The sequence below is a fragment of the Bombina bombina genome, chromosome 6, assembly GCF_027579735.1.
Source record: "Bombina bombina isolate aBomBom1 chromosome 6, aBomBom1.pri, whole genome shotgun sequence".
In the NCBI taxonomy this organism is placed as follows: domain Eukaryota; kingdom Metazoa; phylum Chordata; class Amphibia; order Anura; family Bombinatoridae; genus Bombina; species Bombina bombina.
This window is the reverse complement of record NC_069504.1, coordinates 1036234474-1036306562: the sequence shown is the minus strand read 5'-3', so window position 1 is coordinate 1036306562 and position 72089 is coordinate 1036234474.

Sequence of the window (72089 nt, the reverse complement as noted above, 5' to 3'; positions counted from 1 at the left end):
ACTTATTGTGACAACGAGCCTCACTTGTCACTTGGGACCTCCACACCCTAGACTCAGAAGCTATCAACAGACGGCATTATACAAAGACACTAGACATATTGTTTGGCTAAAGCTATATGTATATATTCAAATCCTGACTAAAAGGAAAACAATAAAGTATGGAAATGATCATTGTTCATTGTTTATTGTTATTAGATTGATTTGCTATAAAAGGAAAAAAAATCTGGACATTGATGGCCCACAACGTTGGGAACTTTATATGTTTATTTGAAAATGGAGCTCTAAAAACAGCATTCTTGTGATGCCTGATGAAACGGCCAGGAGGGCCGAGAAACGTGTAGCAATATTTAACCTGTATTAATTTGATTATGTGCTTGTCAACCCTGTGCAATAAAAGTTTTAAGTTTGTTTTAATATAACTTGAGCCTGGAGTTTGAATACGAGCATACCACTACCATACAGTCTATCATATTGGAGGGCCGTCATAACCAGGGAAAAGCCAGATAGAGCCAGCTGGTCAGCTCTGAGTGCCAGCCCGCTTCCACAAGCACACTGGTGTGCTGTGCCAAAGTGTGAGTACCCTGTGTACGAAATATTTGGAGTGTGTGCTGACTATATACCGATTGATACACACATTTGTGCGCCTCTCTTTTTTTCTCATCATCTTTTCAGCTCTAAAAACAGCATTCTTTTGAACTTTCATATGGACTCACCCTTGAATGCTGCAAATGGTTTTCATCTCCCTAATGAGAATAATAATTATGATCCCAATTCTGTTATTGTTTATTCCATTTTTGACTTATATATGTTATATGCAGAAATAAACAATTTTTTCTTTAAAAAAAAAAAAAGCAACTCACACACTGGTATGATAGCTTACATTTAGAGAGATATCAAAAGTATAAAATCACACTACAGGGTCTGAAATTGTAAAAAAAAAAACTCAATATTTGACCAAGAGGACGTGGAATATCAAACAGAGTGGGAGACAGCTTTGGAGGAGTGGTCACACACTCGGATGATAAAATAAGACATAATAATCAATATGAAAATATAAATAGAGTTTGGAAAACGTCTAATTATTATGGACAAGATACATGGAAAGAAAGTGGCCAAAGCAGAAGATATGGATCTCATTCAAATATTACAAATAGACACAAACAAAACTATCAACAAGGGGGGGGGGCAAATAGATGGGAAACTTATACCAACAATAATAAAAAAATACCCTCAGAATAGCTTTTACAATCAAAAGTACCCACGCCAAGATATAAACAATAAAAAGTATTCTTACAAACCGTACAAATCAGCTGAGAATATTTTTTTAGACAAAGGTTGGGTCAGAAATCACACTCCAAGGTATACACAAAATATTACAGAGACTATTCCAAACAGTCATCTAACAAAACCAGACTGGGAAATAGATCTCAGACCCCAATGGTCCAGGGGGACTCCTCGAAAAGAAAAGGACCAGAAGAGGAAGAAGAGATGGAAGAATGGTTAGAAATGGAAAGAAATGTGGATCTGAACATATTCCCAAAAAGAGAGAAACAGGGGAGCCCCTATTAAAGATCTTCAACCTTCCTTCCACCTTTTTCTCATAAAAAGAACTAGACGTTCTTTCAAAGGGCCTTAATACATTTATCAGAAAACTTACTTTACATAGACATTTTGAAAAAAATTATAAAAATCAAAGGCCAGAGTTTTTACGAAATCTTTCAGACGTTGATCTAGAAACAATAAATATTCTAGAAGAATTAAATATGGAAAGTGTAAATTACAGTAGGGAACAAACTCACTTTTTAAAAAATCATTCAGACCTCAAACCTTAATCAATTTTTTTGCAACCCAATCGAAAGGGAACTATATTTAGTTCAAACGAGTTTCAAAGTCTGTGTAATGAAAACAAAATTAAAAATGACAAACTAAGAAAATTAGAAAAAGAAGCTTTAGATTCAATTAAAATGAGAGGTGATATAGTTTTAAGAGAGGCCGATAAAGGAGGAGGCTTAATTGATCAGGACTAGTCTAGTTATCTGGAAGAGGCATATAATTTACTAAATGACACAAAGACATTAACGCCTAGATTTAGAGTTCTGCGTTAGCCATTAAAACCAGCGTTAGGGGCTCCTAACGCTGGTTTTGTGCAACCGCTGGTATTTAGAGTCAGTCAGGAAAGGGTCTAACGCTCACTTTCCAGCCGCAACTTTTCCATACCGCAGATCCCCCTATGCCATTTGCGTATCCTTTCTTTTCAATGGGATCTTACTAACGCCGGTATTTAGAGTCTTGGCTGAAGTGAGCGTTAGAAATCTAACGACAAGACTCCAGCCGCAGCAAAAACCCAGGAGTTAAGAGCTTTCTGGGCTAACGCAGGTTCATAAAGCTCTTAACTACTGTGCTCTAAAGTACACTAATACCCATAAATTACCTATGTACCCCTAAACTGAGGCCCCCCCACATCGCCGCCACTCTAATAAAAATTTTTAACCCCTAATCTGCCGACCGCACACCGCCGCAACCTACGTAATCCCTATGTACCCCTAATCTGCTGCCCCTAACACCGCCGACCCCTATATTATATTTATTAACCCCTAATCTGCCGCCCCCAATGTCGCCGCCACCTACCTACAATTATTAACCCCTAATCTGCCGACCGGACCTCACCGCTACTATAATAAAGTTATTAACCCCTAATCTGCCTCAATAACCCTATAATAAATAGTATTAACCCCTAATCTGCCCTCCCTAACATCACCGACACCTAACTTCAAGTATTAACCCATAATCTGCCGACCGGAGCTCACCGCTACTCTATTAAATTTATTAACCCCTAAAGCTAAGTCTAACCCTAACACTAACACCCCCCCTAAATTAAATATAATTTTTATCTAACGAAATAAATTAACTCTTATTAAATAAATTATTCCTATTTAAAGCTAAATACTTACCTGTAAAATAAACCCTAATATAGCTACAATATAAATTATAATTACATTGTAACTATTTTAGGATTAATATTTATTTTGCAGGCAACTTTTTATTTATTTTAACCAGGTACAATAGCTATTAAATAGTTAATAACTATTTAATAGCTAACTAGTTAAAATAATTACAAAATTACCTGTAAAATAAATCCTAACCTAAGTTACAATTAAACCTAACACTACACTATCAATAAATTAATTCAATAAAATACCTACAATTATCTACAATTAAACCTAACACTACACTATCAATAAATTAATTACATACAAATACCTATAATTAAATACAATTAAATAAACTAACTAAAGTACAAAAAAAAAAAGAACTAAGTTACAAAAAATAAAAAAATAATTTACAAACATTAGAAAAATATTACAACAATTTTAAGCTAATTACACCTACTCTAAGTCCCCTAATAAAATAGCAAAGCCCCCAACATAAAAAAATGCCCTACCCTATTCTAAAATAAAAATAGAAAAGCTCTTTTACCTTACCAGGCCTTAAAACGGCCTTTTGTGGGGCATGCCCCAAAGAATTCTGCTCTTTTGCCTGTAAAAAAAAAACATACAATACCCCCCCAACATTACAACCCACCACCCAAATACCCCTAATCTAACCCAAACCCCCCTTAAATAAACCTAACACTAAGCCCCTGAAGATCTCCCTACCTTATCTTCACCACGCCGGGTATCACCGATCCATCCAGAGGAGGCTCCGAAGTCTTCATCCAAGCCCAAGCGGGGGCTGAAGAGGTCCATCATCGGGCTGAAGAGGTCCATCATCGGGCTGAAGAGGTCCATCATCGGGCTGAAGAGGTCCATCATCCGGCTGAAGAGGTCCATCATCCGGCTGAAGAGGTCCATCATCCGGCTGAAGAGGTCCATCATCGGGCTGAAGTCTTCTATCAAGCGGCATCTTCAATCTTCTTTCTTCCGGATCCATCTTCATCCCGCCGACGCGGAACATCCATCCTGGCCGACGACTTCCCGACGAATGACGGTTCCTTTAAATGACGTCATCCAAGATGGCGTCCCTCGAATTCCGATTGGCTGATAGGATTCTATCAGCCAATCGGAATTAAGGTAGGAAAATTCTGATTGGCTGATGGAATCAGCCAATCAGATTGAGCTCGCATTCTATTGGCTGTTCCGATCAGCCAATAGAATGCAAGCTCAATCTGATTGGCTGATTGGATCAGCCAAGCGGATTGAAATTGAATCTGATTGGCTGATTCCATCAGCCAATCAGAATTTTCCTACATTAATTCCGATTGGCTGATAGAATCCTATCAGCCAATCGGAATTCGAGGGACGCCATCTTGGATGACGTCATTTAAAGGAACCGTCATTCGTCGGGAAGTTGTCGGCCAGGATGGATGTTCCACGTCGGCGGGATGAATATGGATCCGGAAGAAAGAAGATTGAAGATGCCGCTTGATAGAAGACTTCAGCCGGATGATGGACCTCTTCAGCCGGATGATGGACCTCTTCAGCCCGATGATGGACCTCTTCAGCCCGATGACGGACCACTTCAGCCCGATGATGGACCTCTTCAGCCTGATGATGGACCTCTTCAGCCCCCGCTTGGGCTTGGATGAAGACTTCAGAGCCTCCTCTGGATGGATCGGTGATACCTGGCGTGGTGAAGATAAGGTAAGGAGATCTTCATGGGCTTAGTGTTAGGTTTATTTAAGGGGGGTTTGGGTTAGATTAGGGGTATGTGGGTGGTGGGTTGTAATGTTGGGGGGGGTATTGTATGTTTTTTTTTACAGGCAAAAGAGCAGAATTCTTTGGGGCATGCCCCGCAAAAGGCCCTTTTAAGGGCTGGTAAGGTAAAAGAGCTTTTCTATTTTTATTTTAGAATATGGTAGGGCATTTTTTTTATTTTGGGGGGCTTTGTTATTTTATTAGGGGGCTTAGAGTAGGTGTAATTAGCTTAAAATTGTTGTAATATTTTTCTAATGTTTGTAAATTATTTTTTTATTTTTTGTAACTTAGTTCTTTTTTAATTTTTTGTACTTTAGTTAGTTTATTTAATTGTATTTAATTGTAGGTATTTGTATGTAATTAATTTATTGATAGTGTAGTGTTAGGTTTAATTGTAGATAATTGTAGGTATTTTATTTAATTAATTTATTGATAGTGTAGTGTTAGGTTTAATTGTAACTTAGGTTAGGATTTATTTTACAGGTAATTTTGTAATTATTTTAACTAGGTAGCTATTAAATAGTTATTAACTATTTAATAGCTATTGTACCTGGTTAAAATAAATAAAAAGTTGCCTGCAAAATAAATATTAATCCTAAAATAGCTAAAATGTAATTATAATTTATATTGTAGCTATATTAGGGTTTATTTTACAGGTAAGTATTTAGCTTTAAATAGGAATACTTTATTTAATAAGAGTTAATTTATTTTGTTAGATAAAAATTATATTTAATTTAGGGGGGTGTTAGTGTTAGGGTTAGACTTAGCTTTAGGGGTTAATAAATTTAATAGAGTAGCATTGAGGTCCGGTAGCAGATTAGGGGTTAATACTTGAAGTTAGGTGTCGGTGATGTTAGGGAGGGCAGATTAGAGGTTAATACTATTTATTATAGGGTTATTGAGGCGGGAGTGAGGCGGATTAGGGGTTAATAACTTTATTATAGTAGCGGTGAGGTCCGGTCGGCAGATTAGGGGTTAATAAGTGTAGGTAGGTGGTGGCGACGTTGGGGGGGCAGATTAGGGGTTAATAAATATAATATAGGGGTCGGCGGTGTTAGGGGAAGCAGATTAGGGGTACATAGGGATAACGTAGGTGGCGGTGGTGTACGGAGCGGCAGATTAGGGGTTAAAAAAAATATGCAGGGGTCAGCGATAGCGGGGGCGGCAGATTAGGGGTTTAATAAGTGTAAGGTTAGGGGTGTTTAGACTCGGGTTCATGTTAGGGTGTTAGGTGCAGACTTAGGAAGTGTTTCCCCATAGGAAACAATGGTGCTGCGTTAGGAGCTGAACGCTGCTTTTTTGCAGGTGTTAGGGTTTTTTTCAGCTCAAACTGCCACATTGTTTCCTATGGGTTAATCGTTCACAAGCATGTTTTTGAAGCTGGCCGCGTCCGTAAGCACCGCTGGTATTTAGAGTTGCAGTGGCGGAAATATGCCTGTACGATTCGTTTTTGGAGCCTAACGCAGCCCTTCTGTGAACTCTAAATACCAGCGGTATTTAAAAGGTGCGGGGAAAAAAGCATGCGTAGCTAACGCACCCCTTTGGCCGCAGAACTCTAAATCTAGTGGATAGAAAATTACATGGAAATCCCAGTAAGACATTCCAAAAGGAATATATATATCCCTTATAGATACAGCCAATTTCCAAAAGCTTTTGAACCAAAACGAATACAAATATCTTTTACATGAACATCTTAAACTAGCAATCTTTTACCATCTACCCAAGATCCACAAGGGTTTTAAAAAACCTCCCGGACGACCAATAGTATCAGATATAGACTCCCTCATGGCTAGAATCTCAGAGTATGTTGACTATTTTTTTAAACCCTTGGCTCCAACTCTGGACTCTTACCTGAGGGACTCTACTGATACTATTGCTAAGGTACAGAACATACATTGGAAGGAGACATACAGGTGGATAACCCTAGATGTCTCCTCCCTATATACCAGCATACCTCACGATCTGGGTATTGTAGACATGAAGTTATTTCTTAATAATACGGAACTCACACAATTACATCACAATGTTATTTTGGAATATGTGAGGTTCGTTCTTGAAAAAAAATTTGAATTTGAAGAACACTTTTACCTTTAAATAAGTGGAACGGCAATGGGGACCATTATGGCCCCGAGTTATGCCAACTTATATATGGGTCTATGGGAAAGAGAGTCTATATATAATAATAACCCCTTTAAAATGAACATCATGTGGTGGGGGAGAAAGAGGAACTGGAAAAAAATAATGTGCTTATACAAAAAATCATAACCACAAAAAATAGGGTGGGTCTCATGGACTCTTGCCACTATGAAAGAAATGAATTTATCAGGTAAGTTCTTACATAAATGATGTTTTCTTTCATGTAAGTGGCAAGAGCTAGTGACGTATGGGCTATAATACCCAAAATGGGGAAGTCCACGAGACACTAGAGAGGAAGGGATACAAATAAAAACAGCTATTTTCGCTGAAAAATTAAATCCAAAAAAGAATTAATTTTTCTTAAAAATTTCAAAAAAACTCAAATCAAAGGCATTAGAATCAAACTGAGACAACTGCCTGAAGAACCTTTCTACCAAAGGCTGCTTCCGAAGAAGCAAATACATCAAAATGGTACAATTTTGTAAAAGTATGCAAAGACCAAGTTGCTGCTTTGCAAATCTGATCAATTGAAGCTTCATTCTTAACAGCCCAAGAAGTGGCAACTGATCTAGTAGAATGAGCTGTAATTCCCTGAGGCAGAGACTGCCCGCCTCCAAACAAAACGATTTAGAGTTTTCAGATCTGAAACACACTTCAGAAAAGCCTGAGCCTTTACAGGGTTTGTTGGAACATGGGAAAGAAAAAATCTTCCCATGGGAGGTCTTATTCTGAGACCTATTCGATACCCTTGAGAAACAATATCCTGAATCCACTGATTTTTGACAGAATCTGCACAAATGTCTTGTAATAATTTCAATCTGCCCCCACGAGTTGAACTGGATTGAAGGCCATACCTTCATGCAGTCTTAGGGGCTGTATTTGGTTTCTTATAAGGCTTGGATTTATTCGTGGATGGTCTCCAATTGGAACCAGAGGCCTTAGGGGAAGGAGTGTTTTTTTTGTTCTTTATTTTGACAAAAGGAACGAAAACGATTGGGAGCTTTGAATTTACCCTTAGATTTCTTATCTTGGGGCAGAAAAACTTCCTTACCCCCAGTAATAGTGGAGATAATAGAATCCTATTGAGAACCAAATAAATTATTACATTGAAAAGATAGAGATAGTAATCTAGATATTAGACACCATATCAGCATTCCATGATTTAAGCCATAAAAGCTCTTCTAGATAGAATAGCTAACAACAAAGATTTGATATTAATCTTAATAATATCAAATATAGCATCACAAATTAAATGATTAGCATGTTGAAGTAAAAGAACAATGCTGGACAATTCAGGATCTAATAACTGCTATGCTAGACTGTCCAACCAAAAAGTTGAAGCAGCAGCAACATCAGCCATAGAAATAGCAGGTCTAAGAATATAGCCAGTATGTAAATATGCCTTCCTAAGATAAGATTCAATTTTCTATCTAAGGGATCCTTAAAAGAAGTACTATCTTCCATAGAAATAGTAGTACGTTTAGCAAGAGTAGAAATAATGCGATCAACCTTAGGGACTTTCTCCCGAAGTGCTAAATTGGACACAGGTAAAGGATACTATCTTTTAAACCTAGAAGAAGGATTAAAAGAAGTACCAGGCTTAGACCATTCTTTAGAAATCATATTAGAGATAGCATCTGGAATAGGAACAACTTCGGAAGTAACCCTATAAGTCTTAAAAACAGAATATAACATGTGCTGCTTGTTATCAAGAGGACTAGTTTCCTCAATACCTAAAGTAAACAAAACTTCCTTTAACAATGAACGAATATATTCAATCTTAAAAGGAAAGGTTGATCCATCAATTTCAGCATCTGAAGTAGGATCCTCTGAGCCAGAGAAATCCTCATCAGCAGAAAATACTTCAGTATGCTGTTGATCAATACAAAGTTCATCATATTTATGAGAAGTTAGAAGAGACCTTTACGTTTATTTGAAGGCGGAATAGCAGTCATAGCCTTCTCTATGGCTGCAACAATATAATATTTTATATCTACAGGAATATCATGTACATTAGACTGTGAAGGTTTAACAGTAGATGTATTTGTACTTATAGAAACATTATCATGTATATTGGCAGATAGAAGCTCTGGTTCTAAGGTATCAGCATGAAATAATTTCTCATAACAAGTGCCACAAATTTGAGCTGAAGAAGGAAGATCAGATAATATACAACATACACACTTAGCTTTGGTAGATCTGTTTTCAGGCAACTTGGTCCCTACAGTACCATCAGAGGCAGGATCAGTGTGAGACATCTTGCAAAATGTAACAAAAAATAAAAAATTCTATTTCCTCAAAATAGCAGTTTTAGGAATATGAAAAAATGTTTATGAAAAAATACTAATATGAAAAACAAAAGCAAACATCATAACTTTTGGCACCAAAGTTTAACAAGCAATGACATGACTCGCGTCATAAGAGGCACTACTTTGCGGCCAAACAATTTTCATCAAGAAAGACGCAGGAAATGACATGACTCGCGTCACAACAAACGCAACCTCTGTGTCAAAATTTATTTGCGCCAAAAATAATACAATAAATAGGAGTATTTTGCATCATCGCGAGCCTAATTTACCCACAAAATTTGAAAAAAACAAGTCCGAAGTTACAACTAGCTGAAACTCCAGGTAAGAAAAAAATTACCAAATTTCTCCCAAAAACATAATTTCCATATTGAAACTGTTAGACTGCAAAGGGAAATAAACATAGACCTGACTCATGGCAAATATATGCAATATATATTAAAACTTTAAAATATAAAGTGACAAACATAGCTGAGAGTGTCTTAAAAAAGATATATACTTACCTGAAGACACTCATCCACATATAGTAGACAGCCAAACCAGTACTAAAACATATCAGCAGAGGTAATGGTAGAGGAGTATAATGTTGATCTGTAAAGGGAGGTGGCAGATGAATCCCCACGACCAAATTTACAGAGAGGCTTAGAATAGATTTCCCATAGGTGAAAACATGGCATCAGGCAAATACTCCCTTCACATCCCTCAGACAAACACTGTACTTTGAGAGGAATTGGGCTTCAAAATGCTTAGAAGTGCCTTTCACAGAAGAAATCAAGCACAAATTGCCTCACCATCCTCCAACGAAGGCAACGTTTGAGAGGTATGAGTGTGGTGGGTGGTGTATTTATAGGCATTTTGAGGTTTGGGAAACTTTGCCCCCTTCTGGTAGGAATGTATATCCCATACGTCACTAGCTCATGGACTTTTGCCACTTACATGAAATAAATAACAAAAACTCTTTAGGTATGATTACGACGTACAACGAGGCGGCCCTTGAGAATAAAAAAATCTTGAGAAAATATTGGCCCATATTACAACACGACAAATATCTACGCAACAGTTTAGGACCTGCTCCAGTTGGTATTTTTAGAAGGAACAAAAACCTTAAACAAATTCTTGCTCCTAGCAAACTAAAACAAAAAACTGCAAAAAATAACTGGTTAGTTGAAAAAAAGCAAGTTTTTTTTTTTAAATGTAATAGGGCAAATTGCAAGGGAAGCGAACACGGCTATGATCCAAAAACCCCCACTAAAGTAGTACATTCCAATGCTCTCCCAAACAAAAACTGCATTATCAATAAACTTAAAAATTGTAAAACTACCTGCGTAGTATATTTATTGGAATGCAGATGCCATCTTGAATAATTAGGGCCCACGAAACGCCCCTATAAAAAGCATCTGTTAGAACACATTAAAAATATAGAAGGTGGCTTTGAGAGACACAGTTTATCTAAGCATTTCCAACTCAAACATAACCAGGATCCCCCCTCCAGCCTCAGAGGCACCATACTAGAACACGTTCAAATAGCAAGGAGAGGAGGAGATCGATTTCTAAGACTTACAGGCAGACCTATTGGATTCATTACATGAGAACAATGAATCCAATGGGTCTGAATGAGGATATAGATTTAGTAGCCTTTCTGTGATAGGCTAGTTAGGGATAAGAGACATTTTCTTCTAATCTTACAATAGTATTTTCAGGACATGTTTTATTTCCTACTGTTCGAATTCCAATATTTAAGCATATTGATCTCTTAGAATAATGCAAAAAGGGCATTTTTATAGATATAACTGTTTCTCTCCTTTGTTCTTATTTAACTGTTATTTCCAGTTTTTATTATTTTATTTTTTATTTTTATTTCCCTTAATGTTACTCATTTATGGTTTTTGAACATTCACAACCTTACCTAAAATAAGCTATGGGTTCATAATTTGTGGTGTAACTTTTGTGGACAGCCGTATGTTTTTATGTGTATATATATTTCTTTCTTTGTATACTCCCCATGTAAAATAGTTTTAAATTCACTTATACTAGCTACTGTGGGTGTTAGTATGACAACAGCTTGCATTTAATATACAGATTGTACCACAGATGTATTAAGATAAAATTATACTTAGTTTGAAAAACATTTTTTAGTAAACCTAGCAGTCGATCTGCAGTATTGTGTCTAAAAAGGCTGAAATATGCAGATCGCATACCTAAGGTATCTCTGTCGATTCTCCAGAGTTTAGGAAGTAAATATACGCTATGATCTGTTGCTTCCATGACAACAAGCACAAACATTAGTCCCCATTGTTTTTTTCGCGCATCACTTCGAAAAAATAACGCCCACTTAACTCTATTTTAAATTCACAAGCCGGAGTACATTAGAGCCTACTTACCTCTGACGAAGAAGTAATCTTTATACTTGGAAACACGTAAGGTGTATGTCAAGTGGGCTGCTATGCTAATAGGAACCAGTGTTTTTATTCTATATTCTTTTGGATTTTGTTATTAAATCGCTAATTTCGGGCAGAGGCTCTTTTCAGCTCTACATGTGCACCTGCGTATATTTTTAGTATACTGCTGTATTTTTTAAATACCACAGTCCTGTACCTCAAGGCCGGATTGGGATTTACTTTGCTTGCCACTTACCTCATTCAGATTGAGGTCCTAATGTGTGAGTGTATAACAGTTACGTTCTAATAAATTCTTCTTTGGTTATACAGTATCACACTATGTGATCTTGTTTTTTTTTTTTTTTTTCTAATTACATCTCTTTGAGATCATCCTCCTACATAGAGGAACTACATCCGGTCATTTAACATCGGGCTGACAAAGGGTAGTGCCATTTGCCTCTCCTGGAGCATTTATCTTACCTCATGTGATTGAGGTAAAATCTGGTAAGCCTACAGCCATCTTTTATGTTGGGATATATCTGCACTTGGAATAATAGTGAAGGTGGACCCTATCCTAATTACATCACTGGATTTACCATACTATTTCACTTTGAATAGAGACTAGGGGGCCTGTTTAACAAAGGTCTGTCGGACCTGATCCGACAGTGCTGATCAGGTCGACAGACCTCGCTGAATGTGCAGAGCAATACGCTCTCCATATTCAGCATTGCACCAGCAGCTCTTGTGAGCTGCTGGTGCAACGCCGCACCCTGCAGATTCACGGCCAATCGGCTGCCAGCAGGGGGGTGTCAATCAACCCGATCATACTCGATCGGGTTGAATTGCGGCGATGTCTAACCGCTGCTTCATAACTGCTGCTTCCTAACTGGTGTTTCTGGCGAGCCTGCAGGTTCGACACAGGCCCTCAAGCTCCATCCTGAGCTTAATAAATGGGCCCCTATAACCTCAGTGCGCTTTGTTTCTAGATTTTCTCTTTATTGTACTATATTTCACAGTGTAAGGGATACACTGCATCTTTGCAAAGCAGCACGAGTTTTAATTTCATTTTTATGAACATCTGTATGCTTTTACAAATATTTGTATGTATTTAACTTTGTACTAACTCTTTTTAAATTAAGTTTTGTACAAGCTTTATATACTTTGGATTAATATATCAATACCACATAGTAGTTCTCTTTGGGCTATACAGGCCTCAAATATCTAACTTGTGTTTTCCTCACAGTATATTTGTGCTGGTGGTTTCTTTCTCTTTGTTTTCAGATAGTGTAATTTGTCTATAACAAATTTAGTCTTACAGAGTAGAGTCTTTTGAAATATTACAAGGAAAACGCCTAAAGCACATTATGAGAGCTTTCCCTAAAATCCCAGCAATACAGGCACCACAAAGCTTGATCTTTCTATCTACAAAAAACTTCCAGTAGCCCAACAGACTATACAACATTTCACCCTAGCACAGGATCTTATGTTTTTACATTAACGTTTTCTAAAGGGGAAGCAGGGATAACAGGACTCTTGAGACAACTTCTTTATGTAAGAAGAGAAGGGAAAGAGGTAAATATAAGCTCTCAAGTATAAGCATAAGTAAGTTAAGGGGCTTAATAATGTTGAGGCTCTATGTATTTTTCACAGGGGCAGCAGATTAGGGGTACATAGGTATAATGTAGGTTGCGGCGGTGTACAGAGCGGAAGATTAGGGGTTAATAATAAAACGCAGGTGTCAGCGATAGCAGGGGCGGCAGATTAGGGGTTAATAAGTGTAAGGTTAGGGGTGTTTAGACTCTGGGTTCATGTTAGGGTGTTAGGTGCAGGCTTAGAAAGTGTTTCCCCATAGGAAACCATCGGGCTGCGTTGGGAGCTGAACGCTGCTTTTTTGCAGGTGTTAGGGTTTTTTTCAGCCCAAACTGCCCCATTGTTTCCTATGGGGATATCGTGCACGAGCACGTTTTAGCTGCTTACCGCTACCATAAGCAACGCTGGTATTGAGGGTTGAAGGTTCCTTTAAATGACGTCATCCAAGATGGCGTCCCTCGAATTCCGATTGTCTGATAGGATTCTATCAGCCAATCGGAATTAAGGTAGGAAAAATCTGATTGGCTGATTGAATCAGCCAATCAGATTCAAGTTCAATCGGATTGGCTGATCCAATCAGCCAATCAGATTGAGCTTGCATTCTATTGGCTGATCGGAACAGCCAATAGAATGCGAGCTCAATCTGATTGGCTGATTGGATCAGCCAATCCGATTGAACTTGAATCTGATTGGCTGATTCAATCAGCCAATCAGATGATTCCTACCTTAATTCAGATTGGCTGATAGAATCCTATCAGCCAATCGGAATTTGAGGGACGCCATCTTGGATGACGTCATTTAAAGGAACCTTCATTCGGCGAGTAGGCGTCGTGGAAGAAGTATGGATCCGCGTCGGCTGGAAGAAGATGGCTCCGCTCCGCTCAGGATGGACGAAGATAGAAGATGCTGCTTGGATGAAGATTTCTACCGGTCCGGATGTCCTCTTCTGCCCGGATCGGATGAAGACTTCTGCCGCTCCGGATGTCCTCTTTTGGTCCATCGGTGCCCGGCTGGGTGAACACGACTCAAGGTAGGGAGATCTTCAGGGGGGTAGTGTTATGTTTATTTAAGGGGGGTTTGGGTTAGAGTAGGGGTATGTGGGTGGTGGGTTGTAATGTTGGGGGGGTGGTATTGTGTTTTTTTTTTTACAGGCAAAAGAGCTGATTTCTTTGGGGCATGCCCCGCAAAAAGCCCTTTTAAGGGCTGGTAATAGAGCTGTTAACTTTTTTAATTTAGATTAGGGTAGGGACATTTTTTATTTTGGGGGGCTTTGTTATTTTATTAGGGGGCTTAGAGTAGGTGTAATTAGCTTAAAATTGTAAATTTTTTTTTGTAATTTAGTGTTTGTTTTTTTGTAATTTAGTTTAACTTATTTAATTGTAGGTAATTGTAGGTACTTGTAGTTAATTGATTTAATTTATTTATTGATAGTGTAGTGTTAGGTTTAATTGTAACTTAGGTTAGGATTTATTTTACAGGTTATTTTGTAATTATTTTAACTAGGTAGCTATTAAATAGTAAATAACTATTTAATAGCTATTGTACCTAGTTTAAATAAATTCAAAGTTGCCTGTAAAATAAATATAAATCCTAAAATAGCTAGAATATAACGAATAATTATATTGTAGCTATTTTAGGATTTATATTTATTTTACAGGCAACTTTGTATTTATTTAAACTAGGTAGGGTTTATTTTACAGGTAAGTATTTAGATTTAAATAGGAATACTTTAGTTAATAATATTTAATTTATTTCGTTAGATTAAAATTATATTTAATTTAGGGGGGTGTTAGAATTAGGGTTAGACTTAGCTTTAGGGGTTAATACATTTATTATAGTAGCGGCGAGGTCCGGTCGGCAGATTAGGGGTTAATACTTGAAGTTAGGTGGCGGCGATGTTAGGGAGGGCAGATTAGGGGTTAATACTATTTATTATAGGGTTTGCGAGGCGGGAGTGCGGCGGTTTAGGGGTTAATAACTTTATTAGAGTAGCGGCGAGGTCTGGTCAGCAGATTAGGGGTTAATAAGTGTAGGTAAGGTAGCGGAGATGTTAGGGGGGCAGATTAGGAGTTAATAAATATAATGTAGGTGTCGGCGATGTTAGGGGCAGCAGATTAGGGGTTCATAGGGATAATGTAGGTGGCGGCGGTGTGCGGTCAGCAGATTAGGGGTTAAAAAATGTTACTATAGTGGCGGCGATGTGGGGGGGCCTCGGTTTAGGGGTACATAGGTAGTTTATGGGTGTTAGTCTACTTTATAGCACAGTAGTTAAGAGCTTCATAAACCGGCGTTAGCCCAGAAAGCTCTTAACTACTGACTTTTTTTCTGCGGATGGAGTCTTGTCGGCAGAGGGTCTAATGCTCACTTCAGCCAAGACTCTAAATACCAGCGTTAGGCAGATCCCATTGAAAAGATAGGATACGCAATTGACATAAGGGGATCTGCGGTATGGAAAAGTCGCGGCTTGAAAGTGAGCGTTAGACCCTTTCCTGCCTGACTCTAAATACCAGCGGCCGGCCAAAATCAAGGTTAGGACCCCTTAACGCTGCTTTTGACGGCTAACGCAGAACTCTAAATCCAGCCATATGTTTCTCGACATAATGGCAAAACTCATTTAAGTTATGGTGGAGATAAAAGCATGGGATTAAAAGCCTCAATTTCATAAAAGTAAGAGCCATAGAATTATTGTATAGAAAATTAGCAAATCTAGTCAAGTATCCTGCTTGCTTATCCCCAGAAGGACTCTGTATACATTGTTACTAATGCTCCAGGGAACTCTGGGTAAGATATGCAAATTAAATATACAATATATCACACTAACATAATGGCAAACTAGTAATGACTAAATTGCACTTAACTTGAATCAGGAAGAAATTATAGTATGCCATAAGGAATGGGTGACTAAAGCTGCAAACACACTGCTTTGACTGGTATAAAGGCAACGAATTCTGAGAAACATAAAAAAATGGTACCAATATGAATTTGACAAAAGACACATTATAAACAATACAAGATACATAGACAACGTTCTGTGCACAAAATCTAAATTACAATTTTTTTCTTTCATGACTCGATAGAGAATACAATTTTAAACAACATTCCAATCCACTTCTATTATTTAATTTGCTTCATTCTTAAGATATCTTTTGCTGAAGAAATAGCAATGCACATGGGGAGCCAATGACACAAGGCATCTATGTGCAGCCACCAATCTGCAGCTTCTGAGCCTATTTATATATGCTTTTCAACAAAGGATATAAAGAGAATGAAGCAAATTAGAGAATATAAGTAAATTGGAAAGGTATTTAAAATTGTATGCTCTTTCTAAATCATGAAATAAAAAATGTGGGTTCATGTCCCTTTAAAGGAACTGTAACATATATTTGTTGAACCTACTAGCCAAAGGGTAGAAAAGGTACAGAAGGGAAAAATGGACACACGCATAAAGACCACATAATTGCCACAAATAAAAGCAACATACATCTGAATAACTGAAAGTATTTACTAGCTTTTTTCAAAAGATATTTATGCCGACAAATTTGTTTTGAAATTGGTCGTTTACGGTTTTAGGTTGTACTCCTAAGTCTAACAAAACATTTCTCACATTACCATAAAGAAAAACAATTGAATATTGATAAAAGTACAAATCATAATTTAGATTAAGCTGTAAATATCTCCTGCACCCCTTTCTATATCATGCAGCAGTAACAGTAAAAAAAGCTATTTTAAAATGACTATTGTTTCTGGTCACTTTGAAATTGCTGCCAAGCTCCACCCACTGATGACATCACAATCTGGCCTGCATTAAAGGCTTCACTAGTTACAAAAGACTCACTAATTGGATTAAACAGACTGTCAATGCTATTCAGCAAAGTGCCTAGATGCAGCCCTGATTGTGATGTCATCAGTGGGCGGAGCTTGGCAGCCATTTCAAAGTGACCAGAAACAATATTCATTTTAAAATTACTTTTTTACTGTTACTGCAGCATGATATAGAAAGTGGTGCAGGAGATATTTACAGCTTAATCTAAAGTACGACTTTAAGATGACTAAGGTGTAGACTATCCTGTCCCTTTAAGTTACATAATAAAACCTACTGTACCATTTTTCTTTACATTGTCAACGTTTGTATATATTGGTGAATTGAAGTAAGCTCAATTGCATATATTAATCAGGAAATCATGGAAAAACATGTAATGCTTCTCCTTTCCACTTAAATACAGTTTTAACTACTATACAGAATAAAATGTTATTATAGTTGCAAGGTAGTTTAGGTTTTAATGGAGCTTTCATTATAAGCCTGATATTTCAAAGGCATATTTCTCTAGATTACAATAATGACACTGGTTGATCATTTGCTATTTCAATAGTGATTGACAATCATTACAAAAGTTTCAAACTTTAAATACATTGATATTGTTTATAAAATACCAGTGTTTTATGCAATGCTATACGGGATTACATTACATATATAAACATACGGCAGTAATAAAAGAGACATTCTAAATGCTCTATTTCTTAGAGCATTTTATTTTAAAATAATTTCTTCCTTTTCCTATGTGTTCATAAGGGTTAAATACCTAGACGAAGATGATAGCCTGCTCTATGCCCATTCTGTTCCCGATTAAAATATGGCCAATGAATGAAACATATATATGTACACTGTTCCTCATTGGATCACCACCTTTATTCTCATCTGGAGTGGCACAGGAACATTACTTTGACTATGTATTTAACCCCCTTTGCTGAGTAAAACACACAGTAAAAGAAAGAAATGTGTTTAAAATTTAAATACTCTATTGTAATAGAGTTTTTATTTTATTTTATACTACAATCTCTCTTTAAACAAATCAAAGGCAAGAAGGTCAGAAAGCTATCCTGAGAGCGAACACGTTATTGTAGTCACATGTGACGTGAGAGCAAAAGCTGATGACAAATAAAGGCAGATAAATATAAAGTACAGTAAGTGTGGGGGGGGAGCATGACATTGTTAACCCCCTGGCACAGATTAACCCTCATCACATCTCACCTAACAGAACCCCCAGCTGAAAATAAAGATAACTAAAACCACACAACTGCAGATAACTTTACCCTTAAAGGGACAGTAAACACCAGAATTTTTGTTGTTTAAAAAGGTAGGTAGATAATCCCTTTATTACCCATTCCCCAATTTTGCATAACCAACACAGTTATAATAATATACTTTTTACCTCTGTGATTACCTTGTATCTATGCCTCTGCAAACTGCCCCCTTATTTCAGTTTTTTTGACAGACATGCATTTTTAGCCAATCAGTGCTGACTCCTAGGAGCTTCACGTGCCTGAGCTCAATGTTATCTATATGAAACACACGAACTAACGCCCTCTAGTGGTGAAAAACTGTCAAAATGCTTTCCGATTAGAGGCAGTTTTAAGGTCTAAGAAATTAGCACATGAACCTCCTAGATTTAGCTTTCAACTAAGAATACCAAGAGACCAAAGCAAAATTGGTAATAAAAGTAAATTGGAAAGTTGTTAAAAATTACATGCCCTATTTAAATCATGAAAGATTTTTTTTTTACTTTACTGTCCCTATAATGACCACAGCACTTTTCCATTTTCTGTCCGTTTGGGACCAAGGCTATTTTTACATTTTTGCGGTGTTTGTGTTTAGCTGTAATTTTCCTCTTACTCATTTACTGTTCCCACACATATTATATACCGTTTTTCTCGCCATTAAATGGACTTTCTAAAGATATCATTATTTTCATCATATCTTATAATTTACTATAAAAAAAATTATAAAATATGAGGAAAAATTGAAAAAAAATACACTTTTTCTAACTTTGACCCCCAAAATCTGTTACACATCTACAACCACCAAAAAACACCCATGCTAAATAGTTTCTAAATTTTGTCCTGAGTTTAGAAATACCCAATGTTTACATGTTCTTTGCTTTTTTTGCAAGTTATAGGGCCATAAATACAAATAGCACTTTGCTATTTCCAAACCATTTTTTTTTTTTTCAAAATTAGCGCTAGTTACATTAGAACACTAATATCTTTCAGGAATCTCTGAATATCCATTGACATGTATATATATTTTTTTTAGTAGACATCCCAAGGTATTGATCTAGGCCAATTTTGGTATATTTCATGCCACCATTTCACCGCCAAATGCGATCAAATAAAAAAAATTGTTCACTTTTTCACAAATTTTTTTCACAAACTTTAGGATTCTCACTGAAATTATTTACAAACAGCTTGTGCAATTATGGCACAAATGGTTGTAAATTCTTCTCTGGGATCCCCTTTGTTCAGAAATAGCAGACTTATATGGCTTTGGTGTTGCTTTTTGGTAATTAGAATGCCACTAAATGCCACTGCGCACCACACGTGTATTATGCCCAGCAGTGAAGGGGTTAATTAGAGAGCATGTAGGGAGCTTTTTGGGGTAATTTTAGCTTTAGTGTAGTGTAGTAGACAACCCCAAGTATTGATCTAGGCCCATTTTGGTATATTTCATGCCACCATTTCACCGCCAAATGCAATCAAATTAAAAAAAACGTTAAATTTTTCACAATTTTAGGTTTCTCACTGAAATCATTTACAAACAGCTTGTGCAATTATGGCACAAATGGTTGTAAATGCTTCTCTGGGATCCCCTTTGTTCAGAAATAGCAGACATATATGGCTTTGGCGTTGCTTTTTGGTATTTAGAAGGCCGCTAAATGCCGCTGCGCATCACACGTGTATTATGGCGAGCAGTGAAGGGGTTAATTAGGTAGCTTGTAGGGAGCTTGCAGGGTTAATATCACATTTAGTGTAGAGCTCAGCCTCCCACCTGAAACATCAGACCCCCCCCTCCCAAACAGCTCTCTTCCCTCCCCCACCCCACAATTGTCCCCGCCATCTTAAGTACTGGCAGAAAGTCTGCCAGTACTAAAATAAAAGCTATATTTGTTGTTTTTTTGTGTTTTTAAAAAGCATATTTACATATGCTGCTGTGTACTATCCCCCCCTTAGCCCCCAACCTCACTGATCCCCCCCAAACAGCTCTATAACCCTCCCACTCTAACTTAATATGCGCCATCTTGGGTACTGGCAGCTGTCTGCCAGTACCCAGTTTAGAAGAAAATATGGGTTTTTTTTTATTTTTATTAAAATTTTCTGTAGTGTAGCTTCCCCCCACACAAAACCAACCCCCCACCCCTCCACAATCTATTTTTGTGCTTTTGCACAAACAAGATTTGGCCATTTTTTCCTAGCAATATTTTCCGTAGTGTAGCGGTTCCCACCCGCTCCCGCCCCGTGCACGCGCCCACCCGCCAACCTCCGTGCACGTGCGCGCTCGCGAGCGCCCCCTAACAGCCCCGCCTCCGATCCCGCCCCCCTTGATGTCATAGGATACACCGATGGCCGCCCACCCGCCTCTCAAGTCGGCTCCCACCCACCAACGATACCGGCCATCGATGTCCGGTGCAGGGAGGGCCACAGAGTGGCTCTCTCTGCATCGGATGGCCATGTAAAGTTATTGCAGGATGCCTCCATATCGAGGCATCACTGCAATAACCGGAAAGCAGCTGGAAGCGAGCAGGATCGCTTCCAGCTGCTTTCCACACCGAGGACGTGCAGGGTACGTCCTCAGGCGTTAACTGCCTTTTTTTTGAGGACGTACCCTGCACGTCCTCGGTCATTAAGGGGTTAAAGAGATATGAAACCCTCAAAAATATTTTGTGATTCAGACAGAGCATATCATTTTTTTAAAGTTTCTAATTAACTTATTTGATCAAAGTTGCATTGTTCTTATGGTATTCTTTGTTGAAGAGATACCTAAGTAGTTGTCTGGAGCACTATATGGAAGGATATAGTGCTGCCATCTTGTGCTATTTCTAATGTATAACATTCTAGCAAAACTAATGCCATATACTGCTTCAGACACGTGCATGCTCCTGATCTTACATCCTTTCTCAGTGACAGATGAACAGAGGGCCCTGGTACAATACGGACAACATTTAAAACAATATGGAACATTCTACTTAATAGCGATCATGCTTGGCATCTTGTACAAAAGTGATCCTCTGTATCTGTACACATTATATAAAAAGGATACAGAAGATGGGACACGTACATTAAAACATATACACAGGGGCGCCACATAGTGCATCAAATAATAGATCAAAATAAAATTAAAGGGACCACCAGAATTGTTATTGTTTAAAAAGACAGATAATCCCTTAATTACCAATTCCCCAGTTTTGCATAACCAACACAGTTATAATTATACATGTTTTACCTTTGTAATTACCTTGTATCTAAGCCTCAGCAGACTGCCCCCTTATTTCAGTTCTTTTGACAGACTTGCAGTTTAGCCAATAAGAGCTGTCTCCGTGGTAAATTCACGTGCATGAGCTCAATGTTATCTATATGAAATACATGAACTAATGCCCTCTAGTGGTGAAAAACTGTCAAAATGCATTTAGATTAGAGGCGGCCTTCAAGGTCTAAGAAATTAGCATATGAACCTCCTAGGTTTAGCTTTCAACTAAGAATACCAAGAGAACAAAGCAAAATTGGTGATAAAAGTAAATTGGAAAGTTGTTTAAAATTACATGCCCTATCTGAATCATGAAAGTTTATTTTAGACTTGACTGTCCCTTTAAAATAAAATCTCATAAAAACAAATAACAAGTAAACACACTACTTAAATGCTTAAATGTGCAGTAATAATAAACAGCATCAGGGAAGCGTTTCTCAGCTCTTAGACTGTTTTATCAGGTTAAATAAAAAGAGAGAAACGCTTAACCTGGGAACGGACAATAGCATAATAGCTTGTTCTCTGGTTAGTTACCACCCAAGAAGACTGTTTTATCAGGTTCATCTGCGCTATGAACACATTCAGACTAATTTGTTAATAAACATTGATATATGCAGGATCACCATTCATTCACAAAAAATAAGTTTAGTACTTACCACCTCCCATCTGCATACTATTATTTATTCTCATTCCTTTAATTTTATATTAATTGTATAGTAACTGTATGTTGTATTGTGTCAGTGTAGATAGATAGATAGATAGATAGATAGAAAGATAGATAGATAGATAGATAGATAGATAGATAGATAGATAGATATACAGACAGACAGATGTGTGCATGTGGTAGAAAAAGGATTTAACAACTGTTCTATAAATGTTACTGGAGGAAAAGGGATAAATCATTGTATTATAGTTGTTACTGGCAACATGCAATTTAAACTCCTCCTCTGTAAAAAATCTTTCACCTATATTACGTTAGCCTTAAAAAGCAGCGTTGAGAGGTCCCAACGCTGCTTTTTAACGCCCGCTGGTATTACGAGTCTGGCAGGTACAGGTGTACCGATGACTTTTTTTCCGTGACTCGAGCATACCGCAAATCCATTTACATAAATTGCGTATCCTATCTTTTCAATGGTATTTTCCTAATGCCGGTATTACGAGTCTTGGAGAAAGTGAGCGGTACAGCCTCTCCTGTCAAGACTCCTACCACATTTAAAAGTCAGTAGTTAAGAGTTTTATGGGCTAACGCCGTAACATAAAATTCTTAACTAAAGTGCTAAAAAGTACACTAACACCCATAAACTACCTATTAACCCCTAAACCGAGCCCCCCCCCCCCCACATCGCAAACACTTAAATAAATGTTTTAACCCCTAATCTGCCGACCGGACATCGCCGCCACTTCAATAAATGTATTAACCCCTAAACCGCCGCACTCCCATCTCGCAAACATTAGTTACATTTTATTAACCCCTAATCTGCAATCCCTAACATCGCTGACACCTACCTACCTACCTACATTTATTAACCCCTAATCTGCCGCCCCCAACGTCTCCGCAACTATATTAAAGTTATTAACCCCTAAACCTAAGTCTACCCCTAACCCTAACAACCCCCTAACTTAAATATAATTTAAAATAATCTAAATAAAATTACTACAATCAACTAAATTATTCCTATTTAAAACTAAATACTTACCTATAAAATAAACCCTAAGATAGCTACACAATAACTAATAGTTACATTGTATCTAGCTTAAGGTTTATATTTATTTTACAGGCAAGTTTGTATTTATTTTAACTTGGTACAATAGTTATTAAATAGTTATTAACTATTTAATAACTTCCTAGTTAAAATAAATACAAAAGTACCTGTAAAATAAAACGTAACCTAAGTTACAATTACACCTAACACTACACTATCATTAAATAAATTAACTAAATTAACTACAATTAATTACAATTAAATTAAATAAACTAAGGTACGATAAAACACTAAATTACAGAAAATAATAAAATAATTACAATTTTTTTAAACTAATTACACCTACTCTAATCCCCCTAACAAAATAAAAAAGCACCCCAAAATAATAAAAAGCCCTACCCTATACTAAATGACAAATAGCCCTTAAAAGAGCCTTTTGCAGGGCATTGCCCCAAAGTAATCAGCTCTTTTACCTGTAAAAAAAAATATAATACCCCCCAACATTAAAACCCACCACCCACACACCCAACCCTACTCTAAAGCCCACCTAATCCCCCTTAATAAAACCAAACACTAATCCCTTGAAGATCACCCTACCTTGAGACGTCTTCACCCAACCGGGCAGAAGTGGTCCTCCAGATGGTCCGAAGTCTTCATCCTATCCAGGGCAGAAGAGGTCCTCCAGACGGTCAGAAGTCTTCATCCAGCCAAAATCTTCTATCTTCATCCATCCGGAGCGGAGCGGGTCCATCTTCAAGACATCCGATGAGGAGCATCCTCTTCTTTCCGACGACTAACACTAAATGACGGTACCTTTAAGTGACGTCATCCAAGATGGCATCCCTTGAATTCCGATTGGCTGATAGAATTCTATCAGCCAATCGGAATTAAGGTAGAAAAAATCCTATTGGCTGATGCAATCAGCCAATAGGATTGAAGTTCAATCCTATTGGCTGATCCAATCAGCCAATAGGATTGAGCTCGCATTCTATTGGCTGATTGGAACAGCCAATAGAATGTGACCTCAATCCTATTGGCTGATCCAATCAGCCAATAGGATTTTTTCTACGTTAATTCCGATTGGCTGATAGAATTCTATCAGCCAATCGGAATTCAAGGGACGCCATCTTGGATGACGTCAATTAAAGGTACCGTCATTTAGTGTTAGTCGTCGGAAAGAAGAGGATGCTCCACGTCGGATGTCTTGAAGATGGACCCGCTCCGCTCCGGATGGATGAAGATAGAAGATGCCGCCTGGATGAAGACTTCTGGCCGTCTGGAGGACCTCTTCTGCCCGGATAGGATGAAGACTTTGGACCGTCTGGAGGACCACTTCTGCCCGGTTGGGTAAAGACGTCTCAAGGTAGGGTGATCTTCAAGGGGTTAGTGGTAGGTTTTATTAAGATGGGATTGGGTGGGTTTTAGAGTAGGGTTGGGTGTGTGGGTGGTGGCTTTTAATGTTGGGGGGGTATTGTATTTTTGTTTTAGAGGTAAAAGAGCTGATTACGAGAAGAATAGGCAGCACTCTGGGTATCGTTGAAAAAACAGATATTTAATCCAGCAAAGTCACATCAATACAAAAATACACACACAGCATGGAGGTGAAAAATGGGCGTGTCCTTACGCATTTCGTGCCATTCGGCACTTAGTCATAGGATACCAGGTAGGTATACAACACTAGAATATATACCTCTATACACCAATCACGTAGAAGACGCTTGGAAACAATAGGGCACATACACTAATTGTTAAAAACTTTATCAAAAGGATTTACCTTGTCCCAAAAAGAGTTTTAAGGAAAAGGAAAACATTTACTAACAGTTTCATATGAGCTCTTAAATGTCATTAAGCTGTTACGCTGATTCTAGTTACACTTTCAGCATACTTAATTGTGATAAATAGCACTTTAAAGAGCACTTGAAAATATAAACATAACTCCTATAGGAAAACATTCGTAATGATCACATTTTAGTTACTAAATAGAAATAAGCCATATATAGTCAAAAATGAAAACAGAAATGAAAAAAGAAATAAGAAAACTGTGAATGCACATGCAAATTTTAAAAAATACACAAAGTACATACATATCTGTCACACCAACAACTGTGACAAGACCTTAAACATATGTCAATTGCGTTAATATGCATCTTTGTTTTTTGTTTTATAAGGAAATATACATTTAAATGTGGTGCATCACGAAACTAATAAGATCAATCTATAAACATCAATCTATAAAAAAGCTTATGTCCTACTCTTTATTCAAACCAGAAGGTTCTCTGGTATTTAATGTAAAGATCCAATATAGTTCCTTCTTTGTAAGGATCTTACTCTTATTACCACCCCTAGGTGGCAATAGTACATAATCAATTATTTTGATACTAAAGTTAGGGACATTTGAAAAATGTAGCCAATTAAAATGATTGACTACACTTGATGTCTTTACATAATTCTTTATATCTCTCCTATGTTCTCCCACTCTTGTTCTTAAAGTGCGAGAGGTCTGACCAACATATTGGGCCCCACTAATTTGAACTCCAACAAGTAAACCACAAACGTAGAAGAACAATTAGCATAATAGTTTATTTTGTAGCTTAGTCCTGTTGAAGTGCCCTTTTCAGTTCCCTTTCTTGGCTTCTGTTTTGCATTGACTGAAAATTCTTCCCCAACTTCTTTTAAGCTCTTATCCAACGATGTCATTTCATAACCCCTAACCTGGAGTCTCTTTTTAAGATTGTTAGCTTGTTTCTAAAAAAGTAAATAATTTGAGGCATTCCTGCGTAAGCGTAGAAATTGACTTTTCGGAATGGCCTTTATAAGATGTTTGGGATGACACGAATCGGCAGGCAAGATTGTATTGCCCGCAGTTGGTTTCCTATGTGTATCTGTAATAACAGAACTGCTATGAACACAGCCACTTAATTGTAAATCCACTTTTTGAGCCATTATCGGAATACCCCCTACAATATAATGAAGTTTGTAACATTTTAAAACGTAATTTTTTATTTTTGAGGGGTGATGAGGTATTATCTCCCTTCATTGATAGAATTAAGTTCGTATCAAGAAAGGCCCCTACTTTAGGGAATAAACTAGCACCAAGTCTAGTGGTCAGTCGCACAAATAAAACTAAATCTAATTGGTTGAATCGCAAAGGAACTTTCCCATGTCTGACACATAATTGTGGATCTTGCGAGGTCATTTCCAAGGAAGATTCGTTTAAGAGCACTTCAACAGGACTAAGTTACAAAATAAACCATTATGCTAATTGTTCTTCTACGTTTGTGGTTTACTTGTTGGAGTGCAAATTTTGTGGGGCCCAATATGTTGGTCAGACCTCTCGCGCTTTAAGAACAAGAGTGGGAGAACATAGGAGAGATATAAAGAATTATGTAAAGACATCAAGTGTAGCCAATCATTTTAATTGGCTACATTTTTCAAATGTCCCTAACTTTAGTATCAAAATAATTGATTATGTACTATTGCCACCTAGGGGTGGTAATAAGTGTAAGATCCTTACAAAGAAGGAACTATATTGGATCTTTACATTCAATAACAGAGAACCTTCTGGTTTGAATAAAGAGTAGGACATAAGCTTTTTTATAGATTGATGTTTATAGATTGATCTTATTAGTTTCGTGATGCACCACATTTAAATGTATATTTCCTTATAAAACAAAAAACAAAGATGCATATTAACGCAATTGACATATGTTTAAGGTCTTGTCACAGTTGTTGGTGTGACAGATATGTATGTACTTTGTGTATTTTTTAACATTTTCATGTGCATTCAGTTTTCTTATTTCTTTTTTCATTTCCGTTTTCATTTTTGACTATATATGGCTTATTTCTATTTAGTAACTAAAATGTGATAATTATGAATGTTTTCCTATAGGAGTTATGTTTATACTTCCAAGTGCTCTTTAAAGTGCTATTTATCACAATTAAGTATGCTGAAAGTGTAACTAGAATCAGCGTAACAGCTTAATGACATTTAAGAGCTCATATGAAACTGTTAGTAAATGTTTTCCTTTTCCTTAAAACTCTTTTGGGAAAAGGTAAATCCTTTTGATAAAGTTTTTAACAATTAGTGTATGTGCCCTATTGTTTCCAAGCGTCTTCTACGTGATTGGTGTATAGAGGTATATATTCTAGTGTTGTATACCTTCCTGGTATCCTATGACGAAGTGCTGCACGGCACGAAACGCATAAGGACACACCCCTTTTTCACCTCCATGCTGTGTGTGTATTTTTTGTATTGATATGATTTTGCTGGATTAAATATCCGTTTTTTCAACGATATCCAGAGTGCTGCCTATTCTTCTCATTGTGAACTTGGGGTTGCTTGACCCTGCCTGTTGTGCCTGCACCTCTCATTCACCTTGGTCTCTCCAGAAGCCCAGCTGCTTTATCGTTGTTTGTTCACTGCTGCGGAGCCTCTAGCCCGGCGTTTGGATCACGATCCTGGTTGGTTCACCTGCAGCCGCGCCTCCTTTTCTTCTGTGTCAAAAGAGCTGATTACTTTGGGGCAATGCCCCGCAAAAGGCCCTTTTAAGGGCTATTTGTAATTTAGTATAGGGTAGGGATTTTTTTTTTATTTTTGGGGGCTTTTTTATTTTATTAGGGGGATTAGATTAGGTGTAATTAGTTTTAAAAAATTGTAATTATTTTATTATTTTCTGTAATTTAGTGTTTGTTTTTTTCGTACTTTAGTTTATTTAATTTAATTGTAATTAATTGTAGTTAATTTAGGTAATTAATTTAATTATAGTGTAGTGTTAGGTGTAATTGTAACTTAGGTTAGGTTTTATTTTACAGGTAAAAGTGTACTTATTTTAGCTAGGTAGTTATTAAATAGTTAATAACTATTTAATAACTATTCTACCTAGTTAAAATAAATACAAAGTTGCCTGTAAAATAAAAATAAACCCTAAGCTAGCTACAATGTTACTATTAGTTATATTGTAGCTAGCTTATGGTTTATTTTATAGGTAAGTATTTAGTTTTAAATAGGAATTATTTAGTTAATAATAGTAATTTTATTATGATTTATTTAAATTATATTTAAGTTAGGAGGGTGTTAGGGTTAGGGTTAGACATAGGTTTAGGGGTTAATATATTTATTATAGTGGCGGCGACGTTGTGGGCGGCAGATTAGGGGTTAATAAATGTAGTTAGGTTGTGGCGACATTGGGGGTGGCAGATTAGGGGTTAATAAATATAATGTAGGGTTCAGCGATGTCGGGGGCAGCAGATTAGGGGTTCATAAGTATAATGTAGGTGGCGGCAGTGTCCGGAGCAGCAGATTAGGGGTTAATAATAGTAGTTGGTTTACCATAAAAGGACACTATAAATGTCATTTTTCTAACTGTATAGCTTGCAGCCACAGCTTAACCTCTCGCACATTTCAATCTAAGACTACACAAAGGGTTTATAACCTTTTGGATCTTACGAATTGTAGAACCACACATATTGTGTACCTGATTGAGTGCACCCTATGTCAAAAACAATATGTGGGGTGCTCAACAAGGGAGGCCAGATCACGCATAAGAGAACATCTGAATAACATTGAGAACAAGAATGAGTGCTCTGATCTGGCACGCCACTTTATACAGGTACACAATCAAAATGTAAACAGTTTTAAATGGCAGGTCATAGAATGGATTAGACCCCTGGCAAGAGGTGGTGATAGAGCAAACAGATTACAATACAGGGAAGCTTTCTGGATCTTCCAATTGAAGACCAGAAGACCATGTGGTTTTAACATCGAAGGAGATATCATCAATTTTTGGCAAAGTTATTAAAAAGGGTTACTTTTAAGTTGAACATCCTTTTCTTTAGGAATTCCCCCCCCCCCTTTTTTAACCACTCAGGATCAATATACTCATTATAGATTAAGCTTCTGGGTTTATAGAAACCTTACTCTCTTAGATTTAGATGCTAGTCTATTTTTTCTAATCCACACTTTTTGTATTTACTTGATGTTCAATGCTAGAAATGATTACTAATTAATACAAATGATATTTGTACAGGCAGTACATCAACTGAATATAAAATACTTATCATCCAAGGTAAGGCTTCGATTTTTATGTAGCCACATCATGGTTCCTAAATTAGTTTTATTACATATGAGCCAGTTGAGCATTGAATGTGGGAAAAAAAAACTGAGCCTTTAACTAGAAGAAACTATATATATAAAATAGGCTACTACATGTTAACTTAAATTTCACTTGAATTATCGTTAAATAGAATTGTTAACTCTATAAATGCATCTCTCAAACAATCTTGGTATATACATGCAAAGGTTCTCTCTTTAAGTGTAAGTGGTGGGGATACCTTTAAGAAATCATCCAGTTACTTTTGATTAGTTAATTGGTCTGGGGCTATATTAGCCAGGGCTGAGTTCCTAAACATTGTGTCTATGAGTAAGGCTAAGATGTACAGCCGAAACGCGAAAGACAGCAGCTGGGTCTTTCTGTTTTTAATGTTTTTTAAGCTCATGTAAGTCTTAATAAAGTATGTGTTTTTTTTCTATGTCTGGAGGCTGGCCAGAGTCTTTTTTCTGTTTTTGTTAATAATAAGTTACAGCCTGATGAAACGGCTCTGTGCAGCTGAGAAACGCGTTGCTGATTTTAAAGACATTTTAATAAATTTGTTTTTCTTTGTACCTCGCTGGAGTGGATCTCCTCTCTTTCCTGTAATACTACACACTTTTCTCGAGTGACTGCAGTTTTGGTTTTCGTGCCTACCGTTATCACACATCCCTCTGTAACCTCCCTGAAGACTGGAGTAGAGAGAAGGAAGGTGTGTTTGCAGACCGAAGGTGTGTTTGCAGACCGGATCCTGATTGGCTACACGAACCACGTGGTTGGCTGGGAGTTGCTGCTTGCCATTGTGTGGTCTTCCGGGCGACTGTGAGGTCCCGGTCTGCGATTTCAGGCACGCCATAGTGCCGCCCCGCTTGTAAGTATTGCTTTCTCCATCACAGCACATCGAAGTGTATTGGCGATATCACCCTATTTCGGCGCCTTCTTGTCTCCCGTTGTAGATCGCTCAATAATAATATAATGCAGGTTTCGGCGATGTCGGGGCGGCAGATTAATAAGTGTAATATTAGGGGTGTTTAGACTAAGGGTTCATGTTAGGGTGTTAGGTGTAGACATAACTTTTATTTTCCCATAGGAATCAATGGGGCTGCGTTAGGAGCTGAACGCTGCTTTTTTGCAGGTGTTAGGTTTTTTTTCAGCCGAATCTGCACGAGCACGTTTAGCCAGCTCACCGCTACCGAAAGCAGCGCTGGTATTACAGCGAGATGTGGAGCTAAATTTTGCTCAACGCTCACTTTTTTGCGGCTAACGCCGGGTTTTAAAAGACCTGTATTACCAGCGTTGTTTGTAGGTGAGCGGTGAGCTTAAACTGCGTGTTAGCACCGCAAGTCTTACCAACAAAAACTCGTAATCTAGCCGATAATTTTTTATTTTTTTTTGGCTTTCCACCTAAATTGGTCACCAAGTGTCTCCACCAATCACAATGCAAAAATAGATCTGTGCTTTAAAAGCCTGCAGCCGCAATGCCTTTTCAAAAGAATAATTCCCTAAAATAACTTTTTGTGTGTTAGTAGCTGTTTTTGGAATAGAAACTTGGAGGTAACCTGAAACTTTATGTATAAGTACATTATTGAACTAACATTCACGAAGGCGCTATCCTTTTTTAGGAGTTTAATAATGTAGGCATTTGAACATCTTCAATGCAGAAAGCATGTTGCTAGAGAGCGGGTTCACAGTTTACAGACCCAGTACTGTTAAAATACAACATAAGAAGATAGCAGTCTTATTAATAGAATCATGTAGTCTCCATCTTATTTTAAGATCACGCCAAACTGAAAAATGGTGCATTTACAAAGCAATAAAAATAAATATTGTAAAAAATAAACAACACTTCTCAAATATTAAATGACAATATAGCAATTGATCAATTGTGCACAGTATGCCTATCAGGCCACTATTCAACATACACATGACATTCAGATGGTTTAGCAGTGGTGAGGATGGAAACGGATTGCAATAGGTTGCTTTAGAACTCATTGCACAATCCCATTTTAAAGGTTGGTTATAAAGATGCCTGTAGTGTCAATGGCAATCACAACGCTGTGAATGTGTTTTAGACTCAGACATTAGTGAAAAAAGATTGCTCCAAGCCATTTGTAGATGTTAGGAACCTGATGTTACCTGCAGATCCCTTTAGCTGCACAGGACATCACATACCCAATACATATAAATATGCATATGAACCTATATATATGTAAATTGGTGCGCTCTCCATTGCAAACAGCCTATACAATAATGTTGAATAGAGCTTTAATGAATTGATACCATGTATGCTAATAAACTGTTTTCAGAGTCTTTTGCACATGAGCAAGATAATAGACTGTTTCCAACTAGTCTTGGAATAGTTGCAAATATGTTGAAAATGCCATTCTAAAGTTTTGCCAAGAGGTTTCAAAACTGGTCTTGTAAAGGTGATACAGGGACATTAAACACAAATTGTAAACTACATTATTACGAACTTTCATATATAAGAATAATTTTGCAATGAAAACTGAAGCTTTGTTTTGTCAAATGAGTATATTGTTTTATGTTTATTATTTTAACTGATTTCCCTGTCCCTCAGAACAAAAGAACCCCTGCTAACCAGTCACAAACTAATATTCAGATATAGCACAAAATCTGTATGCACATGTGCATACAGGGGTAGCCTGCCCTCTTGTATTCCCTTAAAGGGAAAATCTAGTCAAAATTAAACTTTCATGATTCAGATAGGGCATGTCATTTTAAACAACTTTCCATTTTACTTTTATCATCAAATTTGCTTTGTTCCCTTAGTATTATTAGTTGAAGGCTAAACCTAGGTAGGCTCATATGCTAATTTCTAAGCCCTTGAAGGCCGCCTCTTATCTGAATGCATTTTACAGTTTTTCACAGCTAGAGGACTTTAGTTCATGTGTGCCATATAGATAACATCGTGCTCACGCCCGTGAAGTTACTTATGAAAATGCGCTGATTGGCTTAATAGCGCTCTAAGGTAAGTATTAACCCCTTAAAAAAGTAAACAAATAAATAGTGATGATTTTCTTCAGTATTTTTTCATTTTCTTTGTGGATTCATTCAGATATTAGTTGTCTTACAACAAAACTAAAATCTGATTCTCGTCACAAATGTGCAGGATCACCAGGAATGTGTCAGGATGCCAGGAATCAGACTGAGATGAGAAGTGCAAAAATAATAACACCTTTATTAATAGCAAAAAATAATAAAAAGTCCACAAGTCAAATAACAAGCCAGGAATCAAAACCAGAGCTGGTAGTCAGACGAGCCGAGTCAGGAGCCAAAGCGAATAGACAGACGAGCTGAGTCAGGAGCCAAAGCGAGTAGTCAGACAAGCCAGAATCAGGAACAAGGAGAACAGCAGAGTCAGGAACAAGCCAGGGATCAGGAACCAGGAGGGACGTCAGACAGCCAGGTAATACACAGGAGCTCTCACAAACAGGTCTGAGACAACGCAAGGGCAAAGCAACAGAGGCCCTTTAAATAATAAGTGATGACATCACAATTCTGAGACTGCATCCTGTCTCACACGGATGATGTACACCAGTCTGGCCATAAAAGGAAGTGCAGGAAATGAGCAGCATCACACAGTATGCACCAGAGTCAGCAAGAGAGGTGAGTAAAATGGCTGCCAGCAGCACATGGCAAACAAAGCAAGGAAAAAACCCTGACAGTACCCTCTACTCAACGACCCCTCCCCTGCGGGAGGACAAAAGGCTTATTGGGGAAACGAGCATGGAAGGCAAGGAGGAGAGCGGGAGCATGAACATCAGAGGAGGGAACCGATGAATGCTCCTCTGGACCGTAGCCCCTACAGTGAACCAAATACTGTACGAGGCCCCTGGACATACGAGAGTCAATAATGCTTCTGACCTCATACTCCTCATGGTTGTCAACAAAGATAGGATGGGGACGAGGCAACACAGTGGTAAACTGATTACAAACCAATGGTTTCAAGAGGGAGACATGAAGAACATTGGAGATGCGCATTGCAGGAGGAAGGTCAAGAGCGTAGGCCACAGGATTGACCCGTCAGAGTATTCGAAAAGGACCAACATAACAGGGAGCCAGTTTATTGGAAGGCTCACCAACCTGGTAGGAAGGCGCGGGCAGACGCCTACGATCAGCCTGAAACTTTTGGCGCTGCATAGAATGATGAAGGCAATCCTGAATCTGCACCCACATGGAACGGAGTTGCCGGAGATGCTCCTCCAAAGCCGGAATACCCTGAGACATAAATGAATCGGGCAACATGGATGGTTGAAATCCATAATTTGCCATGAATGGGGATAACTTGAATGAAGCATTAATAGCACTATTACGAGCAAACTCTGCCCAAGGTAACAGTTCAGACCAATTATTGTGGTGATCTGAGACATAGCAACGGAAGAACTGTTCCAGAGCTTGATTAGACCGTTCCGCAGCCCCATTGGATTGAGGGTGATATGCCGAGGAGAAGGAAAGCTGGATCCCCATTTGAGCACAAAAGGAACGCCAAAATCTGGAGACAAACTGGCTACTCCGGTCCGACACTATCTCCTTGGGTAACCCATGTAAACGGAAGACCTCCCGGGCAAAAATTGTAGCAAGCTCCTGAGCAGTAGGCAACTTTTTCAAGGGAATGCAATGTGACATTTTAGAAAAACGGTCAACCACCATAAGGATAACAGTATTGCCATTGGAAACAGGGAGCTCGACAATGAAGTCCATGGAAAGATGTGTCCAAGGATGCTCACCATTAGAAATAGGTTGAAGAAGACCCACAGGAAGACGTTGAGGAGTCTTATTCTGTGCACAAACTGAGCAGGAGGCAACATACGCAGCAACATCAGAACAAAGACCAAATCATTTGGTTCTTGCCTGGGTGACCTGCGGCTGTAGGATAGTGGTAAGTGTGCAATAGTTTAGTTCGAAGATTCTCAGGAACAAAACACTTACCACTAGGTTTCTCAGGAGGTGCATAGGTTTGTGCAGCCAGAATCTCCTCCCCCAAGGGAGAAGTCAAATTAGTACGTATGGTAGCAAAAATATGGTCAGGAGGTAAAACTGGAGTGGGTACAGACTCCTCCTTGGACAGAGGCGAAAATTAACGAGAGAGGGCATCAGCCCTAACATTGTTACTACCAGGCAGGTAGGAGACCACATAATTAAACCGAGACAAAAATAGCGCCCATCTGGCCTGTCGGGCGACAAACGTTTTGCTTCAGATAGATAAGTTAAATTCTTGTGGTCAGTAAGAATGAGCACTGGCACGTTAGTACCCTCGAGAAGATGCCTCCATTCCTTGAGTGCCAAAATTATGGCCAGTAATTCCTTGTGGCCAATTTCATAATTGCACTCTGCTGGAGACAATTTCTTAGAGAAGAAACCACACAGATGCAAGGAACCGACAGGCGTAGGACGTTGAGACAAGAGGGCACCTACTCAGTCTCAGACGCATCGACCTCAAGAATGAAAGGCAGGACAGGGTTAGGATGAGCCAGAACTGGAGTGGCAGCAAAGGCAGTCTTAAGACTATCAAAGGCCTTAATGGCAGTAGGGGACCAATGGAGTGGATCATTCTCTTTACGGGTCATGTCTGTGATAGGTTTGACCAAGGAAGAAAAGTATTTAATAAACTTTCTATAGTAATTGGCAAACCCCAAAAAACGTTGAATAGACCGAAGACCAACTGGGCGAGGCCACTGCAGAACTGCAGATAACTTGTCAGGATCCATGGAGAACCCTGCAACAGAGATAACATAACCTAGGAAGGTTACTTGAGTCTGATGGAACTCACATTTCTCGAGTTTACAAAACAGGCCGTTCTCACATAGTCTCTGAAGAAGCCGTGTAACATCAGAACGATGAGCCTCAAGTGTGGGTGAGTGTGTGAGGATGTTGTCTAAGTACACCACAACACACTGTTGCAACATATCTCGTAGGACATCATTAATAAATTCCTGGAAAACAGCAGGAGCATTACATAGGCCAAAGGGCATTACAAGATACTCATAATGCCCGCTCCTGGTGTTAAAAGCTGTTTTCCATTTGTGGCCCTTGCATAATGTCAGGATGCCAGGAATCAGACTGAGACGAGAAGTGCAAACATAATCACACCTTTATTAATAGCAAAAAATAATAAAAAGTCCACAAGTCAAATAACAAGCCAGGAATCAAAACCAGAGCTGGTAGTCAGACGAGTCGAGTCAGAAGCCAAAGCGAATAGTCAGAGTCAGGAACAAGCCAGGGATCAGGAACTAGGAGGGACGTCAGACAGCCAGGTAATACACATGAGCTCTCACAAACAGGTCTGAGACAACACAAGGGCAAAGCATACTGAACAGAGGCCCTTTAAATAATAAGTGATGACATCACAATTCTGAGACTGCATCCTGTCTCACACGGATGATGTACACCAGTCTGGTCATAAAGGAAGTGCAGGAAATTAGCAGCATCACACAGTATGCACCAGAGTCAGCAAGAGAGGTGAGTAAAATGGCTGCCAGCAGCACATGGCAAAAAAAGTAGGGGAAAAACCCTGACACATTCATACAAAAACAAATGCATATCTCTTAAAAACATTTTTACTGACACAAACAAATTTAAAATTTATGAGATGAGAGCTACTGAAATGCTATTGGCTGATTTGAACAACAATAGGAATTTAGTAGCTCTCATCCTATTGGCTGTTTTGAACAGTCAAAAGGATTTCAGAAGCTCTCATCCTATTGTATCCTATCGTAGGATTTGTTTTTTTTTAGTTGTAATTTAGATTTTATTTATTTTTTTCATAGTGTGAAGTTTTTTTAAATTTGTAATTTAGAAATTTTAATTAGTAATTTTTTTATTTTATTAGATTAGATATGTTAGGTTAATTTATAGTTTAATGTTAGGTTTACATTTATTTCACAGGTAAGTTTTTATTTATTTAAATATAGTTATATTGTAATTTTAATTTAAAGTTAGGGGGGTGTTAGGTTTAGGGGTTTATAGTTTAATTTAGTATTTTGCGATGTGGGGGGGCTGGAGGTTTAGGGGTTAATAGGTTTATTTAGTGGCAGAGATGTGGGAGGCCAGAATTTTAGGGGTTAATAACTTTATTTAATGTCGGCGGTGTCGGGGAGCGGCGGAATGGGGGTTAATAGCTTTTATTAGTGGCGGCGATGACGGGACGGCAGATTAGAGGTTAATAACTTTAATATAGTGGTCGGGGAGCGGCGTCAACTGAGACTGCCCTCACCAAGGTTACTAACGATCTCCTTTCTGCTAAAAACAAAAGCTACTACTTTATACTCATCTTACTTGACCTCTCTGCTGCCTTTGACACTGTTGACCATCCCCTTCTCTTACGGACTCTCAGCTCTCTTGGGCTCTGTGACACTGCCCTCTCCTGGATTCACTCTTATCTCTCTAACAGATTCTTCTCCCTCTCTTTTGCTGGTGACTCCTCCTCTCTATTGCCTCTGTCTGTTGGAGTACCTCAAGGCTCTGTCCTGGGTCCTCTACTCTTCTCTATTTACACTTCTTCACTGGGTAAACTTATCAACAGCTATGGCTTCAGCTATCACCTCTATGCTGATGATACCCAGATCTACCTTTCCACCCCTGCACTCTCTCCTTCTGTCAATTCTCACATCAGCGACTGCTTATCTGGCATTTCCTCCTGGATGGCCTCTCACCACCTAAGAATAAACATGTCCAAGAACGAACTACTTCTAATTCCCCCCTCTAACTCTACTCCAGTTTCTAATTTTTCTATCACTGTTTGCGGCACCACTATCTCCCCATCACCCCAAGTCTGCTGCCTCAGAGTCACGCTTGACTCAAATCTGTCCTACATTCCCCACATCCAATTGCTCTCTTCATCCTGCCACAACCATCTATGCAATATCTCCAAAATTCGTCAGTTTCTAAGTGCTGAAACTACTAAACAGCTAATCCACTCCCTGGTAATTTCCCGACTTGACTACTGTAATAACTTACTATCTGGCCTCCCTCTCTCAAACCTCTCTCCCCTCCAATCCATCCTAAATGCATCTGCCAGGCTAATCCACCTCTCTCGACGCTCTGTTTCTGCTGCACCTCTCTGTGAGTCCCTTCACTGGCTCCCCATTCACAACAGAGTTAAATTCAAAATTCTCACCCTGACCTACAAAGCCCTCACCAATGCTGCCCCACCCTACCTGTCCTTACTCATCAACAAATATACTCCTGCCCGTCCCCTAAGATCCAACAATGACCTGCTTCTTGCGTCCTCTACCATCACCTCCTCTCATGCTAGACTACAAGACTTCTCTCGTGCGGCACCAACCCTCTGGAACACACTTCCTCAAGCTGTCAGACTTGCCCCTAACCTCTCCTCCTTTAAAAGTTCCCTAAAGACGTTTCTGTTCAGGGAAGCTTATTACCCGACTTATTAACAAACTAACTTCACTTAACTAACAGTTGCCCTCTATCTCCTCACTAATATCATTCTCACCTTTGCAGTCCCCACCTACTGTTTCCCATCCTCCTACCCATCTAGATTGTAAGTTCCCACGGGAATAGGGCCCTCAATTCCCCCTGTATTTATCTGTAAAAATTTGTCTTTTATCATATTGTTTCTCCATTGTACTGTTATCCTTGTACCCATGGGCAGCACTGCGGAATCTGTTGGCGCTTTATAAATAAAGAATAATAAGAATAATAGGGATTTATAACTTTATTATAGTGCCGGCGATGTCGGGAGCGGTGGAATAGGGGTTAATAACTTTTATTAGTGTCAGCGATGTCGGGGGCGGCAGCTAAGGGGTTAATAACTTTATTATAGTGGTGGTGATGTCGGGGGTGGCAGATTAGGGGTGTTTAGACTTGGGGTTTATGTTAGGGTGTAAAAAAAATTTCCCCATAGACATCAATGGGGTTGCATTATGGCGATCGCCATTCCGAACTTCAGGTGTTATTTTTTTTCCCCTAACATTTCCTCCCCATTGATGTCTATGGGGGAAAGCGTGCACGAGCATGTATTCTCAGCCCTTGGCTTTTGTGCGGTATGGAGCTTAACGCCACCATATCGCACACACAATGAGGCTTTTCAGAAACTCGTAATGGCAGAGCTATGGAGAGTGAAATAATGCAACTTTTGCACAGAGAAATAATATGTGCCATAAGAATATTGTAATAAAATAAGCAGATAACATCTGTTTTAAAAATGTCTCTTGTAATTTAATAGAATCGTTTAAAATGTTAATACATTATTAGAATTGACAAAGCTTTTAAAAATGTTTAACATTTGTATACACTATTATGGGCACTTGATTATATAAACCTGCAGAATAACAAATCACAATCAACAAGGTTTATGCTAAACACACACACGCATAACAGTATATTTAAAGGGCCACTAAAGTCAAAATTAAAGGGACATGTTTTGTAGATGATCCATTTATATAGCCCATCTGGGAGTGTTTTTATAACAATGCATAATTTTGCTTATTTTTTAACCAAGCCCCAAAGTTTCAAACGTAGAACCAAGTCTTTAGACAACTGCTTGCTCCTGTTTGTTTAATGGGTCTTTTCATATGCAGGGGAGGGGGGTGCGGTGAGAGTCTGCTCTTCCTGCTTTCTCACCCCCTTTCAGTGGGTGTCCCAGCCTAACCTCATCAACAGTGCTAAACTGGTAGATTCTAAGTAAGTCTTTAAAAGGTTTTATACTGGGGGGCGGAGCCTGAGGGAGCGCCATGTAGGACGCATAGGCAAACAGCTCCGTGCAAAGAGTGTGTTTAAATGACCTAAATAGACCACCACTACCCACCAGAGAGGCAGATAAGTGAGGGGAGTGAACGCTGGGTCCCCTACACCAGATCCGGCTGCAGACTACAAACTCAAATGGCAGCTTTAGCTGTTACACGCTCCCGGAGCTGAGCCGGGTAGGAGACCAGCCGCCATCTTTAACAGCCACGAGGAAGGCCTGATTGTTAGAATGGCATACCGGACCCCTGCTGCAGCCTACCATGACAGCGCTTACGCTGTGGACTGTATTCCGGACCGGGTGAGTTCACACTGAAAGGCAGGGTATAGAGGAGAGGACAACGGGAGCCATAATAAGTGAGAGATCACAATAGAGAAGAGGCCCTGAACTCCCGGTCACCACAAGTAACCCAGAGGGTTAAAGGACATGCACAGTCGGGTAGACCTGGCTAAATAGGGGGACATGCAGCAACCATTTACTGTATCAGACCCACAGCAGAAGCCCAAAGCATATTACGCTGATAACATATACCTGGCCGGGGCAGGACTGTCCCTTATATGGGGAAATTGAATAGTGAGTTCATGAGCTACAGTCCCTGCAGGGATGCATAAACCTAGGGCTGCAGGACAAAGGGAAACTGGCAATTAAATTTTACAACATAGGGGAACACAGACATCTTTATTCCCTTAGACACACTATCGATCACCCCTCAGATGCCATTATAAACGGGGCTGGAAGTCAGAAAATAAATTGAGACTTTAATCCTTTCTGGGAAGGAGATAGGCTCTCTCCTAGCCTGCCCTAGATTACCGCCAATACTGATTGTAGACCTATCCTGCTATTGCCTAGGGAATAACCCCATCTTAACTGAGACAACATCTCTATCTACCTCTAACATGTTTCAAAGAAAACCACCCAAGTCTGCTGCAGGAAGTAAAATGACCTCTGCAAATCTTTTCTTTAAACCAGCTAAGGGTGACAAGCAAATAGAGACTGCAATTAAAGACCCGGAGGAGGAAGCAGATTCGGACACCAATAGCACCTCCAATATGGATGATTTGACACCTGTCACTAAAGCAGACATCAAACACTTGGTATCCAAGCAATATATATCATCCAATTTTGAGAAGCTCTTGGAAAAGATGGACACTATGCAACAGTCAGTCACCAGCAGTCTAGCTGACATTAAACAGGAGGTCCAAGACTTAGGCAACAGGGTAGCAACATTAGAAGACAATGAAACCTCTACACTCGACGAGGTTTCTACACTATCTCAACAAGTGGCCTCACAACAATTAGAGCTAGATGCAATCCAAGAGCGGATGGAAGATCTGGAAAACCGGAGTCGCAGATGCAACATCCGACTGAAAGGGATCCCCGAATCTGTGTCTCCTGGTGATTTGGAAAGATACCTGACCCAGCTCTTCCAGGCCATAACAGGGCAATCTGAAGATCATTTATTCCAGATGGAAAGGGCCCATAGGGCTCTAAGAGCAAAGCCCAAGGGGGATGCCCCTCCAAGGGATGTAATTGTCCGAATGTTTCGCTTCAGAGAAAAAGAGGCAATATTAGCCGCCTCAAGAAAGAACCCGACCTTCAAGTTCCAGGGCTCGGTGGTCCAGTTTTTCCAGGACCTATGTCTGAAGACACTTCAGAAGAGGGGTGCTTTGCGACCACTTACACAGCTATTAAGGAAAAACCAGATCCCCTACCGGTGGGGATTCCCTTTCGCCCTTAACATCATTCAGAATGGGGTGACCTTTACAATCAAGGACCCAAAGGATATACCTGAAATATGCCAACATCTTGGCCTGGACTCCCCCCGACTATCCCCAGAATCACATCGAGGGGAGGAAGGGAAACTGAATACATCAAGCGCCCACTCCAGAACTCGAAATTGGTCACAGGTCACTAAGAAGAAGCAAAAAACTTGAAGAAGGACAGAAACTCTTCAGATACCAAGACGAGACCCTACTCAGATAAGTACTGTACTGACCCTTCTCTCCACAGGTGGGACTCTTGTTGAACTGTGGGCCTTAGGCCAGACCCAGCTGTTTTCCCCCCTCTGTATAGTGAGAGACTTGGTATTAGACACATAGGCAGCAGAGGCCGACTGCAGTAGCCAAAAGGCCAGAGAAAGCCCAAATCAAGAACCATAACCCCCAAAGACACTATGGACATACGGGTTTAGAGGGAGGGGGAGAAAACATGATCTGGACTTTTGTTATGGAAATTAAAAAAAAAAAAGTTGCCCAAGTTAGAAGGCCAACTATACAAAAGAGGATGGTACCTTAAATATCTCAGGCTGCCTATCTATTATTTACACACAAAGAATTATAGGTTATTTGTTTGATATTTATTGCACGATTGTTATGCCTATTTGGTAAGTTGTTATTGCACTATGTTTGAATGGGGTGCATGGGCGCCAGGCCCAGACACTCAATACTTTCGCACTACAGCAGTTAAAATGTTACTCTATCATGCTAAGTATGGTTTTAAAATGTTTCTGTTTTTTTTTTTTTTTATGTGGTACAAGATATATAGATAGGAAGGAAGGTGGTCCCGCTATAGACACAGAGAAAGTAAGTTTCATGTAATGACCCAAAAACTTAGAATAATCTCACACAATGTGAGAGGTCTGAACTCGGAAGTTAAACGTAGAACTGCCCTTACCCAATATACTAGAATGAAAGCCGAGGTCATAATGCTACAAGAAACCCATTTTATCGAGAAGGTGATCCCTAAGTACTGGTCCAAACAATTTCCCATACACTATCATTCGACTACTGACACAAAAAAGAGGGGGGTATCTATTTTAATTCATCATTCGCTTCAATTCCTCACTGAGGAAACTATAATGGACCCGGAAGGCAGGTATCTTATTGTCAGAGGGACTATGCAGAATACTCCGGTTACTATCTGTAATGTCTATGCCCCTAATGAGAAGCAAGACTCTTTTTTCAGACACATATCACATCTACTAACACAATGGTCACAGTCCAGGATTATCCTAGCTGGAGACTTTAATATATCCCTGACCCCACACAAAATAGGACCAGGACTCAAAGTGACTAATAAACAACAGAGGCACAATAATATAGCGAAATCCATTAGGGACTCCCTAGCCACACATAATATCCTAGACTCATGGGAAGCTAAATACGGTAGGACGACGGACTATACATTCTACTCCCATGCCCACAAAACATACTCGAGATTAGACTACATCTTTCTTAGCCAGACCTTATTGCCAAATATAGTCACTTCATCCATACATTCCTGTGTGTGGTCTGACCACTCACTAGTACAGATTGAACTGACAGGTATCTTAAATTTAAACAGACAGAGGTCGTGGACCTTTGACCCGATAACAGTTAAACATCAACATACTCATACGGCTATGTCTAAGGCATTAGGTGAATATTGGTCGGTGAATGAGGGCTCTACGTCTAACCCTATTAATACCTGGGCAGCCCACAAACCATTCATTAGGGGACTACTTATCAAAGCAAAGACAAGAGCCATTAAGAAAACACTAGAGATTAAACAGAAACTCCAGGCAGAGATTGAGGGACTGGAGAAAAGACACCAGCAAACACTCTCCCCTACTGTATTTAAGACCCTTCAAGCTAAGAGAAAGGACTTGACCAAAATACTAGATTCCCACTCAGTCAGGGCAATACAGACATTAAAGGCCCACTACTACCTCTACTCTAACAAACCGCATAGTTACTTGGCCCACAAATTGAGAGAGAGGGTTAGAAACTTCGCCATTCCAGTACTGCAAAAACCGGATGGGGATCGCACATCCCATCCACAGGAGATAGCCGACACTTTTGCTGACTAATATTCCTCCCTCTATGATGGGAAAAAGGTGAAACACACGCCACAGACTAAGGAGACCCTAAGACGACTACTAGACAGGGCCAAACTTCCTAGACTCTCCACACAGGATAATGAGGATCTGAACGCTGACATCTCGATAGGGGAAATCCTCCTGGCAATTAAGGACCTGAAATTAGGCAAGGCACCGGGGCCTGACGGCTACCCGGCAGAATATTACAAAATTTTCAAGACAGATCTAGTCACACACCTACAGAAATTTTGCAACGATGTCATGGGAGGTAGAGAAATACCGACAGATCTCCTAAGGGCCAAGATAGTAGTAATCCCTAAGCCAGGTAAAAATCCAGAGAAGTGTCAAAGTTATAGACCAATATCCCTGATAAATCAGGATGTTAAAATTCTCACGAAAATACTAGCAAATAGGCTTAGGAAAATAGCACCACATTTGGTCCACCCAGACCAAGTGGGGTTTATTTCAGAAAGGGAGGCTCCCGATAATGTTAGGAGGACCATTACACTAGTGGACTACTTAAAGACCACAGGGACGCCTTCTCTGCTCCTCTCGCTGGATGCGGAGAAGGCGTTCGACAGGATAGACTGGACCTACATGACCACGATCTTGACGGAGATGGGATTTAGTGGGGCATTTATGAAGGCGATAAGGGGAATCTACTCTACCCCAACGGCAGTCATTAGAGCGGCGGGTTTTCAGTCCAGACCCATTCAGATCCTTAGTGGCACGAGGCAGGGGTGTCCCCTGTCCCCATTGCTCTTTGCCCTCTGCATAGAGCCACTAGCGGCAGCCATAAGACAAAATCCTGACATCTCTGGGGTGAGGGTGGGGGATTTGGAATACAAAATATCGCTTTTTGCAGATGACGTTCTATTAACCATAACTAGACCCTTGATATCTCTCCCTAACCTTTACCAGACGCTCCATGACTTCTCACTGGGGTCAGGTTACAAGATCAACTTAGAGAAAAGCGAGGCGCTACCCTTATCTCTCCCAGCACATACAAAAAAAATAATAGAAGCCAACTTTGAGTTCACATGGGCCAAAAAATCGATTACATATCTAGGTATCAAAATTGCGGAATCATATCACTCCTTACATAACTTAAACTACGCCCCTCTCTACAAGACCATAGACAAAGACCTCAAGAAATGGAAAACCTATAACTTTTCCTGGTATGGGAGACTCTCTGCTATTAAAATGAATATCCTGCCCAGGATTTTGTATCTTTTTAGAACTTTACCCATGATGATACCTAAACCAGAATTGCTTAAATTGCAATCGTCCCTTAACAGCTTCCTAAGGCAGGATAGAAAAGCGAGAATAGCCTCCCGTACGTTATCCAGACACAGACAATTAGGGGGGGTGGGCCTGCCGAATTTATTAGATTATTACTACGCAGCCAGACTCGCCCAGACCTCTTTACTAAACCAAAATAACTCTAAGATCCTTTGGACCCAGATAGAGGCAGGTTTGGGGGGGTATGACTGCCCTGCTGATGCTTTATGGGAAGTGGGGCATTCACTAGATGACCAAAGCTTTAGATCACTGGCCATGACTGACACTATCAAGATTTGGAGATCTCTCACAGGCACTCTGAAACTGATGCCGGCAAGCACAGACATTAAGCCGGTAGGAGCTTTACTTCCACCTGAGATTCGTATACAGGTGGGGAAGTGGCTCAATAAGGGACTCTACAGGGTGGCAGATTTTCTGGAGGGCAGGCATATACAGACGTATTCTCAACTGCAAGACAAAATACAGCCATTGAAATTGCATTGGTTCCTATACCTACAGCTCTCCTCGGCGGTGCAGGGCTACTGCTACCCTTGGACAGCTCAGACAATGACCCCCTTGGAGCGGATTTGCACTGCTCCAGACAGACAGAGACAGTTGATATCAAAACTATATATAGCCTTACAGACAGCCGCAGAGCCGAGCATCTCGGCGCTGCTGACCAAGTGGGGGCATGATACTGGACTGAATCTATCAAGGGAACAATGGGAGCAGGTGATGTTTGATACTAGTAGGGGTTTGATTAACGCCGACCTGCGAGAAAATTGTATAAAGACAGCTTTTAGATGGTATCTCACACCTGAGAAAACATGCCACTTCTATCAAAATGGGTCAAATCACTGCTATAGAGGTTGTCAGGAAAGGGGTACATACCTCCACATGTGGTGGACATGCCCTCAAATTAAAATTATATGGGAAAAACTCCAGGAATTTATAAATAGGTTACTCCAAGAGAATATCAGTTTGACTCCAGCGCATGCACTCCTGAACTATAGATTTACACAATATAACAAGGCCATAAATACATTTATTAAGACTCTATGTACAGCAACCAGAGTTTGTATAGCCAGGCACTGGAAAATAGGGGCCCCCGAGTGGCAGGAGATAATGGGTAAGATAGAGCATTTATATACTATGTCGGAAATATCGGCCTCTATACAAGGTGATAGGGAACAGTTCACCAAAATATGGTTTTACTGGATAATGAATGAGAAAGAATAAGACTATATGTATTATGCTACAATAAACCATATTATATAAACGGTAAACAAGGGAACTCTTAATTAAAAATAAGGCGGCAGTTCGGGACCACACCTTCTTCGGTAGACTAGACTCAACTCTTAGATGTTATCCCTTTACAGGACCTATTAGAGCCTAGACAAAAAAATGATCAGAGCAAAAAAGATGCTCACCACTAGTACCACAGTTATGAAGTTAGTTTGTAGTTGTTGTTTTTTTTTCTGTTTTCTGTTTTATGTTTTTCTTTCTCTCTTGTACCCCTTTTTTTTTGTTATGAGGAATCTATTATTATTACTTTATAAGAATGTATAAAAAGGGCAAAGCGTATATACAGAGATATGCTAGATATTGTCAGTCACTTCTATCCCACAAGTACCGGTGTGGTACAGGACGGGGGGCATCTAAAGGAATGTAAGCTTCTATAAATTGTAATTTTGTGCATTATAGATGTCATATCTGATTAATCACTTGTTGTACTGTCTTTCAATGATTGTTGCCCACAATAAAGATTTATTTCAACTAAAAGGTTTTATACTGGATTTTTAGATCAATATCTGTGCATATTCTTCTTCATAGTACTACATGTAATTATACAGGGAGTGCAGAATTATTAGGCAAATGAGTATTTTGACCACATCATCCTCTTTATGCATGTTGTCTTACTCCAAGCTGTATAGGCTCGAAAGCCTACTACCAATTAAGCATATTAGGTGATGTGCATCTCTGTAATGAGAAGGGGTGTGGTCTAATGACATCAACACCCTATATCAGGTGTGCATAATTATTAGGCAACTTCCTTTCCTTTGGCAAAATGGGTCAAAAGAAGGACTTGACAGGCTCAGAAAAGTAAAAAATAGTGAGATATCTTGCAGAGGGATGCAGCACTCTTAAAATTGCAAAGCTTCTGAAGCGTCATCATCGAACAATCAAGCGTTTCATTCAAAATAGTCAACAGGGTCGCAAGAAGCGTGTGGAAAAACCAAGGCGCAAAATAACTGCCCATGAACTGAGAAAAGTCAAGCGTGCAGCTGCCAAGATGCCACTTGCCACCAGTTTGGCCATATTTCAGAGCTGCAACATCACTGGAGTGCCCAAAAGCACAAGGTGTGCAATACTCAGAGACATGGCCAAGGTAAGAAAGGCTGAAAGACGACCACCACTGAACAAGACACACAAGCTGAAACGTCAAGACTGGGCCAAGAAATATCTCAAGACTGATTTTTCTAAGGTTTTATGGACTGATGAAATGAGAGTGTCTTGATGGGCCAGATGGATGGGCCCGTGGCTGGATTGGTAAAGGGCAGAGAGGTCCAGTCCGACTCAGACGCCAGCAAGGTGGCGGTGGAGTACTGGTTTGGGATGGTATCATCAAAGATGAGCTTGTGGGGCCTTTTCGGGTTGAGGATGGAGTCAAGCTCAACTCCCAGTCCTACTGCCAGTTTCTGGAAGACACCTTCTTCAAGCAGTGGTACATGAAGAAGTCTGCATCCTTCAAGAAAAACATGATTTTCATGCAGGACAATGCTCCATCACACGCATCCAAGTACTCCACAGCGTGGCTGGCAAGAAAGGGTATAAAAGAAGAAAATCTAATGACATGGCCACCTTGTTCACCTGATCTGAACCCCATTGAGAACCAGTGGTCCATCATCAAATGTGAGATTTACAAGGAGGGAAAACAGTACACCTCTCTGAACAGTGTCTGGGAGGCTGTGGTTGCTGCTGCATGCAACGTTAATGGTGAACAGATCAAAACACTGACAGAATCCATGGATGGCAGGCTTTTGAGTGTCCTTGCAAAGAAAGGTGGCTATCTTGGTCACTGATTTGTTTTTGTTTTGTTTTTGAATGTCAGAAATGTATATTTGTGAATGTTGAGATGTTATATTGGTTTCACTGGTAAAAATAAATAATTGAAATGGGTATATATTTGTTTTTTGTTAAGTTGCCTAATAATTATGCACAGTAATAGTCACCTGCACACACAGATATCCCCCTAAAATAGCTATAACTAAAAACAAACTAAAAACTACTTCCAAAAATATTCAGCTTTGATATTAATGAGTTTTTTAGGTTCATTGAGAACATGGTTGTTGTTCAATAATAAAATTAATCCTCAAAAATACAACTTGCCTAATAATTCTGCACTCCCTGTATGAAAATTGGTGTATACTATCCCTTAATATTTTCATGATTCAGATAAAGCATGCAATTTAAAAAACAAAATTTATGCTTACCTGATAAATTTATTTCTCTTGTGGTGTATCCAGTCCACGGATCATCCATTACTTGTGGGATATTCTCCTTCCCAACAGGAAGCTGCAAGAGGATCACCCACAGCAGAGCTGTCTATATAGCTCCTCCCCTAACTGCCACCTCCAGTCATTCGACCGAAGACAAGCAAGAGAAAGGAGAAACTATAGGGTGCAGTGGTGACTGTAGTTTAAAAATAAATAAAAAACACCTGCCTTAAAATGACAGGGCGGGCCATGGACTGGATACACCACAAGAGAAATAAATTTATCAGGTAAGCATAAATTTTGTTTTCTCTTGTAAAGTGTATCCAGTCCACGGATCATCCATTACTTGTGGGATACCAATACCAAAGCTATAGGACACGAATGAAGGGAGGGACAAGGCAGGCGCTTAAACGGAAGGCACAACTGCCTGTAAGACCTTTCTCCCAAAAATAGCCTCTGAAGAAGCAAAAGTATAAAATTTGTAGAATTTAGAAAAAGTATGAAGCGAAGACCAAGTTGCCGCCTTACAAATCTGTTCAACAGAAGCCTCATTCTTAAAAGCCCATGTGGAAGCTACCGCTCTAGTAGAATGAGCTGTAATTCTTTCAGGAGGCTGCTGGCCAGCAGTCTCATAAGATAAGCGGATTATACTTCTTAGCCAAAAAGAAAGAGAAGTTGCCGAAGCCTTTTGGCCTCTCCTCTGTCCAGAGTAGACAACAAACAATGCAGATGTTTGACGAAAATCTTTAGTAGCTTGTAAATAAAACTTTAAAGCACGAACCACGTCAAGATTGTGTAATAGACGTTCCTTCTTTGAAGAAGGATTAGGACACAGTGACGGAACAACAATCTCCTGATTGATATTCTTATTAGATACCACCTTAAGTAGAAAACCAGGTTTGGTACGTAACACTACCTTATCTGCATGGGAAACGAGATAAGGGGAATCACATTGTAAAGCAGATAACTCCGAAACTCTTTGAGCCGAGGAGATAGCTACTAAAAACAGAACTTTCCAAGATAAGAGCTTAATATCTATGGAATGCAAAGGTTCAAACGGAACCCCTTGAAGAACTTTAAGAACTAAATTTAAACTCCATGGCAGAGCAACAGGTTTAAACACAGGCTTGATTCTAACCAAAGCCTGACAGAACGCCTGAACATCTGGAACCTCAGCCAGACGTTTGTGCAAAAGAATAGACAGAGCAGAAATCTGTCCCTTTAAGGAACTAGCTGACAAACCCTTCTCCAATCCTTCTTGGAGAAAGGATAATATCCTAGGAATCCTGACTTTACTCCATGAGTAACCCTTGGATTCACACCAATGAAGATATTTACACCATATCTTATGATAGATTTTCCTGGTGACAGGCTTTCACGCCTGTATTAAGGTATCAATGACCGACTCAGAGAAACCACGCTTTGATAAAATCAAGCGTTCAATCTCCAAGCAGTCAGGCGCAGAGAAATTAGATTTGGATGGTTGAAAGGACCCTGAAGTAGAAGGTCCTGTCTCAGCGGCAGAGTCCATGGTGGAAAGGATGACATGTCCACCAGATCTGCATACCAAGTCCTGCGTGGCCACGCGGGTGCTATCAAAATCACTGAAGCTCTCTCCTGCTTGATCTTGGCAATCAGATGAGGAAGTAGAGGAAACGGTGGAAACACATAAGCCAGGTTGAAGGACCAAGGTGCTGCTAGAGCATCTATCAGTGCTGCCTTGGGATCCCTGGTCCTGGATCCGTAACAAGGAAGCTTGGCATTCTGACGAGACGCCATGAGATCCAGTTCTGGTTTGCCCCAAAGTTGAATCAACTGCGCAAACACCTCCGGATGGAGTTCCCACTCCCCTGGATGAAAAGTCTGTTGACTTAGAAAATCCGCCTCACAGTTCTCCTGGGATATGGATAGCTGATAGAAGGCAAGAGTGAACCTCTGCCCATAGAATTATTTTTGAAACCTCCAACATTGCTAGGGAACTCCTTGTTCCCCTTGATGGTTGATGTAGGCTACAGTCGTGATATTGTCCGACTAAAATCTGATGAACCTGACCGCAGCAAGCTGAGGCCAAGCCTGAAGAGCATTGAATATCGCTCTTAGTTCCAGAATGTTTATCGGAAGAAGTGCCTCCTCCTGAGTCTATGAGCCCTGAGCCTTCAGGGAGTTCCAGACTGCACCCCAGCCCAAAAGGCTGGCATCTGTCGTTACTATTGTCCAATCTGGCCTGCGGAAGGTCATACCCTTGGACAGATTGAGCTGAGATAGCCACCAGAGAAGAGAATCCCTGGTCTCTTGATCCAGATTTAGTAGAGGGGACAAATCTGTGTAATCCCCATTCCACTGACTGAGCATGCAGAGTTGCAGCGGTCTGAGATGTAGGCGGGTAAACGGTACTATGTCCATTGCCGCTACCATTAAGCCGATTACTTCCATACACTGAGCCACTGAAGGGCGAGAAGTAGAATAAAGAACACGGCAGGAATTTAGAAGTTTTGACAACCTGGCCTCTGCCAGGTAAATCTTCATTTCTACAGAATCTATTAGAAACTCTTGTGAGAGGGGATAGAGAACTCTTTTCTTCGTTCACTTTCCACCCATGAGACCTCAGGAATGCCAGAACAATGTCCGTATGGGACCTGGCGATTTGAAAATTTGACGCCTATGTCGTCTAGGTAAGGGGCTACTGCTATACCCCGCGGCCTTAGAACCGCAAGGAGTGACCCCAGAACCTTCGTAAAGATTCTTGGTGCCGTAGCTAACCCAAAGGGAAGAGCCACAAACTGGTAATGCCTGTCTAGGAAGGCGAACCTGAGAAACCGATGATGATCTCTGTGTATCGGAATATGAAGATAAGCATCCTTTAAGTCCACGGTAGTCATATATTGACCCTCCTGGATCATAGGTAGGATGGTTCGAATAGTCTCCATCTTGAAGGATGGGACCCTGAGAAATTTGTTTAGGATCTTGAGATCTAAGATTGGTCTGAAGGTTCCCTCTTTCTTGGGAACTACAAACAGATTTGAATAGAAGCCTTGCCCCTGTTCCTCCTTTGGAACTGGGTGGATCACTCCCATAACTAGGAGGTCTTGAACACAATGTAAGAATGCCTCTCTTTTTATCCGGTTTGCAGATAATTGTGAGAGATGAAATCTTCCTTTTGGGGAAGAAGCTTTGAAGTCCAGAAGATATCCCTGGGACACAATTTCCAACGCCCAGGGATCCTGGACATCTCTTGCCCAAGCCTGGGCAAAGAGAGAAAGTCTGCCCCCTACTAGATCTGTTACCGGATCGGGGGATGATCTTTCATGCTCTCTTAGAGGCAGCAGCAGGTTTTTTGGCCTGCTTTCCTTTGTTCCAAGCCTGGTTAGGTCCCCAGACCGGCTTGGACTGGGCAAAATTTCCCTCTTGTTTTGTATTAGAGGAAGTTGAAGCTGCGCCACTCTTGAAGTTTCGAAAGGCACGAAAATTAGTCTGTTTGGTCCTTAATTTGTTGGACCTATCCTGAGGAAGGGCGTGACCTTTTCCTCCAGTAATATCAGAAATGATCTCCTTCAGTCCAGGCCCGAATAGGGTCTGCCCCTTGAAGGGAATGTTGAGAAGCTTAGACTTTGAAGTAACGTCAGCTGACCAGGATTTAAGCCATAACGCCCTACGCACCTGAATAGCAAAACCTGAGTTCTTAGCCGTTAGTTTGGTTAAATGAACAACGGCGTCAGAAACAAATGAATTGGCTAGCTTAAGAGCTTTAAGCTTGTCAAGGATATCATCCAATGGGGTTTCTACCTGTAGAGCCTCTTCTAGAGACTCAAACCAGAAGGCCGCAGCAGCAGTGACAGGGGCAATGCATGCAAGGGGCTGGAGAATAAAACCTTGTTGAATAAACATTTTCTTAAGGTAACCCTCTAATTTTTTATCCATTGGATCCAGAAAAGCACAACTGTCCTCGACGGGGATAGTTGTACGCTTAGCTAGGGTAGAGACTGCTCCCTCCACCTTAGGGACCGTTTGCCACAAGTCCCGTGTAGCGGCATCTATGGGAAACATCTTTTTAAAAACAGGAGGGGGAGAGAACGGTACACCTGGTCTATCCCATTCCTTAGTAATAATTTCTGAAAACCTCTTAGGTATTGGAAAAACATCAGTGTAAACAGGCACTGCATAGTATTTATCCAATCTACACAATTTCTCTGGGACTAGAATGGCGTCACAGTCATCCAGAGTTGCTAAAACCTCCCTGAGCAACACGCGGAGGTGTTCAAGCTTAAATTTAAATGTAGACATATCAGAATCAGGTTGAAGTGTCTTCCCTGAGTCAGAAAAATCACCCACAGATAGAAGCTCTCCTGCCTCAGCTTCTGCACATTGTGAGGGTATATCAGACATAGCTACTAAAGCGTCAGAGAGCTCTGTATTTTTCTTAGCCCCAGAGCTGTCTCGCTTTCCTTGTAACCCTGGCAGTTTGGACAATACCGCTGTAAGGGTATGATCCATAACTGCCGCCATGTCTTGTAAGTTAAACGCTATGGGCGCGCTAGATGTACTTGGCGTCCCTAGAGCGGGAGTTATAGGTTCTGACACGTGGGGAGAGTTAGTCGGCATAACTTCCCCCTTGTCAATTTCCTCTGGTGATAAATCTTTTAAAGCCAGAATATGGTCTTTATAACTTATAGTAAGATCAGTGCATTTGGTACACATTCTAAGAGGGGGTTCCACAATGGCTTCTAAACATAATGAACAAGGAGTTTCCTCTATGTCCGACATGTTTAACAGACTAGTAATGAGTAAACAAAAAAGTCCAAAAAGGAAGGATGCCAGTAAACAAAGTAAAAATTATAAACTTTATTTGGATAATTTAAAAGTAATGGGACAACATATCCCCCCCTAGCTAACAAAGACTAACATGTTTCGGCGTGAGCCGTATTCACAATCCTTAAAAATTTTAAACGGTTTACTCATTTAAAAACACACTGGGCTCCTATTGGTCAAAGGAAATTGCACACTATTAACCATTAGTAGTACTGGGGGTAGAAAATATATTCAATGTTTGATATGATCATATACAAAATTTAAAATATATATATATAAATATACCAATTCATAGCCACAATTTATTAATTGAAATAATGTTATTAAACCACCATACATGCTATTCTGACTGACTTTATATATTTACAAAAAATCCTCTAAATGTAAATTTATTAACTCCCCTATGCACAATTATATTCATTTAAAATCTCTAAAGTTATTTAATAAGAGATTCTTTTTAATAGGAGATGCTTTTTAATAGCTGCTATTAATATAGGTTGTACTTGATCTTCTAACAAAAGAGGGGGTCTTGTTCACATATCCTAATACTGTTCAGGGGTCAAAGATTTCAACAAAGGAGAAACCAAAATAGAAATAGAGGACCTAGAAGGAATAGAGGATCCAGACAGAGGAGTAGAGGGAACAGACATGTAACCTTCTCAGATAGTGAAGCAGAGTCAGGGGATGAGGGATCATATTCAGCATCAGAAGAGAATCCCATACAAGAGCAAACATTGAGGAACACTGAATTTAACAGAGGCACTAGTAGAGGCTATAATACACGTGCAAGAATGAATACATGGCAGGGCCCTAACAGAGCACATGCAACACAACAGTCTAGAACAACAAATGCACAAATATCTGGTAGATATCAACCTACACAAGATAATAGATATATTCAAGATTCCTCCAGCGTAGGAGCTGTAGGTGGAGCAGATGAAGAACGTGCTCAATTAGAGCAGGTTTTTCGGGTGGACCAGCACCACAGAGAAGGAGGTGGGTCAATGATAACTCCACAACAAACCCAACAGGGGAGATACCCAATGAGACAAACACGGGTGCCGTCCAAGTACAAACCATCGTGAACCTATCGGATCACATACTTACCAGAGATGAGGAACACGTCCTCAGCTTAGGCTTGGGTTTTGTGCCCTCCACAAATTTTAATTTATTCCGTACCATGTTGGACGTGAATACATTTGTACGAAATATAACTCTACGCAAGCATTTTTCCAACACACAATCTGACTTAAATGTAGTATCTACACAAGAACAGAGAAAAACAGAGGATATTGTTGTTTTAGATTTCTCAGAGACATGTGACCTGATGACCCTTAGAGACCTAGAAAGTGAAGGTAATATTGCACAGGGAAGTGTACAAACATTAAATAAAAAGTACAAGAATCCGTCTACCTTTTACCCAGTGCATAGCAGGGGAAAAATAATAGAAACATTCTATAATAGGGTAGAGGATGATCTGAGAAAACTCTCTATGAATCAACAACAATCCAAGCATAATTTGTCTAAAATGCAGCAAAAGGCATTAAAAGATTTGAGTAAAAATGACAATCTAGTGATAAAGCAGGCAGACAAGGGGGGCTCAGTTGTGCTAATGAATAGATCTTCTTATATTGCTGAAGCATTGAGACAACTGGGCAACCCCGCCAGCTATGAAAAACTGAACCATAATCCAACCAAAAACTTTCAGCATCGGCTTATGCACCTTTTGGATGGGGCACTGGAACAAGGTCTGATTGACAATGATTCCTTGAAATATTTATATGTGGAAAACCCTGTGACTCCTATCTTTCATCATCTCCCAAAGGTGCATAAGTTGACTGCTAATGTCCAGGGTAGACCGATCATTAGCGGAATGGGTTCAATGCTGGAACATTTATCCGAATGGTTGGATGACATCTTGCAGCCTCTGGTAAAACAGCTGCCTAGTTATATCAGAGATTCGAAACATGTCATTAATGTGGTGGAACAACTTAAGTGGAGTAGAGACTCCGGATGGCTCACTGTTGATGTTGTAGCCCTCTACTCGTCAATACCACATGAGAAAGGACTTGAAGCTATTCACTATTTTCTAGCGAGGGAAACAGCATACAGTGAGCCACTGATTGCCTTTATAATGGAAGTCACGAAGTTTCTTTTAACGCACAATTTTTTTCAATTTGAGGGAGATTTCTACCTGCAGAGATGTGGGACCGCTATGGGCGCCAAGTTTGCGCCCACCTATGCCAACCTATATATGGGTTGGTGGGAACAGTCCCACATCTATGCAGGTGGTGATACCCTCAAATCTCACATCGATCTGTACTGTCGTTTCATAGACGACTTGTTAATAATTTGGAAGGGAAGTGAAAAACAAGCTGTGTCATTTGTTGAATCCTTGCGTTTCAATGATTTGAACTTGGATTTCACTTATGAATACAATGAATCCAAAATACACTATTTGGATCTTGAATTAAAGGGGTGGCCTACAGGTGTAATTACCTCTGAAGTATACAGAAAACCAATCTCTGGTAATAGCCTATTACACGCTAGAAGTTGTCACCCTCGCCATGTCCCCTTCTCAATAGCCAAAGGACAGTTTGTCCGTTTAAAAAGAAATTGTACACGATCTGAGAGTTTTGAAAATCATGCGGATGATTTACAGAAAAGGCTGTTGGAGAGAGGATATGGCAAAAGTGTGATTAAAAGAGCCAGACGCGAGGTGACTAGCTTGGATAGAAACAACCTATTAAAGGATGTTAAAAAGAATAAGAGCAAACAGGCAAATAAGCTAACTTTTGTGACAGATTATTCCAATCAGTACCAACAAATTTGTGGAATAATACGCAAACACTTTAGGCTACTAGTAGCAGAGGATTCCCTAATTGAAACAGTCACCAGTGGCTGTAGGTTTTCGTACAGACGGAGCAAAACGGTGGGAAATGTTGTATCACCGTCACAATTGAGAAAGATAGGACCAAACTCTGAGCCTTCCTCATGGTTAAGACATGTAGGAACATTTAGATGTGGGTACTCAAGTTGTAAGGCATGTGAGCATGTCCAAGTGGGTACCACTTTTAGCTCCACAGTTACTGGAGAAGTCTTTAACATTACAGAATGCCTAAACTGTAGAGCAACATACTGTATATATTTGGTATGCTTCTCTCAATGTAATCTGCAATACGTAGGGTTGACCACTAGGGAGGTAAGATCCCGCATTCGCGAACATTTGTCTACTATAAACGTGGGGAAAATCAGTACACCCCTGGTCGACCACTTCGTAAATAAACATGACAAAAACTGTGAATATCTGAGATGGAAAATCATAGAGAAGATAAAACCTCATAAAAGAGGAGGGGACAAATTCCAGATTTTGTCCCGTCAGGAAATGTATTGGATATTCAGACTTCGGACCAAGATACCTCTTAGTCTGAACTCTGAATATGACTTCATCAACTATTGGGATTGATAGTCTTCATCAGTCACAACAATAATCAAAAATAATGAAGCATGTAGTAGTACACTTAAGAATAATAAGAGTCCCTGACCCTGTAATTTAGAGAAGGTAGTATAATATAATAGATAGAATACATTTGGAGTAAGACAAAATGTGCTTTCACAACAATACACCCTCCTTGTAATAGGTCCTCTTCCTAGATTATAAACTATAGAGCAACTTTATTTACTCATACTGAAGAAATAAATATCTCCTTCTATTCATAAACTATAAATCAGAACAGTATTAGGATATGTGAACAAGACCCCCTCTTTTGTTAGAAGATCAAGTACAACCTATATTAATAGCAGCTATTAAAAAGCATCTCCTATTAAAAAGAATCTCTTATTAAATAACTTTAGAGATTTTAAATGAATTTAATTGTGCATAGGGGAGTTAATAAATTTACATTTAGAGGATTTTTTGTAAATATATAAAGTCAGTCAGAATAGCATGTATGGTGGTTTAATAACATTATTTCAATTAATAAATTGTGGCTATGAATTGGTATATTTATATATATATATTTTAAATTTTGTATATGACCATATCAAACATTGAATATATTTTCTACCCCCAGTACTACTAATGGTTAATAGTGTGCAATTTCCTTTCACCAATAGGAGCCCAGTGTGGGCTTTTTAAATGAGTAAACTGTTTAAAATTTTTAAGGACTGTGAATACGGCTCACGCCGAAACATGTTAGTCTTTGTTAGCTAGGGGGGGATATGTTGTCCCATTACTTTTAAATTATCCAAATAAAGTTTATAATTTTTACTTTGTTTACTGACATCCTTCCTTTTTGGACTTTTTTGTTTACAAATTTGCCAGATAACCAGTAAACAGTCTGCAAAGCCGTCTATTTCCAGCAGCATCCACTTTAAATATTTGATGGAACGTGCATAATACCAGTGCCAGTTTGCTGTTTTTTCACCTTTTTACTACAAGCCGGGAATTCCAGCCGAATTGAGCTCCAAGAGAGAACCCCTAATGAACCGTAGCAAATGTAAGGAGGAGGTGTGACTACGAGTGACGTCACAAGCACCCGGAAGCTTGCTCAGCCGCGCAGTGTGGACGGACTGGAGTCTGGGAGCAGCGAAAAGCAGAAACCTGCAAACGGACAAGAGGTGCGTGAATAACCTGTCACCGCCACCCTGTAGCTCACCCGCGTAATGTGGACAGACCGGAGTCTAGGAGCAGCCTGGAAATCGTAGCGGGTAAGAAGTTTTGATATACACCTATTATTATTACCCTGCAGCTCAGCCGCAAAGTGTGGACGGACCGAGGTCTGGGAGCACCAGGAGATATTGTCTAACAGTAACGGAAATGGTGAGATAACTTTGACAGTATTCTATATCATAGCACGGTTGCTACATTAGGGGTTCTGAAAGGAATAATAGGATTCAATCAAATAAGCAGAGATATTACCGCAATGAAAGTTGAATGACATTAATATATACACAAGCAGGAAAGCTTATTAATCGAACTGAAGGGGATTTATTGTCCTTATCTTCCTTTCATACCAAGTGTGTTAAAACAGCAGGCAGAGAAATGCATTTAAATAGTTATTAAACTATATATATATATACACCATTATATATATGAATTTTTTTCACTTTTTACCATTGGATTGACAGCTGGACTTTTACTATAATTATAGACGTGCAACTAGCTGAGTGCCTGAGTGAAAACCCTTTTGCTTTTTTCTTAGACTAGTAATGAGACCAGCAAGCTTTGAAAACACTTTAATTAATGTGAAAAAGCAGAATATAAAAAACGGTACTGTGCCTTTAAGGGAAAAAAACAAACACAAAAACTGCAAAACAGTGAAAAAAGCAGTTAACACTATGAAATTTTTACAGTGTATATACTAGACTAAAATAGCATTGCACCCACTTGCAAATGGATGATTAACCCCTCAGGCTCAAAAAACCATGCACTCAAAGTCAGAGGGCCTTAAAAACTACTCCTAAGAGTAAAATAACAGCCATGTGTAAAACTAGGCCCCCAAATAAATATTTATCACCCTTAGTAAAAAACGTTCTTTATAAATCTTGTAAACGTTTAACATACTAAGCCATAAGAGCAAGTAACATGAATATTACCCTTTACTGCAAGCATGATGCCAGTCGTTTATTAAATCACTGCAATCAGGCTTACCTTAAATATATCAGGCACTTTCAGCATTTTCTAGACTTCTTATCATCTCTCTAGAAAAAAATATACTGAACATACCTCAGGGCAGTTAATTCTGCCAACCGTTCTCCCAGCTGAAGTTTTCCCATACTCTTCAGTTATGTGTGAGAACAGCAGTGGATCTTAGTTACAACTTGCTAAGATATTCAAAAACCTCAGGCAAAACTCTTCTTCTAATTTCTGCCTGAGGTAAAAACAGTACAACGCCGGTACCATTTAAAAATAACAAACTTTTGATTGAAGATAAACTACACTAAGTCACCACATATCTCTAGCTACTTCCCTTGTCGAGAGCTGCAAGAGAATGACTGGAGGTGGCAGTTAGGGGAGGAGCTATATAGACAGCTCTGCTGTGAGTGATCCTCTTGCAGCTTCCTGTTGGGAAGGAGAATATCCCACAAGTAATGGATGATCCGTGGACTGGATACACCTTACAAGAGAAAAAAACACAACTTTCAAAAATACTTCCATTATCAAAATGTGCACATTCTTTTTATATGTGCAGTTTCTGCAGCTCTGGCTTTTACTGAGTATGTACAAAAGTGCACAGTATATATTTAATATTAATTTTGTTATTGGCTGATGGCTGTCACATGATACAGGGGGAGGGAAAATTGTATTAAATTTGAAATTTGCCAGAAAATATTCTACTCCTCATTTTAAATTCAAAGTAAGTGCTATTGCATTGTCTTTATTATGTGTTTGTTAATTATTAAATTCTACTGTTTTTAATGGTCCTTTAAAGGGACATTAAACGCTAAATAAATGCTAGACAGAATGATGTACTCAAAGCGAAGATTTGCCTGAGAATAATGTGCAGATAATATTTTAAAGTTATATTAGTTGTTTAAATATTGGGGGAAAAGGTGTAAAATGCCATGTTGTAACCTTCTTTCTCTATTGATCCAATGCGGGACAGTTATAAAGAGGTCACTAGAGTTTGGGTAATTTCTAGTTTTAGTAGTAATTGTAAAGCCTACAATTTTTAGTATTACATTACATGAAAAGGGGCAAAATAAATAAGGAAAGAATAATTAAATTTATTATATTCATATAGTAAAGTATAACTGCACATCTGTGCATAGTCACATTACTATAGAAAGTTGTGTAGTTTTGTGACATCCTTAGCACTGTGAAATCTGCTTCCCCCTGAACACCCCACTCCTAACAATTGTAATTCACATTTTGGCTCATTTATTTTGACTAGAGATACTTGGAGAGCCCATGCAACCCCTCTAGATAATGAGGTATCACTGATATGTAATAAAATCAATAAATAAAAGACTTGGGGCATGATCACATATTTCACATAACTGCTGAAACTCAAGTCGCCCGTAAGTTCACCTCGCACATCAGCCGCCATATGATATACTGTCGTAAGTAGGCCAAACTGGCGATGTTCAAAAATATGCACATCTACACATTTCTAGCGTCGCTAGAACTTTACGCCAGTATATTCCACACGTAGTTGGAGATCAAAGAGTAGGAGTATTTGTGTTGACTTCAAACTGTGCCTTTCCAAATGATCCTCCTCACATCTTAGAAACAGCAAGGGAAACATGGTAGGTAATCAGGGTGTGCATTGTCTGTCAGGTGTTTTAAGACTGCAGGTGTGAGGTTGTGCTGTTTGTGATTGGTTTGACACACTTGCAGAGGGCGGATACTGTGCGGATACTGGATACATGCAAGGTTTGATATGCGCGGCTGAAATGTATGTGAGTGCGCATGCATTAGGTGTTTGTTAAGCCTTCCAGGGACTTACGCTGCTTTTTTACTGTGTGCAAGGGTTGCTGCGCCTGCCTATGTATGGCGAGATGAAACTGGAGTAAAATGTATCCATTCTGCACATGTAAGTTCATGCGCTGCCTTTGTGATACCGACTGCCGACGCCAGTTCTATATTAGTCTATGGGAGTGAAAACTGTGCACGCAGTGTAAAATCTATGTGCGTAACTTGTCTGCTGCGCCGGGTTTGTGATTGCGCGATTTGAGAAAGAATGGCAACGCTGGTTTTTGTGCATGTCGCAAAGTATGTGATCCATAGAAATTGGAAGGCATCATGCTATAAGACTACCCCTTAAAATGTTATAGGACAAAATTTGCCCCTTTATATAGGCCCTAAATGAGAAGATACTGTGTATTTAATGGTCAAATGCCTTAGTTTTTATTTTCTTACGTTTTTGTATTAATGGTTGGTTTACATGAAATGTGTATGGGTATTTATTGTGAGATGCAACAGCTGCATCTAGTGGAATCATTAGTGTATTGCAGCTAAACCAAAACATTTCTCAAAGAAAATCGGTTTCAATGCTATTTCTTGCTTTGGGAGTCTTGATATACAATATTTTTTTTCTTTGCCTTTAATCTTCTATGAAATTTCACAATATCTCAATCATAGTTATGAAAAGCACCTGAATGCATTAACTTAAAAGTAAAAAATTGCTAAGTAAGATGTGTGTCAGTGTGGACCGATGTTTTTCACTACAACTGTTACAATGGGAAAATTATTTACTGGTAAGTTAATTCTTGTTCCCTGCAAAAGCTCTCAATAAAAAAATATGCAAAATCCAAAAATTCAATAAAAAAAAACAAAATAGTGAAAAAGACACTTGGGTTGATTGCTGTCCGCCGCTTCTTAACTCCTGTTTCCAGTGAGCCTGAAGGCTCGCGTGGAAACAAGGCGAGTTGGCCCCATTCAGGGCATAGTAAATCGGCCCCAAAGTATGCAAGGAAGACCATGTGGCTGTTTTGCATAACATCACTGTTGTGCTAAAGTTTCTTTAAACCAAACCCTTGAAATGTAGAACTTAATTTGTGAACTCAAAATCTAGTGGGATCATAAGCCATATCAAACTAGAAAAACTGGGCTTGGGAAAACAGAGACAAAGTAAAAAATTATAATTTGGTCTGTCTGTTGACAGAGCAACAAGAAAAAATATCTTAAAACTGTCCTGTTCAAAATTATAACAGCCAATATCAAATTATGTGAAGGAAAAGGGACTTCTTAAACCAGGAGGAAAAAATAATTTGACCCTGGAAAAATGTTTTCACTTATTTTATGAACAGGGTAAACAACTCATCTGTGTTGTCAATAGTGAACAGCTGAGTAAGAATCTCCAGCAGTCTGATAACATATTTAAAAAATCAGCAAACAAACAATGAAAATCTGTCCAGCTATATTCTTAGCTGTTGATTGATTACAGTGTCAGCTGATAAGTATGTAAGCTTGACTTTTGGTCTTGGCCATTCCTGAGCCTGACCACATTAGGGGATCAAAAGTGTGATAATGGAGTTACGGGGCCAAGAGAAGGGGGAAGGATGTTTTGCATAAAGTTCATTCAGCTCTTTAAATAGTTGTTTTTAATTTTTTTGCATCTTTAGCTCTTCGGTTTTCATATTTTTGGAGTCTCTTTAGCTCTTTAAACAGATTATCATATGTATAAGACAAATGTCAAAGCAAATAAATAATATACCCTACCATTACTGCTTCTTAATGTTCGAGTGATGTGTTTAGCAGCTATAGATTACTATTTTATCTATAATGATAGAGAAAAAGATTTCTGATATCACATTAACATTTTTGACTGTTAATCTGATTTATTATAACCATAACAGCTATAATGGTTAATTTCTGCATGACATAACATACCAAAGTGGTGGCTCTGCAAAATTAATCAAGCACTGGTGACAATATATGAATCAAAAGGACCTGGTGGGAGGATGAATTGTTTTTATTTTTTTCCATTAATATACCTAGACTGATACTAGCATGTCTAACAGGAAACTGTATCAAGCTGCAGGTGGACAAGTTCTCAAGCACAGAACCTATCCACCTGGAATTGCCACTGGGCTAAAACATAATTTATGCTTACCTGATAAATTAATTTCTTTCATGGTGGTGAGAGTCCACGATAGTTTACTCTTGGGAATTACTCTACTCTACTACTAGGAGGAGGCAAAGATTCCAAACCACAAGAGCTCTATAGACCCCCTCCCATATACCTCAGTCTAACGTATAGCTAAGCAAGTGAGGTAAGAAAAAGGAATAAAAGCCAAAAAAGAGCAGGGAAAAAATATGTGGTGAAGAAAAAACTAGCACCAGAAAAAAATAAGGGTGAGGTCTCATGGACTTTCACCACCATGAATTAAATGAATTTATCAGGTAAGCATAAATTATGTTTTCTTTCATACAGGTGGTGAGAGTCTATGATAATTTTACTTTTGGAAATTAATACCCAAGCTGTGGATTCCACAAGTAATAACAGAAAGGGAGGGGTTTTAAAACATATTTTTTTCACTGAGAAATTAAATCCACAACCCCAATAATTTATATATTTTTATGTGCACTTAAAATAAGCAAACAGGCAAAAAGAAATCAAACTTAAACAACTGCCTGAAGAACCTTCCTACCAAAGGCTGCTTTAGACGATGTAAAAACATCAAAATGGTAGAATGTAGTAAACATATGCAAAGTAGACCAAGTAGCTGCCTTGCAAATTTGATCAACTGAAGCTTCATTCTTGAAAAGCCCAAGAAGTGGTGACTGACCTAGTAAAAAGAGCAGTAATCCGCTGCAGAGGGAAGCAGACTTGCCCCCAAATAAGCTTTATGAATCAAAAGTTCTAACCAAGAGGCTAAAGAAACGGCAGAAGCCTTCTGACCCTTTCTAGGACCAGAAAAAAGAACGAGCAATCTGGAAGTTTGTCTAAAATCCCTAATAGCATCAATGTAATATTGCAATGCCCTAACAACATCCAAATAATGCAAAGATCTTTCAGAAGCATTCCTAGGATTAGGACACAAAGAAGGAACAACAGGCAACTCAGAAACCCTTCTAACAGAAGAAATAAGAGAGCAAAAAGTTAAAGTGCAAACTGCATAATCAATTAATATGGATATAAGAATCCTGACAGTTTTTTTCTGTGCACTCCCTCTGCCCCCCTCTTCCTGTTACTTCCAAAGAAAAGTACAATAACAACACTCGGTAGAGATGTATAAGGGGAGTACCTTAAATATGATCACTTGTAAAGCTGAGGTCTCCAGAAACTGTTCCGTGTGGGTAGGAGACTAACACCATCAACAATGGGCCAATCCGTATATCAAATGGACCGGGAAATTACTCGGTATGCTGCATCTGCTGATGGCCCGGCGTGGGCTCCTCCACATTCCAAAACTGTGTCCGGATGATGCGTGTCTGTGACGTCACATATGACGCTAGGCAGGGGGAGTGGCTAAGCACTACCTGGTTACTGCTGTTAAAATTACCGGATCCAAATCAAGGAAACAGGGAAATAGCGGTTCCTAGAACTGGTGGAAGCAAAGTGGAAAAAGCGATGTGGATCCACTGCTGTAAATAAAAATTCCATTATTCTGTAAACATTAAAATTGGGAAGCATCTCATAGTGAAAAAAGGCGAGGCACCAATGCTGACATGTTTCAGCCCTTTGGCCGTAATTGTAGCATGTGGTGCTATTCCAGAACCATGGTTTAAAACAGGTACAGTGTTACCTGATTGGATAGAAAGAGTAAAACAAAGAACACCCCAATGTGTTGCCAGACTAGAAGATAAGTATAGCACTACATAAAAATAGGAAAATTAGAGCAATGATACATATACAAAAGCTAATAAAGATTATAGCATAGCTGTAGAGAATGGTACATATACAAAAGCTAATAAAGATTATAGCATAGCTGTAGAGAATGATACATATACAAAAGCTAATAAAGATTATAGCATAGCTGTAGAGAATGATACATATACAAAAGATAATAAAGATTATAGCACAGCTGTAGAGAATGATACATATACAAAAGATAATAAAGATTATAGCATAGCTGTAGAGAATGGTACATTTACAAAAGCTAATAAAGATTATAGCATAGCTGTAGAGAATGGTACATATACAAAAGCTAATAAAGATTATAGCATAGCTGTAGAGAATGATACATATACAAAAGCTAATAAAGATTATAGCATAGCTGTAGATAATGATACATATACAAAAGCTAATAAAGATTATAGCACAGCTGTAGAGAATGATACATATACAAAAGCTAATAAAGATTATAGCATAGCTGTAGAGAATGATACATATACAAAAGATAATAAAGATTATAGCACAGCTGTAGAGAATGGTACATATACAAAAGCTAATAAAGATTATAGCATAGCTGTAGAGAATGATACATATACAAAAGCTAATAAAGATTATAGCATAGCTGTAGAGAATGATACATATACAAAAGATAATAAAGATTATAGCACAGCTGTAGAGAATGATACATATACAACAGCTAATAAAGATTATAGCATAGCTGTAGAGAATGATACATATACAAAAGCTAATAAAGATTATAGCATAGCTGTAGAGAATGATATATAAACAAAAGCTAATAAAGATTATAGCATAGCTGTAGAGAATGGTACATATACAAAAGCTAATAAAGATTATAGCATAGCTGTAGAGAATGATACATATACAAAAGCTAATAAAGATTATAGCACAGCTGTAGAGAATGATACATATACAAAAGCTAATAAAGATTATAGCATAGCTGTAGAGAATGATACATATACAACAGCTAATAAAGATTATAGCACAGCTGTAGAGAATGATACATATACAAAAGCTAATAAAGATTATAGCATAGCTGTAGAGAATGATACATATACAACAGCTAATAAAGATTATAGCACAGCTGTAGAGAATGATACATATACAAAAGCTAATAAAGATTATAGCATAGCTGTAGAGAATGATACATATACAACAGCTAATAAAGGTTATAGCATAGCTGTAGAGAATGATACATATACAAAAGCTAATAAAGATTATAGCATAGCTGTAGAGAATGATACATATACAAAAGCTAATAAAGATTATAGCATAGCTGTAGAGAATGATACATATACAAAAGCTAATAAAGATTATAGCATAGCTGTAGAGAATGGTACATATACAAAAGCTAATAAAGATTATAGCATAGCTGTAGAGAATGATACATATACAAAAGCTAATAAAGATTATAGCATAGCTGTAGAGAATGATACATATACAACAGCTAATAAAGATTATAGCACAGCTGTAGAGAATGATACATATACAAAAGCTAATAAAGATTATAGCATAGCTGTAGAGAATGATACATATACAAAAGATAATAAAGATTATAGCACAGCTGTAGAGAATGGTACATATACAAAAGCTAATAAAGATTATAGCATAGCTGTAGAGAATGATACATATACAACAGCTAATAAAGGTTATAGCGTAGCTGTAGAGAATGGTACATATACAAAAGCTAATAAAGATTATAGCATAGCTGTAGAGAATGATACATATACAACAGCTAATAAAGATTATAGCACAGCTGTAGAGAATGATACATATACAAAAGCTAATAAAGATTATAGCACAGCTGTAGAGAATGATACATATACAAAAGCTAATAAAGATTATAGCATAGCTGTAGAGAATGATACATATACAAAAGCTAATAAAGATTATAGCATAGCTGTAGAGAATGGTACATATACAAAAGCTAATAAAGATTATAGCATAGCTGTAGAGAATGGTACATATACAAAAGATAATAAAGATTATAGCATAGCTGTAGAGAATGATACATATACAAAAGAAAATAAAGATTATAGCATAGCTGTAGAGAATGATACATATACAAAAGCTAATAAAGATTATAGCACAGCTGTAGAGAATGATACATATACAAAAGCTAATAAAGATTATAGCATAGCTGTAGAGAATGATACATATACAAAAGATAATAAAGATTATAGCATAGCTGTAGAGAATGGTACATATACAAAAGATAATAAAGATTATAGCATAGCTGTAGAGAATGATACATATACAAAAGCTAATAAAGATTATAGCACAGCTGTAGAGAATGATACATATACAACAGCTAATAAAGATTATAGCACAGCTGTAGAGAATGATACATATACAAAAGCTAATAAAGATTATAGCATAGCTGTAGAGAATGATACATATACAAAAGATAATAAAGATTATAGCACAGCTGTAGAGAATGGTAAATATACAAAAGATAATAAAGATTATAGCATAGCTCTAGAGCAATGATACATATACAAAAGCTGATAAAGATTATAGCATAGCTGTAGAGAATGGTACATATACAAAAGCTAATAAAGATTATAGCATAGCTGTAGAGAATGATACATATACAAAAGCTAATAAAGATTATAGCACAGCTGTAGAGAATGATACATATACAAAAGCTAATAAAGATTATAGCATAGCTGTAGAGAATGGTACAAGTAAAAGTGCAAACAGCCTATTATATGAATCAAGTACTGGACATATACCAATTTCAAAAGCATATATTAATACATGTAACACTGTACAGAAACAGAATAGTACAAAAGGCATATGTGCATGCTCTAATGACATAAATATGGACATTTTTGCTAATGGACAAAGCTTCTATATGTAGCCATATGTGGATGAGAAGACGACACAAATAAAACACTTTTTCATCAACCGTTACAGGCAGAATATACGATATCTCATCATGTCTTAATTGTACTCACACACATGTGATATAGCTTATCACTTGCATCAAGTGTAATATTCAATATGTAGGTCTTACCTCCAGGGACATAAACACACGCATGAGAGAACATATCTACACCATTGGCAAGATTAAACTAACTACACCCCTGGTACAGCATTTTGCCACTTTTCATGATAGCAAAGTGGACACTTTCAGGTGGATTGCCATAGAAAAGGTTGCAGTACCTAAAAGAGGGGGAGACCTAGACAGTCTCTTGGCCAAACGTGAGGTGTTCTGGATTTTTCATCTGAAAACCAGAATACCTCAAGATCTCAATTCCAAATATGACATGATTAATTTCTGGGAGTAATACTAACTGTATATTTGAAGTGTCCTTCTCCCATTTGTGTATGGGGTATATCTCTCCTCTCTGATGTATATATCAACTCTAGCTTTCCACACATACCATTTATATATACATATATATATATACGTATCCATATTATCGGTAACTATACTGGTATCTTAGTACTGTATTCTATGTGCAAAGCCTCACATTTTGGGTACATGTAGCTCTATGTGGATAGATTCAGCACTTATTCAATTGAAGCTTTCTTTGATGGCATATAGCTTTTATGTGTACTCTATGTACATCCACATACAGCCACATATTGAAGTTTTGTTCATTGGTAAAAGTGTTCACATTTATGTTATTAGTATTTCTATATACATGCCTTTTATATTATCACCTCTTTGTACTGTGTTCCATGTATTTACATTCATTGGTTATGTGTGGCTCTGTGTGGAGACACTGAGCGCTTATTTAATTGAAGCCTTTTTTTTATTGGCATAAGCGCTTTTATTTGTGTCGTCTTCTCATCCACATATGGCTACATATAGAAGTTTTGTCCATTGGCAAAAATGTCCATATTTATGTCATTAGAGCATGCACATATGCCTTTTGTACTATTCTGTTTCTGTACAGCGGTGTATTTATAGGCATTTTGAGGTTTGGGAAACTGACGTATGGGATATACATTCCTACCAGGAGGGGCAAAGTTTCCCAAACCTCAAAATGCCTATAAATACACCCCTCACCACACCCACAATTCAGTTTAACGAATAGCCAAGAAGTGGGGTGATAAAAAAGTGCGAAAGCATATAAAAACATAATTTATGTAAGAACTTACCTGATAAATTCATTTCTTTCATATTAGCAAGAGTCCATGAGCTAGTGACGTATGGGATATACATTCCTACCAGGAGGGGCAAAGTTTCCCAAACCTTAAAATGCCTATAAATACATCCCTCACCACACCCACAATTCAGTTTAACGAATAGCCAAGAAGTGGGGTGATAAGAAAAAAGTGCGAAAGCATATAAAATAAGGAATTGGAATAATTGTGCTTTATACAAAAAAATCATAACCACCACAAAAAAGGGCGGGCCTCATGGACTCTTGCTAATATGAAAGAAATGAATTTATCAGGTAAGTTCTTACATAAATTATGTTTTCTTTCATGTAATTAGCAAGAGTCCATGAGCTAGTGACGTATGGGATAATGACTACCCAAGATGTGGATCTTTCCACACAAGAGTCACTAGAGAGGGAGGGATAAAATAAAGACAGCCAATTCCTGCTGAAAATAATCCACACCCAAAATAAAGTTTAATGAAAAACATAAGCAGAAGATTCAAACTGAAACCGCTGCCTGAAGTACTTTTGTACCAAAAACTGCTTCAGAAGAAGAAAATACATCAAAATGGTAGAATTTGGTAAAAGTATGCAAAGAGGACCAAGTTGCCGCTTTGCAAATCTGATCAACCGAAGCTTCATTCCTAAACGCCCAGGAAGTAGAAACTGACCTAGTAGAATGAGCTGTAATCCTCTGAGGCGGAGTTTTACCCGACTCAACATAGGCAAGATGAATTAAAGATTTCAACCAAGATGCCAAAGAAATGGCAGAAGTTTTCTGGCCTTTCTAGAACCGGAAAAGATAACAAATAAACTAGAAGTCTTTCGGAAAGCTTCAACATAATATTTCAAAGCTCTAACAATATCCAAAGAATGCAACGATTTCTCCTTAGAATTCTTAGGATTAGGACATAATGAAGGAACCACAATGTCTCTACTAATGTTGTTGGAATTCACAACTTAGGTAAAAATTCAAAAGAAGTTTGCAACACCGCCTTATCCTGATGAAAAATCAGAAAAGGAGACTCACAAGAAAGAGCAGATAATTCAGAAACTCTTCTGGCAGAAGAGATGGCCAAAAGGAACAAAACTTTCCAAGAAAGTAATTTAATGTCCAATGAATGCATAGGTTCAAATGGAGGAGCTTCAAGAGCCCCCAGAACCAAATTCAAACTCCAAGGAGGAGAAATTGACTTAATGACAGGCTTTATACGAACCAAAGCTTGTACAAAACAATGAATATCAGGAAGAATAGCAATCTTTCTGTGAAAAAGAACAGAAAGAGCAGAGATTTGTCCTTTCAAGGAACTTGCGGACAAACCCTTATCTAAACCATCCTGAAGAAACTGTAATATTCTCGGTATTCTAAAAGAATGCCAAGAAAAATGATGAGAAAGACACCAAGAAATATAAGTCTTCCAGACTCTATAATATATCTCTCTGGATACAGATTTACGAGCCTGAAACATAGTATTAATCACAGAGTCAGAGAAACCTCTTTGACCAAGAATCAAGCGTTCAATCTCCATACCTTTAAATTTAAGGATTTCAGATCCTGATGGAAAAAAGGACCTTGAGACAGAAGGTCTGGTCTTAACGGAAGAGTCCACGGTTGGCAAGAGGCCATCCGGACAAGATCCGCATACCAAAACCTGTGAGGCCATGCCGGAGCTACCAGCAGAACAAACGAGCATTCCTTCAGAATCTTGGAGATTACTCTTGGAAGAAGAACTAGAGGCGGAAAGATATAGGCAGGATGATACTTCCAAGGAAGTGATAATGCATCCACTGCCTCCGCCTGAGGATCCCGGGATCTGGACAGATACCTGGGAAGTTTCTTGTTTAGATGAGAAGCCATCAGATCTATTTCTGGAAGTTCCCACATTTGAATAATCTGAAGAAATACCTCTGGGTGAAGAGACCATTCGCCCGGATGCAACGTTTGGCGACTGAGATAATCCGCTTTCCAATTGTCCATACCTGGGATATGAACCGCAGAGATTAGACAGGAGCTGGATTCCGCCCAAACCAAAATTCGAGATACTTCTTTCATAGCCAGAGGACTGTGAGTCCCTCCTTGATGATTGATGTATGCCACAGTTGTGACATTGTCTATCTGAAAACAAATGAACAACTCTCTCTTCAGAAGAGGCCAAGACTGAAGAGCTCTGAAAATTGCACGGAGTTCCAAAATATTGATCGGAAATCTCACCTCCTGAGATTCCCAAACCCCTTGTGCCGTCAGATACCCCCACACAGCTCCCCAACCTGTAAGACTTGCATCTGTTGAGATTATAGTCCAGGTCGGAAGAACAAGAAGCCCCCTGAACTAAACGATGGTGATCTGTCCACCATGTCAGAGAGTGTCGTAAAATCGGTTTAAAGATATTAATTGAGATATCTTTGAGTAATCCCTGCACCATTGGTTCAGCATACAGAGCTGAAGAGGTCGCATGTGAAAACGAGCAAAGGAGATCGCATCTGATGCGGCAGTCCTAAGACCCAACATTTCCATGCATAAGGCTACCAAAGGGAATGATTGTGACTGAAGGTTTTGACAAGCTGATATCAATGTTAAACTTCTCTTGTCTGACAAGGACAGAGTCATAGACACTGAATCTATCTAGAAACCTAAAAAGGTTACCCTTGTCTGAGGAATCAATGAATTGATTGGTAAATTGATCCTCCAACCATGAACTTGAAGAAACAACACAAGTCGATTCGTATGAGATTCTTCGAAAATGAGAAGACTGAGCAAGTACCAAGATATCGTCCAAATAAGGAAATACCAAAACCCTGTTCTCTGATTACAGAAAGAAGGGCACCGAGAACCTTTGAAAAAAATTCTTGGAACTGAGGCTAGGCCAAACGGTAGAGCCAAAAAACTGGTAATGCTTGTCTAAAAAGAGAATCTCAGACACTAAAAGTGATCTGGATGAATTGGAATATGCAGATACACATCCTGTAAATCTATTGTAGACATATAATGCCCTTGCTAAACAAAAGGCAGGATAGTCCTACAGTAACCATCTTGAATGTTGGTATCCTAACATAACGATTCAATAATGATAGATCCGGAACTGGTCTGAAGGAATTGACCTTCTTTGGTACAATGAAGAGATAAAATAAAACCCCAGCCCCTGTTCCAGAACTGGAACTGGCATAAATACTCCAGCCAACTCTAGATCTGAAACACATTTCAGAAATGCTGAGCCTTTGCTGTGTTAACTGGGACACGGGAAAGAAAAAAATCTCTTAGCAGGAGGCCTTAACTTGAAGCCAATTCTGTACCTTTCTGAAACAATGTTCTGAAACCAGAGATTGAGAACGGAATTGATCCAAATTTCTTTGAAGAAAACGTAATCTGCCCCATACCAGCTGAGCTGGAATAAGGGCCGCACCTTCATAGGTACTTAGGAGCTGGCTATAGGTTTCTATAAGGCTTGGATATATTCCAAACTGGAAATAGTTTCCAAACTGATACCGCTCCTGAGGATGAAGGATCAGGCTTTTGTTCCTTGTTGTGAGGAAAGGAACGAAAATGATTATTTACCCTGGAAAGAAAGGGAAAGCAAAGTTGACTTAGAAGACATATCAGCATTCCAAGTTTAATCCATAAAGCTTTTCTAGCTAAAATAGCTAGAGACATATACCTGACATCAACTCTAATGATATCAAAAGATGGTATCACCAATAAAATTATTAGCATGTTATAGAATAATAATAATGCTATAAAATTATGATCTGTTACTTGTTGCGCTAAAGCTTCTAACCAAAAAGTTGAAGCTGCAGCAACATCCGCTAAAAATATAGCAGGTCTAAGAAGATTACCTGAACATAAGTAAGCTTTTCTTAGAAAGGATTCAATTTTCCTATCTAAAGGATCCTTAAATGAAGTACTATCTGCCGTAGGAATAGTAGTACATTAGCAGGAGTAGAGACAGCCCCATAACCTTAGGGATTTTTGTCCCAAAAAACTCTAATCTGTCAGATGGCACAGGATATAATTGCTTAAACGTCTAGAAGGAGTAAATAAATTACCCAAATTATTCCATTCCCTGGAAATTACTTCAGAAATAGCATCAGGGAGATAAAACACTTCTGGAATAACTACAGGAGATTTAAAAACCTTATTTAAACGTTTACATTTAGTATCAAGAGGACCAGAATCCTCTATTTCTAATGCAAATAATACTTCTTTAAGTAAAGAACGAATAAATTCCATCTTGAACAAATACAAAGATTTATCAGCATCAACCTCTGAGACAGAAACCTCTGAACCAGAAGAACCATTATCAGTATCAGAATGATGATG